At 40.3% G+C, this 72,089-nt stretch overlaps 2 protein-coding genes across 2 annotated transcripts in view; one reads left to right on the top strand and one right to left on the bottom strand.

The window, feature by feature from the left end:
• Positions 1 to 622: 622 nt before the first annotated feature.
• Positions 623 to 51,336, bottom strand: manbal (mannosidase beta like). Its single transcript, XM_072556444.1, has 3 exons — positions 51,133 to 51,336; positions 34,270 to 34,508; positions 623 to 2,225 (listed from the first exon to the last, which is right to left on the bottom strand). Exons 1-3 carry the CDS (start codon positions 51,230 to 51,232, stop codon positions 2,118 to 2,120), a joined length of 447 nt encoding a protein of 148 aa, XP_072412545.1. The 5' UTR covers positions 51,233 to 51,336; the 3' UTR covers positions 623 to 2,117.
• A 15,407-nt stretch (positions 51,337 to 66,743) lies between these two features.
• LOC140463221 (glucagon family neuropeptides-like) overlaps positions 66,744 to 72,089 on the top strand; it is a 7,108-nt gene continuing 1,762 nt past the window's right edge. The window contains exons 1-5 of the mRNA XM_072557010.1: positions 66,744 to 66,886; positions 67,025 to 67,107; positions 67,867 to 67,986; positions 68,732 to 68,836; positions 71,203 to 71,334. Coding sequence (XP_072413111.1) covers positions 67,028 to 67,107; positions 67,867 to 67,986; positions 68,732 to 68,836; positions 71,203 to 71,334 — 437 coding nt within the window. The 5' untranslated portion in view covers positions 66,744 to 66,886; positions 67,025 to 67,027. The remainder of the gene's footprint in view (positions 66,887 to 67,024; positions 67,108 to 67,866; positions 67,987 to 68,731; positions 68,837 to 71,202; positions 71,335 to 72,089) is intronic.

The following is a 72,089-nucleotide window of genomic DNA, read 5'->3' on the forward strand; positions in this document are numbered from 1 at the left end:
TAAAACAGGCTTGAATTTGTGCTGGTTGCAATAAAAGTTCAACTGCATTTTCTAAACTTCTTAATTTTTTTCCAGAGAAAGCAAATATTTTTCCCGTTTTCAAATAACAAAGTGAGGCACTGCACATCTGTACAAGCATAAATCCACAGACAATCTGTAAAACCCATCGAATTACTCAGTTCTGCAGATTACACTATACAATTTCATTATGGTACCAAATTCAGACTGCTAGCTTTAAGTGTAAATTTCTGATATAAATATTCCAGATACAAAATATTTACTAACAATATGCATTAACTTTCATATATAGTTACATCTGGCTGTTACTGTCCATATTCACAAATCCTTTGTACCCTCTGTACATTTTAAAGCTAGGTTCTGGTAATGCAAACCAACTGTTTACATTCCTGGTATAAAGAAAAGAAGAAGAACAGAAACAAAATTCATCTATATTTAACAAGTGTGTAAAGTGTGCTGTTGACAAATGAGAAATATTAATTTCAATACATTTAACGGCTGGGAACAGTGGCTTAATTCTGAAAGGATTCCATAAATCTTCATAAAATGAACGGGGCCATTTCAGCAGATCACCAAATTCACATCACTCTAAATGCAGCAAATATTATTGACAGAAAAAAATCATTTTATTTGACTTTTAGAAAATACAAAGGAAAGCATTCCAGTCACATAGTAATGAATTTTTGACATAGTGTTTGATGTAATTATAATTTATGATCTAAACATGAACAATTGTGCCATAATCTTCTCCTACAAAATAAACTGGAAATCTTGATGATTAGATTCCCTACAGTATGAAAACAGGCCCTTTGGCCCAACAAATCCGCACCAACCCTCTGAAGGGTAACCCACCCATACCCATTCCCCTATCCTATATTTACTCCTGACCCCTTACCCCTGACAAATGCATCTAACACTATGGGCAATTTAGCATGGTCATTTCACCTGACCAACATTCTTTGGATTGTGGGGGAAAACCAGAGCACCCAGAGGAAGCCCATGCAGACACGGGGAGAATGTGCAAACTTCACACAGACAGAATCGAACCGGGGTCCCTGGCACTATGAAGCAGCAGTGCTAACCACTGAGCCATCCAATAAAAATGTAAAGGCAACTGGAAACAATCTACTCAATAGGTTTATGGCTCTAAACACATCATCAGGAGGCTTTTTAAAAAAAAAGTTGTGCTGGAGGAGGGAAAGAGTTACTCCGGTTGATTTACAATTTTATGGAGGACGTCAAAATATGCAAGATAAGGTGGAAGGTTCTGGTGGTCTAAGTTCAGTACCTTTACTTGGAACACAGGTCACAAATTTTGCTGGGCTGCTCAAGAAACATTTGTTACCTAATTTCCCAGTTGTTTTATGTTAAAGTCTGGCTGTTCATTACTAACAGACCATTTTCACTCAGCCTTCTCGTCTCAGTTGGGCTGGTAGTAGAGACCCAGGCCCTGAATTCCCAAAGAAGGAATATGTGAGAAAACAAAATAGCTGTCAACATTGCTTTCTGGCATTTGTGGTGAAAAAGGGAGAAGGTGTCCTGAAGCTTTCCAGGAAACTGGAAAACTATTGTGAAATTTATGGACTTAGATTTTTCTGTGAGTTTTAAGAAGCCCTCATTCCTGCATTGTAAAAATGCTCAGTTTTATCTATGGTTTTGGGGTGCACAGTAATATGAACTTCTAGCTGGTTCCAGGCTCATTGTAGAAGAAAGGTTATAAATATTTATTCTTATTTACTTTTAGGGAGTATTTATGTAGTGTTTAAGTAGTGCGTAAATATGGAGAAGCACTGCTCTCCTGAGACCATAGTCCACAGCAATATTAAAGAACTTTTTTTGATGAAAGATTCATGTGTAGCTTTAGATAGAGTAACAAACACTACAAAGCTGGTTCTAACCTGGTAATTTTAAAATTTACACAGGATGCAGGCAAGTGAACTTAAGGTTGAAGCTGCAGTACAGTTTTGTGAAAGGCCATCATACATATAAACAGCATGGATTTTTTTTCAAAAAAGTTTGTACGTTTTCAGGAACAATTAATACAAAAGCAGAACAACCATAGAAATGTCTTGTTTTAATTCTGTTTCTCTTCTGGTAAGCTATCTCTTCTTTTTGCTCTCTTTCTTGGCTTTTTTGCCTGAGGAAGGCGTTGGAGGCTTCTGTTTTTTACTTGTATCCAAAGGCTTTGATTCAGATTTTTCCCATTCCTGATAAGGAGAAAATTCAGAAACAAAATATTTTCAAAATGCACAATAAGACATAAAAATATTTTGAAAAATACAGTTCCTCTTTTCAGATTTGTCATTTTGGGCACATTCAAATGCTGATAAAATTGTAGCCTAATACAAAGATATTTCAAATAAACTAAAAAAAAGCAAGCATGTACAATAATTGCCACCCATTGAGTTTTAAATAAAAATTACAGTTGGTGATTCCTAAAAATTGTTTCACAACAAACACATTTGGTCCCATTAATTTCCATTTTGCAGATGGCCATGCACCATACAAAGAAATCAGAATTACGACAAGCTCTCAAAGCAAAGGGCATAGTGAAATTATAGCACAATACTTTTTACTTCCCTTCATGGCCACTGTCCTGCAGATCTCTACCACAGCAAGCACAGCATTTATGAATGCCCTTCTTGTTAATGCTTCAAATCAACTGAGAGTGTTGAAGTCATTATGGAGTTGAACTATTACCTACTTTTCAGGGTTTTTTAAAAACTGATGTTAAGAAGAAATATAACAATAACAAAATCATGTTAAGTTTGAACACATAGACTGAATTTTAAACAAATGGGCCGAGACATTAATCAGAATAATTCAGGAGTGAATAATAAACAGATTTTTGAAATGTTATACGTAGCCCGATAAATCAGAATCACAGAAAAATGATCTTAGAACAAAGAATCAGAGCAAACAGATTGCTTGATTAGCTAAACTGTCTATGTTTTTACACAAGACCAGCTGTGATATGGACTGCAGAGGTTCAAGAAAGCAGCTCATTACCACCTTCTCAAGGGCAGCTGGGACTGTGCAGTAAACACTGGCCCAGGCAATGACACCCACACCTCTTGTGTGAATAAAAAGAAGTTAAGAGGTACTTGAATTTACCAGCAAGGTGAAGGACACTTTATCAAGGTGGTTTTGAGGGAAAGTGAAACATTAAGGAAACTTCGTAGAAATTAGTACTCATGTTCTCATTCTTGGGTCACCCAAAGAACGTGAAATTATTCTTTCTTAGTTTGGCTTTCCATGTCAAACTTTCAGATGGGTACTCAAGTACGGCTCTTAATAAGTGAAAATCGAGAGTGTCAATTCTTCGTCTGGAAGATAAAACAGGTGGCTAAAATTACCCTAGTTGCAGATACACAGGCTCTAGTAGCAGAAGCAACAGAGGTGGGATTTTGTTATCAAATATCTTGAGGAAAATCCAGTAACGTCATTTACTTTAAACAAAAAAATTATAGCACACTCAAATAATTACAAAACAAAGATAATTTTCTATATTTTATATAACTCCTCATAATACAGCCAACCTTCTTCTTGGATCTCCAACCGTATTTTTGAGCAAACATTCCATTTTGTAGTTTGATATTTGATTTGCATCAATCCACTTTCTCTCAGAGATCTCTTATCTCTCTAGCATCAATTTAGACTATCAAAGTCAATCCTTTTCTCAGTCATACTTTATTACCTTTGGGATAGTGTACATTCTAAAATTACATGTCAATAGTAAAATCTGCAGTGAATGTGTATTATTTTCAGTATCAATGTTTCTAAAGGAATTGAATTATAATGAAACCACGAAAGTTAAGTGCTGTAGATTAGCAAGACTTCCTCATCAGTAAATAAAGCTGGCTATCTTTTATGATCTTTTTTTTATTCTGGTTTCTTCGTGGTCAAATCTTTCAAACTTCGTGCTCCATGAGCTGTAGCGAGACACAGATCAAGACAAATATCAACTGATGCTGGAGGACCATCAACTCAATAAAGGACACTCTTTGGCCTAGACAAATTCTGCTGGTCTTCCAGTGGAAAGAGTTGTTGTCAGTGATGGAGGATCATTTCCAAGTAATTCCCAAGGTGCCGAGTATGCACTAAAGCTTGTGCTGGCTGCTACAGAGGCTCAATAGTAAAAGGCCAGAGTCTACAGTCCTCCTGCCATAGTACACTGAAGGGCTGAAATCTCTCTGAAACGTCTTGAACTGCATGTGCCAGAGAATGTTTGACAGAAAATATACATTGCAAATGTAAGCTGCATTGTAAGGGTAATGAGGCTCTTCAGTGTCACGTTGTAATGAAAGAAATTGAACAGTACTGTGCATTACAGAATATTAAATTTGAATTGTTATGTAATCAACTTTTATGAGTAAAGCATATTTTTGAGAAGATATGGAGACAGAAGTAGTACTTAGCATTCGCACAACCTATACAGTGTCAGTTACTGTCTCCTCCTCAGTTCGACTTCCTGTCGCCCTAATCCATTCTTATTTTTCTGTCTTCACTTTGTATCCATATTAGAAAACATAGAAACATATAAATTATTACTCAATTCCTATAATTTTCCTTTTTTGCCTTTCTAATATGTTACACTCAAAACAAATCTTTGCATATTGTTTCTGTAATTCGGAATCATTTTTCTTCTTTTGTTTCAAATACCTTTTCTGTGTGAGCTGTTTGCTAATCCCAATCAAACAAACAGCACACCCTTTAAGCTTCACACCATTGTTGTTCACATTAGTCTATTGCTTTCAGGATTACTTCCTTGATTTACTCTAAACTTTCTCCACTTTCCTGGATATATTTAAATTTGCCAAGCCCATTCTGACTAACATCTCTCAAGTACATAAATTGGTGCTCTTAAATGTTGATAATTTTGTTTTTATAATCTATCCAATCTTCGCATAGTCATGTGTAATCATTTACATTTAAAGCCTCATTCACCTTTGTGCTGGAGATCTGATTTTCCCCATCACACAAACAAACCCAGGATGTTTTATTTCATTGCCAGCCCCTTTGTCATAAAATCAATAATGCCCTATAGCTGGTATCATACTAGTAACTTTTCTAATATCATCTTACAGTTTCATATTATGGCTTTCAGCCTAGCCTGGACGTCTGCAGTGTACCTTTGGTAATTTTCAGATAGTAGAGGAAAATTAAAAAGGTCTAGGATCACATAATATGAAACAATGTTGTCTCCTTGATGAAAAACAGTAGGTTTGCAAGCTGCGTTATTATTTCAACAGAACTGTCAAGATGATATATTTGTTTTCTACTATCATGCAATTTGTAATATTCTTTCTCCTGCCAGTGACATTTTTTCTTGCAAAGAGATAAAGTTTATTGTTTTTGAATAAAATGTAGAAAGGACCAAAGTAACTTTAAACACCTGCATTAATTGGCAGTTGTATTTGGGCTCAAACTACTGATTTTACTGGTCCACAGAAACCAATGACATTTTTAAACAGAGCTCTGTATTACATATAATTTAAAATTGAAAATACTTTAATAATGCAATGCAGATGTTTCCCTGAATATGAGCAGAAACACTGGTGTAAGAAGAGAATTTTAATAAGGAATTCTATATAGACAAAAGCTTTACGTATTCTTATAGGCTGTACACATAGCAAGAAATTGACATTTTTGTGAGTGGAGTAGAAATACAACAAGCCCAATCTATTTCTTTCTTGACAGCTGGAGGATTCCTTTTAAAAGGAACCAAAAGATCAATTTTTAGTTTTTTTGATATATCTAAGTGCAGGGACTACAGTTAAATATTCATGGGGAAAGACTTAAAAATATTTACATGCCACCCTTTTGTCTGTCACTGTATTGGAAATATTAATTTGTATTCAAGCAATAAATGGATGTCATTACCATACCAGTAAAGCCATGATGTGGAGGTGCTGGTGTTGGACTGGGGTGGACAAAGTTCCCGGTGGCGCAGTCGTTAGCACTGCTGCCTCACAGCACTCAGCAATGCAGTTTCAATTCCAGCCTCAGGCAACGGTCTGTGTGGAGTTTGCACAGTTTCACTGTGTCCGCATGGGTTTGCTCTGGTTTCCTCCCACAATCCAAAGGTGCATTAGTCAGGGGTAAATGCCGAGTAATAGGGAACTGGAGGTGGGTGGGTTACTCTTTGGAGGGTCTGTGTGGACTTGCTGGGCCAAAGGGCCTGTTTCAAATCTGTAGGGAATTCTACAATTTAACAAAATCACACAACACCAGGTTATAGTCCAACAGGTTTATTTGGAAGTATAAGCTTTCTGAGCATTGCTCCTTCATCAGATAGCTAGTGGGGCAGGATCATCGGACGCAGAATTTATAGTAAAAATGGTAAATGTAGTTTGGAAGTTCAGGTTGTAGGGTATTGCAAATAGTGACCTTGAACAATACATTATGAAAAAGCACTTTTAGATTTAGCATGATATTATAAGGAAGCGTTAATTAGTATTAGAAAATCTTCTGGGAAAATATAATCAAAGTTTGAGAGTGACATAATCAAGTCCAAAACTAGGATAATAAATTTAACAAAGCCAATTATATAGATACAAGAGGGGAGGTGGCCATGAATATATAAATTAATAGGGAAGGAGCACACAAATCTTGGGAAACATGAAGAAAGATAAAGTTTTCAGCAAAAACGTGTTCCATTAAATTATAACTCAAATGGTAAAGACCCAGCAGCTCTATGTAAATCAGGATAGAATTAGGTTAAAAATAACTTTCTGGCAGCACGGTGGCACAGTGGTTAGCACTGCTGCCTCACAGCGCCAGAGACCCAGGTTCAATTCCCGCCTCAGGCGACTGACTGTGTGGAGTTTACACGTTCTCCCAGTGTCTGCGTGGGTTTCCTCCGGGTGCTCCGGTTTCCTCCCACAGTCCAAAGATGTGCAAGTCAGGTGAATTGGCCATGCTAAATTGCCCGTAGTGTTAGGTAAGGGGTAAATGTAGGGGTATGGATGGGTTGTGCTTCGGCGGGTCAGTGTGGATTTGTTGGGCCGAAGGGCCTGCTTCTACACTGTAATGTAATGTAATGTAATCTAATGTTTAGAAGTAAAGTGCTAAGAATGAGAATGGAACGGGGGGGAATAAAGATCAATAAAATAATTGATTAAAATAAAGGGGAAACTAATGAACAAAAATAAACTCTGTCAGCCACAAACAGTGCAAGGTATCTCTCCTTACCCTTTTGGACTGTCTACAGCCTTTCATTTGGTAGATCATACTATCCCCCTCCAACATTTCTCCACAATCAACTTGTTGAGTGGGACTGCTCTCAACTAATTCCATTCTTAATTATCTAATCAGTCACAGTATTACTTGTAATGGTTTTCCTTCCTGCTTCCACAATATTATTCTGCTGTCATTCAATGATTTATCTTTGGTCACATCCTATTTCACAGCTACATGTTGTCCATTAGCAACATCACAACACAGCTGAAAGCACAACATTAATTTTCATGTGCTTACAGCACCCAGCCTGGCTTCATCACCATCTCTCTTAACTCCTCCACGCTTGTTAAATTTATCTAAACTGCTCATCTTATTTTGTACTGAATTAACAGAAATAATCTCCAATTAAATAGTGGGAAGATTGAAGCCACTGTTTTTTTTGTCCCCACTCCATTCCCTACCTATTCCACCCCTGTCCAGGCATCAATCTGAGACTATACCAGTCTCTTTGCCACATTGTTATCGTAACTGATCCCAAGATGTTCACCTAACCACATATTCTTACCATTATTGGGATGGTCTATTTCCACATCATTTGCTTTGCCTAATATTGCCCTATCCCAGTTTATCTGCTGTTGAAACTTTCATTCATGCCATTACTACCTCTGGACTCAACTACTCCAATGCACTTCTGGCCTATCTTTCACATTCTATCTTCCATAAACGTGAGATCATTCAAAACTTTGTTGCCTGTGTCTTAACAGAGTCTCATTAATTTGTTCCCCCCAACCCTATTCTCACTTACCCACACTGATTCACCGTCAAGTGACACCTATACTTTAACATGCTCATCTGTCAAGTCCATTGCCTTTCTCTGCCTTTGTAACCTCTTCCAGCCTTTCAATCCTCCAAGATATCTGCAGTCAGACAAGGTCTCTTAATAAAAGGAACACCACCACCAGCAAAATCCCCTCCAAGCCACTCACCATCCTGACTTGGAAATATATCACCCTTCCTTCACTGCCGCTGGATCAAAATCCTGGAATTCCCTTCCTCAGGGAATTGTGGGTTAAACTATGGCATACGGGCTGCAGAGTTTTGAGAAGGGAGCTCACCACCACCTTCCCAAGGGCAACTAGAGACAGACAATAGATGCTGGCCAGCCAGTGATGCCCACGTCCATAAGTGAATTTTTAAAAATCCATAATTTTAATTTACACCTGGTAAATTTCATTACTCAGTACCCAAAAGGTCTGAATTCCCTCCTCTCACTTCTGCATGTCATCTTTAAGACATTTGAAAACTACTTTTTTGACCAAACCTTTTGCTCTTGATCTAACGTTAAATTTCTTGTGAACATTCATGAGAAAAATCTTCATAGAAGTTAGTAAAATAATTAATGAAAATGCTAGAAAGCACATGATATTTATATATCTCGTATAAAAATCAGAAATAATAGATCTAATGAAGTGATTAAGTGGTTAAACTAAAATGTTTTCACAAAACTTTGTACTTATTCCTATTACTGATATATGATGTAGACAATAGAAGTTCCCTTCAATAGCAAATCATTTTGGAACTTTCACTGAAATGTTCAGAAGAACTTTTGTTTTAGTTTGTTACATTATAGCTACAACGTTAGATTTAGCTCAGTGAACATCAACTCTAAATGGATTGTGTATTTTTGGTTTGGTTGCCAGGTCAAGATGGCAGACAGTGCAGTTGTCAAAATGTCTACTTTCAATGGTCATATTAGTTCTGAGACAATGAAGTTCATTAACTTCTGGCCTTTATCGAGTTGGGGAAGGCATTGGAAGAGGTTGGGTGGCTAGACAGTGGTGGGCCCTACATTCTAAGTTGGCAAATCTATTTGGATTCTGGATTAGTGGTGCTGGAAGAGCACAGCAGTTCAGGCAGCATCCAAGTGGCTTCGAAATCGATGTTTCGGGCAAAAGCCCTTCATCAGGAATAAAGGCAGTGAGCCTGAAACGTGGAGAGATAAGCTAGAGGAGGGTGGGGGTGGGGAGAAAGTAGCATAGAGTACAATGGGTGAGTGGGGGAGGAGATGAAGGTGATAGGTCAAGGAGGAGAGGGTGGAGTGGATAGGTGGAAAAGAAGATAGGCAGGTAGGACAAGTCCGGACAAGTCACAGGGACAGTTACTGAGCTGGAAGTTTAGAACTAGGGTGAGGTGGGGGAAGGGGAAATGAGGAAACTGTTGAAGTCCACATTGATGCCCTGGGGTTGAAGTGTTCCGAGGCAGAAGATGAGGCGTTCTTCCTCCAGGCGTCTGGTGGTGAGGGAGCGGCGGTGAAGGAGGCCCAGGACCTCCATGTCCTCGGCAGAGTGGGAGGGGGAGTTGAAATGTTGGGCCACGGGGCGGTGTGGTTGATTGGTGCGGGTGTCCCGGAGATGTTCCTTAAAGCGCTCTGCTAGGAGGCGCCCAGTCTCCCCAATGTAGAGGAGACCACATCGGGAGCAATGGATACAATAAATGATATTAGTGGATGTGCAAGTAAAACTTTGATGGATGTGGAAGGCTCCTTTAGGGCCTTGGATAGAGGTGAGGGAGGAGGTGTGGGTGCAGGTTTTACAGTTCCTGCGGTGGCAGGGGAAAGTGCCAGGATTGGAGGGTGGGTTGTTTGGGGACGTGGACCTGACCAGGTAGTCGCGGAGGGAACGGTCTTTGCGGAAGGCGGAAAGGGGTGGGGAGGGAAATATATCCCTGGTAGTGGGGTCTGTTTGGAGGTGGGGGAAATGTCAGTGGATGATTTGGTTTATGCGAAGGTTGGTAGGGTGGCAGGTGAGCACCAGGGGCATTCTGTCCTTGTTACGGTTGGAGGGTGGGGTCTGAGGGTGGAGGTGCGGGATGTAGACGAGATGCGTTGGAGAGCATCTTTAACCACGTGGGAAGGGAAATTGCGGTCTCTAAAGAAGGAGGCCATCTGGTGTGTTCTATGGTGGAACTGGTCCTCCGCAGATCCGGCGGAGGCGGAGGAATTGGGAATATGGGATGGCATTTTTGCAAGAGGTAGGGTGGGAAGAGGTGTAATCCAGGTAGCTGTGGGAGTCGGTGGGTTTGTAAAAAAATGTCAGTGTCAAGCCGGTCGTCATTAATGGAGATGGAGAGGTCCAGGAAGGGGAGGGAGGTGTCAGAGATGGTCCAGGTAAATTTAAGGTCAGGGTGGAATGTGTTGGTGAAGTTGATGAATTGCTCAACCTCCTCGCGGGAGCACGAGGTGGCGCCAATGCAGTCATCAATGTAGCGGAGGAAGCGGTGGGGAGTGGTGCCGGTGTAATTACGGAAGATCAACTGTTCTACATAGCCAACAAAGAGACAGGCATAGCTGGGGCCCATACGTGTGCCCATGGCTACCCCTTTGGTCTGGAGGAAGTGGAGGATTTAAAGGAGAAATTGTTAAGGGTGAGGACCAGTTTGGCCAAACGAATGAGAGTGTCGGTGGAAGAAGCTTGGCAACCAAGCATTAGCACACAGAGCATGGGCAAGTCAGAGTAATGATTCATATCTCCCTCTCACTTTTTCTCTGCCCTATCAATTGAAGGTGGAGACAGGCAGAGACATAATGAAGTTCCTCGTTTAGTAAGACAGTGTGAAATGCCAAACTGGGACTTGTTATACCTGTTAGGTCGTCCACCACAGAGGAAGTAATATAGCACAGAGACCTAAGTGGTGAGTTTATTGAAAAACAACATCATACGGTTTGATACGTAATGAAATGGAGAATATTAGGAAAGGGACTAAGTTCTTTCTGAAAGCAATATTTGCTGAGTCATCAACACATACAATCACTCAAATGTTTTTCACTCCATCTTCAAAAGGTTAAGCACGTGAAGATCGGTATTGAGCAAATACAAAGCACACATCTGACTGAATACAAGATTGACTTTACAAGAATGGTCAATGTCACTGAAGTCAGGAGAATATCAACTTTGGAGCAACAAAATGATTTCTGTTACTCTTGTGCAGCAATGAAAGTAAAAAAAAATTGTGTCCTCACTTCCAGCATTTGACAGAAAAACTCAAGTAGAAAGCATTATCCCCACACCAAATTCTCTTTTAATCCTGACATTGTAAGCAAATTTAGAAAATAGCTGAAGATCATCTTTGAGATAAGGTGATAATCAGGTGCTAACCTCTTATGATGGTCTTTTCAGAGCAGCTTGCAGTGATTCCAAGAGAAGGAAAGCAATTAGCTGACTCATCCTTTTGACTTTCTCCTGTTTGTATTTTTTGCAATTCCCTCCCCCTATCTTAATATCCTCCCCCTAAGGCTTCAGTCTCTCCATTACCCTGTCGGTCAGTTTTAAATTACAACAAGCCTCAGTTTTGTGTTCCTGCCTGCATATTCTGCACTTCCAATTTTGGACTGTCACTTATTGTCGTTCCCCATCAGAGGACAATGTTTCAACAAACTGTATTAAAGAAGATTTTCTTTATCAATAAGCTGATGTACCTAATAGAAAAGGAGCAAAGCCTGACCTTCTCTTGGGAAATAAGGCAGGCCAAGTGACTGAAATGTTGGTGGGGGAGAATTTTGGGACCAGTGATCATAATTCTATTTGCTTTAAAATAGTTATGAAAAAGAATAGGCCTTGTATAAAAGTTAAGTTCTTAATTGGAGTAACGCAAATTTTTGAGGGTATGAGACAGGAACTTTCAAGAGTTGATTGGAGTGAACTACTGGATTAGTGGTGCTGGAAGAGCACAGCAGTTCAGGCAGCATCCAACGAGCAACGAAATCGATGTTTCGGGCAAAAGCCCTTCATCAGGAATATTTATTGTTGGATGCTGCCTGAACTGCTGTGCTCTTCCAGCACCACTAATCCAGTATTTGCTTTCCAGCATCTGCAGTCATTGTTTTTACCTCCTGGAGTGAACTACTCACAGGCAAAAGGACCACTGGCAAGTGGGAGGCTTTCAAAAGTGAGATAACGAGAGTTCAGAAGCATTATGTTCCTGGTAAAATGAAGGGTAAGGCTGCGAAGAGAAGGGAACAATGGATGAATAAAGATATTGAGGCTCTGGTCAAGAATAAGAAGGAGTTCGTATATTAGATATAGACAATTGAGATAAAGTGAATCTCATGCAGAGTATAAGCATTGTAGGGGCATTCTTAAAAGGGAAATCAGGAGGGCAAAATGTGGATGAGAGATATCCTTTGGCAGACCAGGTTAAGGATCATCTAAATAGATTATACAAGTAGATCAAGATCAACTAGGGACAGAATAAGGCCCCTTGACGATCAACAAAGTTATCTAAGTGTGGAAACACTGGAGATGGGAGAGGTACTAAACAAATATTTCTTATCAGGTTTTACTGTGAAAAAAGAAATGGTGGCTAGGGAACTTGGGGAAATAAATATTGCTGCTTTATAAACAGTGCACAATACAGACAAGGAAGTGCTGGAGGTCTCAAAAACCTAAAGATGGATAAATCTCCAGGACCTGATCAAGTGTATCACAGGAAGCTCTGGAAAGTTAGATAATAAATTGTGGGGACCCTAACAGAAATATGTGTATCTTCTACAGCCACGGGTGAGGTGCCAGAGGATTGGAGGGTAATTAAAGTTGTGCCTTTATTTCAGAAAGGCTGTAGGGAGACACCTGGGAACTTTAGATGTATGAGTTTGACATCAGTGGTGGGTAAGTTGTTGAAGATTCTGAGAGATAGGATTTACATGTATTTGAAGGTGACCACCAGATTAGCATAGTCAACATGGCTTTGTGCGTGGGAATTCCTGTCTCACAAACTTGATTGAGCTTTTTTGAAGACGTATCCAAAAAGATTGAGGGCAGAGCAGCAGACATTGTCTACATGGACTTGAAAAGCCTTTGACAAGGTTCCATATGGTAGACTAATTAGTAAAGTTAGATCACATGGGATTCACAGACAGCTTGCCAATTAGACACGAAATTAGCTGATGGTAGGAGACAGAGAGCGATGTGGAGTGTTGTTTTTCAGACTGGAGGCCTGTAACCAACGGTGTTCGGCAGGGATTGGTGCTGGATCTACGTTTGTAATTTAAATAAATGGTTTGGTTAAGAATTTAGGAGACATGGCTAGTAAGTTTGTGAATGACACCAAAATTGGTGGTATAATCGACAATGAAAAAGGTTATCAAGAATTACAAAGGGATCTTGATCAATAGGCTGAGGAGTGACAAATGGAGTTTAATTTGGTAAAATAAACAAGGGCAGGATTTATATAGTTAATGGTGGGCCTGGGTAGTGTTGTCAAACAGCGATCTAGGAGTTCAGGTACATAATTCTTTGAAAGTTGCATCACGGGTAGATATGGTGGTTAAGAAGGCATTTAGCACATTTGCCTTCATTGCTCAGACCATTGAGTATTGGAGTTGGGACATCATATTGAGGATGTACAGGATGTTGGTGAGGCTACCTTTGGAGTACTGTGTACAGTCCTGGTTACCTTGCTACAGAAAAGGATATTATTCAACTGAAGAAAATTCAAAACAGATTTACCAGGATATTGCCAGGACTGGAAGGTTTGAGTTATAACGAAAGACTGAGACTTTTGTCATTGGAGCATGGGAGGTTGAAGGTTGACTTTATAGAGGTTGATAAAATCATGAAGAGCATAGATAAAGGTTTTTTTTCCCCTCGGGTGGATTGAGTTTAAAACTCGGAGACATATTTTTAAGGTGAGAGGAGAAAGATCTGCCAGGGACTGGAGGGGCAACATTTTCACATGGAATTGTGTGCGGAATGACTCTATGGCTGTATTAATTCTAATGGAATTAATAGTGTAGTGATGTGGATAGCTGCAGTCAGTCTGAATGTCCAAAAACATCTTTGAACAGATACATATTTCAGAGGACATTATATTGGGTTATATGATGACCATCAATGAGATATTAGAGGAAACTAATATGGAGGAGCAAACTCCTTTCACACAGGGGAGAAGTATCACAAGTTGTCACAAAAAACAAACTCCACATTTCAAAATATCTTTGGATGATTTGCAACCTAATTTAGGAAAGACGATGAAATTAGCTAAATGTTTTAATATTGAAGTCTGAAAAGAGGATAACAGTCACAAGGCACTCATAAGCTGCAATGGAGCTCTGGGGAAAAATACACTCGTCCATGCTGACCAAACTAGACTACTCCCACTTGCCTGCATTTGGCCCACATCCTTCTAAACTTCTCCTTTTCATGTACCTATCCAAATATCTTTTAAAGTTATAACTATACCTGTATCTACCACTTCCTCTGGCAGTTCATTCCACAATGTGGAAACAATTGCCCCTCAGGTTCCTTTTAAAGCTTTCTCCTCTCACCTTAAAAATATGCCCCTGGTTTTAAACTCCTCACTTCAGGGAAAGGATCTATTCACCTCATCTGTGCCCCTCATGATTTTATAAATCTCTATAAGGTCACCCCTCGACCTCGGAGATGGGATGAAAGGTCACCAGCTTTGAACGTTAACTTTGGTTTCCTCTGTCCATAAATGCCACATAGTTTGCAATAGTTGTAGCATTTTCTGCTTTTATACAGTCATAGAGATGTACAGAATGGAAACAGACCCTTCAGTCTAACTCATCCATGCTGACCAGATATCCCAACCCAATCTAGTCACACCTACCAGCATCCAGCCCATATCCCTCCAAACCCTTTCTCTCCATATACCCATCCAAATGCCTTTTAAATGTTGCAATTGTACTATCCTCCACCACTTCCCCAGCAGCTCACTCCATACATGTACCACCCTCTGCGTGAAAAAGTTGTCCCTTAGGTCTGTGTGAAAAAGTGGTCTCTTATATCTTTCCCCTCTCAGCCAAAACCTATGCCCTCTAGTTCTGGACTCCCCCACCCTAGGGAAAAGACATCGCCTATTTATCCTATCCATGCCCCCCATGATTTTATAAACCTCTATAAGGTCACCCCTCAGTGTCCGATGGTCCAGAAAAAAGCCCTAACCTATTCAACCTCTTACTCTGTTCTTATTTGACTTGCACATTTCAAAGCAGGGATCTCAAGACAGTGTTTGAGAGTCAGAGACCCTTACATTTCCCCCCACTCCCCCCGAGTTCAGTGTCACTGAGGCCAAATGAAGAACACAAACTGCCACTGTATCTGACATTAGCCAATAATCATATTTCAAATTCATGTTCATACACCAGAAAAAATGATTGGATGTGGGAAGGCTACTTCAGGGTAAAAAATGTGAAAGCATTTAATTACTGTCAAATCAATATTCCATAATTATATCAAGAAACATTTAACATTTTATTAAAAATGTCAAAAAAATCTTTTTCGAGTCAAAACCAAACACATCAAAATCACAACGGGATCAAAATAAAAATCAGTTGGAAAGCTTCAACTTGTTTTCACTCCTCCACCTCAGTCATAACTGCACAATGTGCCAACAAACTGATTAATCTTTATTCACAACTCAGCTGTAACTGTAAATGGTTTCTCAGTTGGACGCACTGTACTTTTACCCTGTGATGAACACACAGAGAAAAGAGATATATTTAACAAAAATAAACCTGAATATCATCACAACTCACTTTATATAAACTGCTTGGTAAGTGGCCGTCAGCTGCTATGGTTACTTAAACACGAGGAGATTAATCCTCTGTTGCGACCTTCAGAATAAACAAAACTAAGCTTTTCACTTGGAGACTGACTGGCAAAAGATCACAGATCAAATGTGCATTTCAGTTGAATAATATGAATGAAAACTCAGATAGCATAACAAGAGCAATGCAAGGACTGACCATTGTAGTCACAGAAAAAGCCCAGGGAAATTAGAATAAATTACACTTGAGCACTGAAAAGCAATGGATTCCCCACAGAACAAGACACACGATCCAGCAAACCAGTCATAATTAACTCTGGTTTTATATTACTGCAGACAAGCAAGAAAGTGTTCCTGGAGCACTGAAGCTAAAGATCTACAAATTTCAAATATGTTCTGCGAAGTTAGAACATAGCAGCAGCACAGCACTGGTACGGGCCCTTCAGCCAACGATATTGTGCCAAAAATGGTGCAAATTAAACTAATTCATTCTGCCTGCCCTTGAACCATATCCCTCTATTCCTCTCACATTCGTGTGCTCATCTATAAGTTCCCTGAATGCCCCGATTGTATCTGCCTCAACCACCACCCCAGGCAGCACATTCCAGACTACCATCATTCTCGGTGTTAAAAACTTGCCCCTCACATTACTTTGAGCTTTGTTTCTCTCACCTTAAATGCATGTCCCCTAGACATTTCAACTCTGGGAAAAAATGATGACCGTCAACCCCATTTATGCATCATAATTATAATATAGATTATCAAATCTCCCCTCAGCATTCGCCGCTCTAGAGAAAACACAGGTTTTCTAGTCTCATACCCTCTAATCCAGGGAGCATCCTGGTAAACCTCTTCAGCATCCTCTCCAAAGCCTCCACATCCTTCCTGTAATGTGGTGACCAGAATTGAATGGAATACTCTAAATGTGGCCTAACCAAAGTCTGATAAAACCATGTAACATGATATCCTGATTCTTGTACTGAATTTCCCAATCAATAAAGGCAAGCATGCCATATGCCTTCTTTACCACTCTATCCACTTGCATGGCAACTTTCAAGGAGGTATGGACTTGAACCCCATGATCCCACTGTACATCAAAGCTGTTCAGGGTCCTGCCATTAACTGTATACTTTTCCTTAATATTTGATCAGCCAAAGTGCAGCACCTCACAATTACCTGGATTAATCTGCCACTTCTCCACCCATATCTGCAACTAATTTATGTCCCACTGTATCCTTTGACAACCTTCTGTATGATCCACAACACTATCCATCACACTATCCAAGTCTTGACATTTTTAATTGGAGGATAATTTTTTTTGATTATTTCGGTGTAATCTTCACTTTCAAAAAAGATGTTGAAAACGATGTTGCAGGTTAGGTAAATTGGCCATGCTAAATTGCCCATAGTGTTAGGTGCATTAGTTGGGGTAAATATAGTGTAGAAGAATGGGTCTGGGTGGGTTACTCTTTGGAGGGTCGGTGTGGACTTGTTGGGCCGAAAGGCCTGTTTCCAAACTGTAGGGAATCAAATCTAATCTAATATGGCTAACATGCTTGTGGGCCTGATATAATTAACCATCTTTCATTAAAATGTGATTGTAAGCACATAGGACTGAGAAGCAGCAGAAGGCCATTCTGAATCTTTGAGCGTGATCAACTATTCAAGAGGATCATGGCTGATTTGGTTCCAATTTCACTTTCAGCCAGTCCAGCACCCCTCAACTTGTCCAGTCTCAGCTCCGCCCCTCAGACTTGACCCAACTTCCATGATCATCTGATACAACCCCAAACCAATCTGACCAGAACCTCAACCCAACGATCTAGTTGCCCACTCTTTTGTCCAACCAATCCAACCACCCCAATCTTGCCAAATAATCACCCTACCCCTTACCCATTTTACTCACCCCATCCACTTCCAAGACTTGCATTCGTTCATGAATACACTGAAAAGCTGTTTAAATGCCCTACTGCTGTTCAGTGTGTTAGTGAATGAATGACCTTACCAGAATATAGCAGTCACTGCTGTTAAAAAAAGATGCATGGTTTGGCATTGACTCACTGTCCTACACCATGAGCATTCAGCTCGATTAAACTCTTAAAGTATGCTGCATATATCGGAGACATCCAGCATTGAAGACTGGAGGCAGACATGCACAAGGTAAAAAAATTAGGTGCAAGTCCCTTTGACAAAATACTGCAGATGCTAGAAAACTAAAATAAAAACCAGCATTTCTATAAGTATGCCGCAAATCAAGCAGCACCAGTGGGAAGAAACAGAATTAACAATAACCTTTCAAAACTGGTGAAGGGTCATTGACCTGAGATATTGGCAGTTTCACTCCACAGATACCGCTTGACCTGCTGAGTACAGAGGAACCTTGATTTTCCGAGCGACATGGGCGGGGAGTATTTTGTTCGGACAGTCCAATTTTCGGACAGTCTAATGTTTGGATAATACAGTCTGACCGAGCATTGGGATCTTGAGATCTTGTTCAGGTAATCAATGTTCAGATAATCGAGGTTCCGCTGTATTGCCAAAATTTTATGTTTTCATTTCATTAAGTCAGTGCGATGTGACAGCCCAGTGGTATTATCACTGGACTGTTAATCCAGACATTCAGATAATGTTCTGGGGATCCAAGTTCAAATCCTGTCATGGCAGATGGTGAAATTTGAATTTGTTAAAAATCTGGAATTAAGAGTCTCATGATGACACTGAATCAATTGTCAGGAAAAATCCATTTGGAGAAAGAAACTGCCATCCTTATCCAGTCTGGCCTACACGTGACTCCAGGCCCACAGCAATGTGCACCTCTGGGCAATAAATGCTGACCTAGTCAGCAACCCCCACATCCTGTGAATGAATAAAAAAGAAACCCTTGAATCTGTATGCCTTTAGACTGAAGTAAGACAAGGAGCAAAACGTGAATTTTCCCTTCAACCTACTAGGCAATATTACACAGAAAAAAAACTTTGTAAAATACTGAATTCAATGACAGTGATAAATAAATCTTAGCTTTAATAAAAGATGCATACTTCTAGAATATTTTGTAGGTGCCTTCAACCAGCATAGGTTGATGTAATTTTCAAGCCATGCATCAGGGCGCCTGTGCCTGAAGACAGCTTATTATTACTCTGACTGAATTATTCTTCAAAACAGCCACGATGGTACAGAAATGATGGGCCAAATCACCACCTTCTGAGAAAACTTTCATCTATAATCTTATTTTTTTTATTCACTGGAGGTGGATATGCAACATTGCAATCATTTGTCAGTAAAGTTAATGGCATGTTTTCTTCAGTACTGAGGTAAAGCAAGGAACTTGAAAATACATTTTTTAGAAGTCTGGGGAGGATCAAGCGTATTCTTTCTACTTGAAAGTGGTTTTGCTTTCCAGTTTACAAGGATTTATACAGACGTGGAATACTCAAGGCCTCTCATGAGGATTGGTTTTGCTTCTGATGAAAGCCAAAGCTTACACCAGCAAACACAAAGAAAAAGAAACACTTGTACTCCCCTAAGAATGAGATTTCGCAGTAGCTTTATAGAACTATAACTTAGTAAATAGGGGCAGGTCTGTAAAAGGATGGAGAATATTGAAACGACTGATGGCTTGTTATTCATGGCTATACTGGCTTCGGGAGTGAGGTAGGGAGAGAATTCTATCAAGCATTGGTAATGCTCACAGTCCATTAACTCAAGGATATTTCCCGAAGATATGAAACAGCAGAAAAACCCAACTCTCATTTGAAACAAGTGTTGACATCTGCGTTTAATAGTTCTCGGTACATTAAGGATCAAATAAAATCCAAGCAAACGTGAAAAGAATGGAGTGCAACCAGGAACTAAAATAGAAATTGCTGGAAGAACTCAGCAGGTCTGGCAGCATCTGTGGAGAGAAATCAGAGGTTCTGAACTCATGGTTCTGAAGAACTGGACCCTAAACACCAACTGTGATTTCTCCCCACAGATGCTACCAGACTTGCTGACTTTTTTTTTCTAGAAATTGCTGTTTTTGTTTCTGATTTCCACCATTTGCAGTTCTTTTGGTCTTTTGTCTATGGAGTGCAACCAGGCTAGTTTGCAGATTGGATCAGCAGCAGAAAAAAATTATAACAGTCCCTCAGCTGTGCTTTGAAATGGGAAAGGGTTTGCATTGTGAATGGTGAGAAAACGATCACTGAATCCATTGATCACTGCTGGAAGAACACTGTGCAGAGGTATGATAAAGCCTAGTGGGAAGCTTTCAAAGTTAAACAGTAGCCTGACCATTTCTGTCTTAGCCAAGTAACACAGAAGAATTGGAAGACACCCCACAACAATTGCATTGAATCCCTATAGTGTGGATACAGGTCTTTTGGCCCAACAAGTCCACACCAACCCTCTGAAGGGTAACCCACCTAGACCCATTACCCTACCCTATTACTCTACTTTTCCCCTGACTTGTGCATCTAACCTACCCATCCTGAACACGATGGACAATTTAGCACGGCCAATTCAGCTAACCTGCACATCTTTGGACTGTGGGAGGAAACCAGAGCACCTGAAGGAAACCCATGCAGACACTGGGGGAATGTGCAAATTCCAATGGCTCAGTACCCTACAAAAGTCAGGAAGGAGTGGGGCTGGGGGCATTGTGAATAAACAGAACAAAATGAAAGAGAAGCATGGAGTTAAGGCTTGAGACTATCACTGATTAAGAAGTGTCAGATCGTTCTCGTGATACTAACTCAGTTGGGCAGATACTAAACATCTCCAGCAGCACGTCCAGCATTATTGCTTCCCAGTGAAAACAATAAGCATCACCCAACACATAGTTAATATTCTACACAAAAAGAAGAAATAGATTTACAGACTTTTGTTTGAACGAGTTATGTAAAAATATTTGTGCATGTCGCATGCACCAAGGCAAGTACTTCATTAGGGTGTGTAATACATTCAGATTCAAGTCAAGTTGTTGATTCAGATACTTTCTAATCTACTTATTAACGGTTGGTATTCCATAATTCTGGAGCATATGCAACTTGATTCCAGGCCTTTTGACTCAGGGGTAGAGACACTACCACTGAACCAAAACAGCCCTCTGGTGGTGGATTCTTGATACAACATATAATCAGTACATGGTGCATTCTAGATATCACAAATTATTGGAATTGTCATTAATATCCACAACATAAAATGTCTAATTTTTCCATACATATAAATTCTTCTGATCACTTTGGACTTCACCCTTTAGGTCCACATGAATATTTCAGTGCAATAAAAATATATAATTACTTAAGCATATTCTAACTCTGAACTATAATGATGTAATCATGAAAATCTCTTTTCAGATGTTCCCCTCGTGATAAATAACAGACACAATCATTTTTACATTACATTGTCATTGTTAAAATGTACAGCGTGCTTGGTAGTCACATTGGAGATGTAATGCTGAATGTTTTTGCATGACATATTAAATACTTCTCATTTGTGCAGAAGGTGTACTCATGATAGTATAAAATTTTTAAAACACATTGGCAAAACTTCTTTGATTTGAATGGAAATTGCAAAAAAAAATTCAATTTTAGAAGCTGATTTATGCATAAAGGTATTCTATTGAATCAGCTTATCCCTCAACATTGATTCCACTATAGCCCGACTTCATTGTGATACAATCAAATAAGTAAGACTCTACTGCACCCTGGTGTCAAACTAAGAACATGTATTTCAAATGAATGTCACTGCATTAAAAGCAAAAGACCAGCTTGTATTTAACACAGCGCTTTTTATGGACACCAAGCTTTTCAAAGCTTTTTAAAGCTAATTATATAATTTTAAAATGTAGTTACTGCACTAACATAAGAAACATACAGTAAAATCTCACTGTTTGCAATGGATGCATTTCTGGAAAATGTTGCTGTCTGCAACGTTCCGAGAAAACAGTGAAAAGCAAATGCTGGAACTGCAACTGGTAAAAAAAGTACACAGTAAGTATCGTGAGGATAAACAAATTTACAAAAGGGTGGACATACAAAACAGTGCGACTTTACAGTAGCAGCCAATTTGTAAAGAGGAAGCTCATTTAGATGTATAAATCAATCAGGCTGCACCAACATTTATTGTCTGGGCAGTAACTCTGATGAAATGAACAGTGGTCTTCTTTACTGAGAAAGATCTGTCAATGATTACTTGTTGATCAAAACACACCTTTTCCAGATCTCTACAGATGGTTACAGATAACTCGTAATTTAGTTCAATGAAGTAAGTGATGGCACAATTTAGATTGGATTAGATTCCCTACAGTGTGAAAACAGACCCTTCGTTCCAACAAGTCTACACCGAGCCTCCAAAGAGTAACCCACCCAAACCCCTTTTCCCTCTGACTAATGCACCTAATTGACAATTTAAGCATGGCCAATTCACTTAACCTGCACATCTTTGGACTGTGGGAGGAAACCTGAGCACCTGGAGGAAACCCATGCAGACACACAGAGAATGTGCAAACTCCACACAGACAGTCACCAGAAGCTGGAATCGAACCCAGGATCCTGGTGCTGTGAGGCTATTGGGAGGACTAGGGGAAGCAAGTATATAGTTCATGATGCAGTTCTACAATATACAGACACCAAACAGCACACAAACCTGAAGGTTAAAGAACATGCTGAGATAAATAATTAGCACATGAGATGTTGGGCTTCACAAATAGAGATATTGAATATAAAATTTGGAAAATTTATTTAACTTTTATAAAGTTCTGCTTAGGCCACAACTAGAGTGCTGCAGTCAGTTCTAGTCTGAGTAGGATGCCAGGGTCCTTGAAAAGGTGCAGAACAGATTTTCCAGAATGGTCCCAGAGATGAGAGAATTTAGTTGGCTTGGACAATGAGTTTGGAGAAGTTGGAGTTGTCCTCCTTAAATAAAGAAGGTTGACAAGATTTCCACTGGAAGTATACAAGATAATGACAGATTTGCATGAGGTAACAAATAAAAGCTGTTGCCAACTGATGATGTCAGACCTAGGGGAATACAGAATAAATGATCTTGTAAAGAGATAAAGGGAGTTGTGAGGAACACGTTCTTTTAGAGGGAGTAACAATGACCTGAAAATCACTGCCTTCAGGAATGATAGAAGTAAAGGCATTCAACAATTTCAATGTGCGCTTGAGGGGAACATAAAGTCAAACTTTCGGTTATTAACTGAGAGAATGTTTCATGTTTTAAATAAAAGCTTTAACTGGACAAAAATTCAACAAAGCATGTATTAGAAGATTAACATGATTTCATAAATATTCTTTAAGCCCCAAAATTTCAGTAGGACACTCCCTGCTCTATTTTTATTCCCACCAAAGAGTTGCCTTTAGCACTTCAGAATCTACTGATACTCCCCAGGTTTCCCACTTCGCTGAGTTGGCAGGTAGTGATAGGCAGGTATCACCCGGATCAGTGTCTGGACCTAGCTGCTCCCAATATAAACTAATTAATTAGATGAGGGAACTAAATGTAATATTTCCACATTTGCAGATGATGCAAAGCTGAGAGGGAGGTTGAGCTGTTAGGGAGGATGCAGAGATACTTCAGTGTGATTTGATACTATACTGGGTACAGTAGATGAAGTATAATGTGGATAAATATGAAATTATCCACTTCAGTAGCTAAAACTGGAAGGCAGCTTATTATCTAAATTGCAGAAGATTGGAAGAGGGGGAAGTGCAATGAGACCTGGGAGACTTTGTACATAAGTCACTTCAAGTAAATATGCAGGTGGAGAAGGTAAATGGTATGTTGGCCTTCATAATGAAATGACTTGAGAAATGTAACAGGGATGTCTTTCTGCAATTCTACACAGCCTTTGTAATACCACATCTGGCCTCCTGAGCATAAATTTGGTCTCATTATCTGAGGAAGGATGTTCTGGTTATGGAGAGAATTCAATGAAGGTTTCCCTAGAATTCCAGGACTGGCACAGAAATGAGACTGGATCGGTTAAGACTATATTCATGGGAGTTTAGAAGAATGAAGGGGGTTCTCAAACAAACCTATTAAATTCTAACAGTACGATACAGATAAAACACAGATGTTCCTGTTGCCCGGGGAGTCCTGGACCAGGGCTCACAGTATAGGAATTGGGATTGGCCATTCAGGACTGAGATGTGGAGAAATTTATTCATCCATAATGTGGTGATCCTGTGGAATTAACTGCCACAGAAAGCGGTTGAGGCTAAAACATTGACTGTTTTGAGGAAGTAAAGGGATAGGGAGAAAGCAGGAACAGGGCAGTGAGTTGGATGATCAGCCATGATTATACTGAATGGTGGAGAAGGCTCGAATGGCTGAATGGCCTACTCGTGCTTCTATTTTCTGTGCTGGTATATGCCTATGAAAATTTGGGCCCTTTAATGTAACAATGCAAATTATTCTTGTATTTTACTTCCTGCATAACTCATTCAATACTTCACTGCGTCACATAAACCTAGCACTTTTATGAGACCACATAAAATTTCATGTCTGTCTAAATTCCCATTCCTTAATCACAAGCTTGAAGGCTTTAGGACTGGTAGCATAGTCTCTGTAGTTTGAGCGCTTGATGGTGAGAACATAAAAAAAAACAGGAGGAAGAGCAAAGCACATGGCCCCAGGAGCCTACTCCACAGTTCAGTAAGATCATTCAGATCTTCAGCTTCAACTCCAATTCTTAGCCTTTTCTTACATTGATTCCTTGACACGTTGAATGTGTCCCCATCTGTGTCTGCCTTAAAAATATTCAGAGGCGGAGCACTCACAACCTCTGGAAGTGGAGTATTGCAAAAATACGTCCCTTTAAGTGGAATTTTATTTTCTCATCTCAGCTCCTTATCCTGAAACAATGCCCCTGTATTCCAAATTCCTCAGGCAAGGACAAACAACATTGTAGCGTCTATCCTGCCAACTTCCTTCAATGAGTTCGAGTCAACTAAAGGTTGCAAATTTCTTACTATTTTCAAACAATCAGTTCAGGGGATGTGAAAAAGGGCTTAAAGTACATCTTACCATGGAACGGCAGCTCTGGTAGAAATAGTTACGGAAGAAGACAAAGAAAATCAAAGATTGACTCCATGGTTTCAATCACTTCTTTTTCAAAACTGAGAGTCAGAAATATTTCTTTTGCGAGGAAGATCCAGTTGAATTGTTATGGTATTCTTTCCCTTCAAAACAGTGTTCAAACAGATTCCGCTACATCAATTCTTATGACGTGTTCTTTTTAAGAAAAAAACTACCTGAACCCCTAGGTGTCTCTGTTCTACAACAATGCCAGAATCCTACAATTAATTGAATAAGTCCTGAACTTGTTTATTTTACCAAAATGCAACACCTTGCATTTATCCAAACTAAACTGCATCTGCCACTCCTCAGCCCATTGAGCCAATTGATCAAGATCTCTTTGTAATCTTTGATAAACTTCTTCACTGTCTGCTATACCAGTATTATTGGTGTCGCCTGAAAACATATTAACCATGCTTCCTATATCCTCATCCAAATCATTTGTATAAATGAAATGCAAAGGTGGGTCCAGTGCCAATCCCTGAGGAACACCACTGGTGACACGCCTCCAGTCCAATAAACGCTGCACCACCATAGTCTATCTCCTACCATAAAACTAGTTAACCTGGTTGTGGATTACTAAACCAGCAACATTACCATAATGCTATTGCCTCATTGTTGCATACTCCTTTAATGTTGATTGTAAATTAATTATATTCATGTGACCACTGTCCACAATGAAGGCAACTACCTTCCTTCCCACCGTCATCTAAGATGTTACCCACGTCCTCCTTTCCAGGTGCCCTGCACTCAAGCCCTGTGAGTTACCATTATGAAGCAGCCATGTTACTTTTGGGGCACCTTCCTGGAGTCCCAGTAGTGCCCACTCCTGAGCTCAGCCAGTGACTGGAATGAAGGAGCTGCTGGATTGGCTGGCAGATTTGAAGGGTTGGATTTCCTCCCACTGATGGTGGAAGCAACCCATGAAACAAGTTAGCCCATCCAGGACACATTACGGCTAAGAGGTGCTCTTATTTGGAGCTCGATATACTCTAACAAACTTTCTTTCTAGTGACAGGGAATGAGCAGTCTGCCTCCTGTTAATGACTTATTAGCTCAGTTTTGCTGGTCAAAGCTACGCCAATTTTAGCAACGTTTCCAATTGTTCATTCAAAATCAGCTTTAGTATCAGTAATCCTCATTATTTAACATTATCTTCTTCTCTCCATCACACCACAGAACCTCTATCTTGTTCATTTATCCCCTTGCTCTTTTCTTGCACTCTGCACTTGCTTAAAGCCTAAGCATTGCCAATTCCAATGGAAGTTCTTCACCCTGAAATGTTACCACTGTTTCTCTAACCAAAGACGCTGTCAAACCTTTTATTTTCAACATTTTCTGTTTTGATTCCAGATGCCCATATTTTGCTTTTGTATCATTGATAAGAAACTGGTCAGGTGATAACAGCTAAGTTCATACTCCTGGATAGCAGCCATGCATCAACAGCTGACTATACACACAAATTTTTACCAAAGAAACAAAGCAATAAAATATTATGAAATAAACAGACTGTAACTTTCTGATTCACTATGTTCTGTAAAAAAGATAACGAGAAGTAATGGGAAAAACACTCAAAGGATATTACAAACCATCACTATTTAAATGTACTGAGTTACCAATATTGAATTCACCTGGAATGAAATATGCTCAATCATCAAATATTCCAGAGCAAACACTGACATTAAATGTTTATGACACCACATATGTGTTTTTAAACTTAGTTCTATCTCAAACACAAGCAAATATTGAATTCAGACATTGTATTCATAAAACACACTATATTTTGTCAATATTCAGACTGAAATACGCATCTTTCCTTGACAATCTCAGGTACAAAGGAAATGCCTAAATGATTGCACATTTAGATCAAAGCTGTAATAAGCATCTATTGTGGCTCAGTACTGCCTGTCAAAGCCAGGGGTTTAATTCATTGTCACTTCTCTTCCAGAGGTTCCCAGCTTTGGTCACCCAGCTTGTGCTGAGTTAGCCACTTCCAGCCACATAGCAAAATGGGCATGAAAACTCACTTCAGCATTCCAAGGCAAAAAGAAGGGAAAGAAAATGACAGAGAAGCAGCTTCTGATCACTACCCAGTAACCATTCCTGCAAGTGCATAATTACACCATAAGGTCAACACATACACTGACTTAACCTATTCATGAAGAAGACATAAGGAGGTTGCAGAGAGGTTTCAATGCTTTGAATGAATAGGCAAAAATCTGGCAGATGGAATATAATGTGAGAAAATGTAAGTTGCTTACTGTAGCAGGAAGGATGGAAAAACAGACTATTACTTAAGTGGAGAATAACTGCAGAATTCCAAGGTGCAGAGGGATTTAGCTATTTTAGCACAGGTCACAAAAGGTCACTACAGATACAGCATATAAGGTAAGAAGGCGAATGAAATTCTCTCCTTTATTATGAAAGAAATTGATCATAGAAGTATGCATGTTATACTACAGTTTTACAGGGTATTAGATTGCATCCTGAATACTATCTGCAGTTTTTGTTTCTTTATTAACAGCAGGATGCATACGTATTGGACACAGTCCAAAGGAGATTTACTAGATTCATACTTGAAACGAGTGGCTTGACATAGGAGGACAGGTTAGACAGATTGGGCTTGTTTCCACTGGTGGGAGACTAGTGAGGGGTGATTTGATTGAAAGGTGTAAGATCCTGAATGGTTCCAACAAGGCAGATTGGGAAAGGATATTACTTCTTGTGGGTGAGTCCAGAACTAGGGGACACTGTACTAAAATCAGAAGTTGTCCTTTTAGGAGTAGATAAGGAAAATGTCCTTCTCTCACATGGCTGTGTGACTTTGCAACTCTCTGCTTCAGAACACAAAAACAAGGAGCAGGAGTAAGCAATTTAGTCCCTCCAGTCTACTCCACAATTTAATATGATCATGCTTGATCTCATCCCAGCTCAAAATTCACGTTCTTGCCCCCTCCCCATAACTCTAACTTTTAAAAAGCTCCCAGTGTCCACTATCTGGGGTACTGAAGTCCACAGATTCATGACACCTTGAGAGAAGTAATTCTTCCAAATTTTGGTTTTAAATCTGCCACCACTTATCCAAAAACTATGACCTCTCAGTCTAGATTACCCGTCAAGGGGAAACATTGATCTACTCTGTCAATCCCCTTTAGTTTCTTATATACCTCAATTAGATCTCCTCTCATCATACTAACCTGCTCAATCTCTCCTCTCAAGACATGCCTTTCATTTCTGGAATTAATCTAGTGAATCATCTTTGAACTGCCTCCAATGCAATTATATCCTCCATCAAGTTAGGGTACCAAAACTAAACTACATAAGCACTCCAGGTGCAGTCTTATCAATATTTTGTATGATTGTAACAAAACTTCAGTTCTTTAAACTTGACTTATTTTGCAATAAATGCCAAAATTCCATTTGCTCTCCTTACCTGCTGTACCTACATACTCACTTCGTGCGACTCAAGCACAAGGACACCCAGATCTTTGCATAGTTTGACATTTCTCTCCATTTTGATTAACAAGTTGCCTTTTTATTCTTCAGACCAAAATGGATAAGCTCACATTTCATTTATATTAAAATTTATCCGCCACATGTTGGGTGCATTTATCTATCTACACCCATTTGTATACTTCTCATTTCTTCATTGCAACTTACTATCCCACCTATTTCAGTGTCATCTGCAAATCTGGCGATAGTAAATTTAAGTCAATAATATAAATCGTAGATAGTTGGGGCCTTAAAAGACTGAACCCCGCTGCACCCTGCTAGTTACAGAATGGCAACCAGAGAAAAACCCATTTATCCCAATCCTATGCTTTCTGTCGGTTATTCAATCATCTATACAGATCAATATTTAGCCCCATGTGATCTCACCCTGTGCATTAATCATTTGTGCATCACTTTTTCAATTGCCCTTTGAAAGTACAGACAGACTACATCTATAGGAATCCCATTTTCCCATTCTTCTTGTTACATCTTCAAAGAACTCTAGAAAATTAGTAAAATATGATTTACCCTTCATAGTCCATCAAGAATCAGCATGGTTTTGTGTTTTGACTTTCCAAATATCCCATTAATACTTTCTTAATAATGGATTCCAACAATGGCCCAATGACAGATGTTAAACTATTTGGTCTGTTGTTTCCTACTTGGTGTGTGAACCACTGCCACCATTTCATCCTTTTGGAATTAGGGAATATGTGTGAATTTTTCAATTCCACTGGAACCTTGCCCACATCCATGGATCTTTCAACTATTGTAATCAGTTGAACCATTATTTCTTCCTTTAAGACTCAAGAATATAGGCCATCAGGCCCTGGGAACTTGCTTACTTTCAGTCTCAATAGTTTTTGCAGTTGTGTCTCCCTAGCGATGGTGATTGTTTTAAGTTCTTCCTTTTCTATAACCTCCATTACTATTGGGATAGTTTCAACTATCTACGATTGGGATTGTTTCAAGATATACCACCACTAAACTAAGGCAAATTATTGATTTAGCATCTCTGCCATTTCGGTAGTCCCCATTATTAACTCCACAGTCTAGTCCTCTAAAGGACCAACATTCACTTTAGCTCCTGTCTTCCTTTTTTATACAGAAACTTTTGCTATTGGTTCCTTTTCTTGTAAGACGAGTTTGCTTTCACAATTAATCTTAGCTCTGTTTATTTTTTTTTTATTAAGGCCTTGTTGGTCTTCAAATGTTTCCCAATCCTCCAGCCTGCCACTGCCCTTTGCAATCTGGTACACCTTAGTTTTTACCCATTTGTTATCTTTAACCTCCTTGCTTAGCCATGGATGCTTTCTCCCCCATTTACAATTTTTCTTTCTCTCCGTAATTTTTTTTTTTAAAAGTTGGAAGGAATTAATTTCTCCTTAAATGTCTGCCACTGTTTATCAACTGTCCTACCTTTTAGTCTTTCTGCCCAGTCCACTTAGGCCCTCATCTCCATGACCACAGGTTAAAGGAGGTAGATCAGAATGTGAAATTTGATGCACAAACAAATCAGCCATGACCTTTGTTAAACACTCGAACACTATTGTGGGATGTAATTTTCTCAACCTCAAACTGAATTTGAAGTTCCAGCATGCTGTGATCACTCTTCCTTTGAAAAGCCTTCACAATTAGATCATTAATTGATCCCAAGTTGACAGAGATCAGGCTACTAAACATTTTTTATGGCAGAGGTAGACGGATTCTTGTTAGGCAAGGGGACCAGAGGTAGATCAGAATGTGGAAATTGATACACAAACAAATCAGCCACGATTTTACTGCATGGTGGACCAGGATCGAGGGGCCAACAGGTCCATTTTGAATCCTATTTAACATACTGATATGTAATTTGAGAACTATATGATTGAGTATGTACTGACACTTAGCTTTGGATATGAAAAGTAACTGCTTGAGCAATGAAGTATCAGTGAACTGGAGTTATCAAGAGAACACAATCCAAAACATTATTCTCAGGTGAGGAGAGGCAAGATTGAACATACAAACATAGGAGCAAGGTATGAGAGTAGGCCACTCAATCCTTTGAGGCTGCTTTGCTATTCAATAAGGTCATGGCTGATCTGATTTTAACCTTAACTCCATATCTCTGCATAGTCCCGATAATCTTTCATCCCCTTGGTAATCAAGAATCTATCTATCCCAACCTGAAGATTCTGCATCCACTGCCTTTTGAGGAATCATATTCCAAACATTCACAACCCTCAGAAAGAAGAAAAAAGTTCCTTCATCTCTTCTTTAGATTGGGACTTCTTTCTTTCAACATTCTTCAAGTCAAGTTCCCTCAGGATTTTATATATTTCAATTAAGTCAGCTTTGACTCTTCTAAACTCCATAGAAGACGGAGGAAGATTTAAAATGTATATTTATAAATTAAATACAGCCTGTATTTTACAATTTCATGTGAATTTATAATCCACACTATTCACTAATCTCATCCACTTTGTGGCATTATTCCTGAAGATACAGTCCCCAGCATTTACTCTTATGGACACTGGTCTATAATTGGAAAACTAGAAGTGTGCATTACTTTACCTAAATCAATTACAAAGCCACCACTTACATATAAAATGTTCGTGATTTTGGCAGTTCAACTGACAATTGAGCATTGTTGTATATTCAACTGAGGAGTTAAGTGCCTCAATGCTATTTGTATCTCGGCGTAATTACTGGCCTGAGACTTTTGAGAAAGACAACACTAATGAGACACAATCATTCCCTTTGTCATCAATGATTAGAGGTCTTCTGTAAGAACTAATTTGAATGTTGGGTCATGCTTCAGATCTGTCTGGCATACAGTTGCTTACAAGCTATTTCCTATAATTTTGTGAGCTGACGAAGTATTGGACTTCGAACAGATTTAGATTTCAAAAGCAAATATGTTGAGTTTATCTGGGTTCTTTAAACCTTAAATGTCCACTGATTAATGGGAAAATCAGAATAATTTGAATACATCCACTATAAAGAGTGAAGACTGTATAATGACAGAACAGGAAGTGGAAATAAAGTGCTGTGGTCATTATAAAGAAGCATCACAAAGTTTCCTCTTTTAGTTCTTTATCTTGCATTTCATCAATTTTCTCTCTTTTTAACTCTGAGCTATTTTTTCATTGAAGGCACTGATTTCAAATGTCATACAACTTTACTATTGTCTGCAATCAGTAGGTAGCTCCACCAAGTGCCATTGTCAATGTTTGAGTTCAGATAGTGAGCATTACTGTGAACTAATCCTGTCCTCACTCAGCATCCTTGGACACACAGTAAATTAATTGCAGAAAAATACAGATGACAGATTTTCTCTTTCTTAAATGTGAATTCATCTAAAGCTGAATTCATCTTACTGAGAAGTGATCTGAGATTTAATCAGCCCAATTTAGCTATTTGGCTGGCTCCACAAGTTGATAACGTTAGGAACTTCCTAACCATTTACTCATTTTTGAGAGTTCTGTTTGGAAACAGCCAGGATACCTTGAGGCTTAATCCAATTGCGTGTTAACATGTAAACTAGAACTATTTACTGACATACAAACATGCACTTCTTTTTATTTAGCTTTATTCAAGTCTTGCAAGCTTTCTTTCCTTATCTCCTTTGATGCATGTTCAACCCTCTCCTGCTCCATCTAACTCTTCCCTTGTTTAAAAGGTTCACTGTATCCTTATATTTAATTTCCTCATGCTCAAAAGCTTTCGTATATCCTATTAAATCATATGTAATTTTAAAAAAGTCAATCATTAAGCAGGAAGTCATTTTTAAAAAATGTTGTTCTGAATCAGCAGTCCTCCAAATCCTCCTTCTAGTGGGTTGGTTCATAAATAGGGTTTGAACATTTCCATATGTAATTCTAATACTTGCTCAGTTGGCAAGACATGCCCATGTTCTTACTCACTGCACCAAAAGGCTTATCAGAACATTAACTTTTCTGGTCATCTGTTTGGCTGTGGATTTAATCACAAATTACTAAATTTGTAATGCTTCGGGACCTGTGGTGACTTGAATCCAAGTTCCTTTATATTCACATACAAACACTTTAAGAATTGGAAGTGGAATTTTCTTGACTGACAGACAGGAAAGTGAATTAATTGCTTGCTTTTCCAGCTGTTACTATATTGCAATCTCAAATGATTTTCATCCTGCCAAGGCAAATATTGACTGACTAGAACTTACAATCTTCTTCAAATATGCACTGAGAAAAAAACACTTTGTAAATATATGCCAATTTGTAAGCAAATATGTTCAACATTTTCATATTCCAAAAGTGGGACAGTCTCCTTCTTTGATGATTCTTGAAGTGCTAGGTTCATACAACCTGTTATTACCCAGATCCATCATTTCAAAACCTGTGCTGATCGATTAACGTCTGCCCCTTTGGCCAAGTGAACAATTCAGGCATCATCATTCTCCCAGGCTTCTGACCAAGTTAAGGGCTTGCTAGGCCACTTATAATAGCGACAAATAACCTTCCTCCTTATTGCGGAAGACAAGCCTAGGCGGGTTTCTGTTCGATTATTATCCAAAAACAGGTGGTCTTAAGGTAAGCAGAGAGAATGGGGAAAGATGACATCTTGTTGAATCACTGCCTCTTCAATCAGCGCGTCTGTTCCCCAGTGCTGCTTGCTCGTTTAGGTGAATATAGTGACAGAATTAGGATTTCAACTACATTTCCTCCATTCAAGGTGCTGATGGAGGGAAGGATAATAAAGGGAGGGCATTCTGAGCCCTATTGGCAGCAAGAGCATGGATTATTATAACTCTGCGATAGGAAAACAGGGAAACCTTTTTTGGAGTCCTTCTCTCATCTGTTGCATGGTTAGAAGGTTCTTTCAGTACTCAATTAAAATCTCTTGCCAATTCATTTAGTGGAGGTAGCTTTGTCCCATAACAATGCTGATGAGTGGACACTGCAACACCACACCAAAGAACTGGTGGACTCCCACTGGAGAATGCCAAGATCTCAGGAATCCTTCCTAGTATACCCAGGAAATGGATCAATGTCACGGCATGGTCAGGCCTGGGGGCAAAACTCTCATTAACCCGGTGATGATGCTGCACCTTTAATAAGGTTATTTTGCCCGTGGTGTTTTTTCAAGATATGTCATAAAGGCAGAGGTTCCGCTATGTCTGGATGTATCTACTTGAAAAGGCTTTTAAAGTTTTTTTTTTGAAACACATGTACAATGACAGTGTTGTGGCTGGTTCTCCCAGTCCAGGGTTTTTTCTGGTTTGGTTTTAGTTTTTGGCTGGGGACCCAAAGAAACGGCTCTATGCTGATTCTCTCTCTTTGCGATCTCTCCCCTCTAAGAACCTGTGTTTGAATTTACTTTTTTGCCAAGGGGTGTTATGGAATGTTACAGGAAATCGGAACAGCTCTTTGTTAAGTTGTGTCTTTGTGTTGGTTGGGTTTTCAAATTGTTATGCTATTCTAAATTTGGTTTTCTTTTGTTCATGTGTGTAAATAAGTCCTGTTTTGTTTAAAACCGGAGTGGTTTGACCAGCTGCGTTGCCCCTGGAATATTCACCTTACATCAGCTTAAAACAACAAGAAAAGTTAGGTTCTTGGCTACTTTCTTAAAATGTTTTGAGGGGTGTCTGGCCTGGACCATAACCACCCTAACTTAATTCAGGCAGCATTCCAACATCAAGAAAAATATTTCACCCTCAAAACAACCTCTGCCATCTTTCAAAAATGAGACAGATGAAAATACAATTAACCGCTATATGATATATCAGGAAAGAGTATGACGAGCAACTAAATCAATTGAGATTCATGCAATAAGCACAAGATTATTCTTTTAAAACAGAAAATTTCATGGTAAAGCCATTGTTAAATTAACTATAATGAATAATGGAGCCAACAACGGCTTCTTGATCCCCTTCATATCAGAAGCACTATCCTTTCAAGTAAGAAGGAAAGTGAGTAAGTTTGTTCTTACTGGCTCCGATGATTTAGAAGAAGGTAACAAGATAGACAATATGCAGATAATCTGGAAAATTGCCCCGAGGAACAAGCCATAACGCAAGACATTGTCAAAAAAGGTTGGTTCCGGAATTTCTGGAGGAGACAGATCAAATTCGCTGGCCATTCTTCTGCTGTGATCCTGAATTATGGTTTGTCTTTCTGGACGTGCTTCACAATTGTTTCTAATGGAGTTTTTTTTGTCACACTGCGTATCTAAGGGGGAAAAGTCAGAAAACAGAGAAGTGCATGATTAGTGGGGGGGGGGGAGATTGTAACCTAAAAACATTTATAAAATTCATACCCAGTTTTCTCTTAAAATTCACATATTGAGTTAATTTGATGTATACATTTTCCATGGACAATCACCTAATGACATTCAGTCAATTGTTGTGTGTCCATTACCAGATTTCATTTCTCCATTGAACAGTTCATGATTTTTTTCTTTTTGCACCTCCATAAACACATTTTTTGTAAAACCCTTGATTTACTGCAAAATATTAGACAAGGAGCTTATGGGAATCCAGAAATATTTGCACAGTCATAGAGTCATATAGCACGGATATAGACTCTTCGGTCCAACTTGTCTGCACCAACCAGATATCCCAATCTGATCTAGTTCTATTTGCCAGCATTTGGCCACATTCCTCTAAGCCCTTCCTGTTCATATACCCATCCAGATGCCCTTTAAATGTTGTAATTGTACGCACCTCCATCACTCACTCTGGCAGCTTGTTCCATGCATGCTCCACCCTCTGCATGAAAAGGTTCTCAGGTTCTTTTTAAATCTTTCCCCTCTCACCTTCAACCTATGTCTTCTAGTTTTGGACTCCCATATCCTAAGAAAATGACCTGGGCTATTTACCCCTTCCATGCCCCTAATGATTTTATAAACCTCTACAATGTCACCCTTCTGCCTCCAAATGCATAGGGGAAAAAGGCCAGAGTCTATTCAGCCTCTCCCTATAACTCAAAAACCCTCCAGTCTTGGCAACATCTATGTACAGGGGGCCTCAATTATCCAGCGTTCAATTAACTGAATTTCAGATTACCCAAACAAGATCTCAAAGTCCCAATGTTTGGCTAACAATGTTATCCAGCATTTGATTATCCGACATTCGATTAACCGAATGAAATACTTCACACCCATGTCCTTTGGTTAATCAAGGTTCCTCATCAATATCCTGTACAGTTGCAACATGACATCCCAACTCCTGTACTCAATGTTCTGATGATTGAAGGCAAGCATACCAAAAAACCTTCTTCACCATCCTGTCTACCTGCGATTCCACATTCAAGTAAATATGAATCTGCATCCCCTAATGTCTCTTTGTTTGGTAACACTCCCCAGAGACCTACCATTAATTGTATAAGTCCTGTCCTAAATTTGCCTCACCAAAATGCAACACCTCACATTTATCTAAATTAAACTCCATTTGCCTCTCCTCGGCTCACTGGTCCATCTAATTACGGTTCTGTTGTCCACTACACCACCTATTTTGTCCACTACACCTTCTGCAAACGTACTAACCATACCTTTTATATAAAAGATTTGGATGTGAATATGGATGATGAAAAGCAGTGGACCCAGCACTGATCCTTGTGGCACACTGCTGTCACAGGACTCCAGTCCAAAAAGCCACCTCCACCACAACTTTCAAGCCAACTTTGTGTCCAATTGACTGGTTCCAGGATTCCATGTGCTCTAACCTTACTAACCAGTCTACCATGCAGAACTTTGTCGAAAACTTTGCTGATGTCCACACAGACAGACAATGTCTACCACTCCGCCTTCATCACGTTGCTTACAGAAGTAAAGTTTGAAAAGCAGTATTAAGTTTAAAGATTTCTCTGTCTCCTTTTACTGAATTGTGCAACTTATCTCTCCAAATGGATAAAAAAATGGCATTGGGAGCAAATATCCATGCTTGCAGTCTGCACCCCTAATGGATGACACACCAATTCAGCAATATGCACTCAGCAGAACAATACAGCAGTAAATTTGATTCAAAACAATAGTGTCATTCATTTCTGAACACAGGAAATTCCTCATTCATTTGGAAATTAAAAGGAAATGATGCTGTAGTAGCAATACTACTGGACTAGTAGTAATCTAGAAACATAGAGGAATTTTCTGGGGACATTGGTTTGAATCCCACCATGGCAAATGGTGAGGTTTAAAATCAAGGAACATTTGGAATAAAAAGCGAGTCTAATGTACTACATGAAGTTAGGATATAAAATCTGTCATCCTAACCTGGTTGAACCAACATGTGACTCCAGACTCTCAGCAATGCAGTTAATTCTGAACTACCCTCTGTGTATTTCAAGTTGAACAATAAGTACTGATGCCCACATCCCATTAACCTTTTAAACATTCAGTTGTTGGAAGTGATATAAATTTCACAGTAACCAACAAAATGGAATTGCATGACAAGATTTCATATTTTAGGACTTCTAGTGTGAAAAACAAATTAAAGCCAACATCAACTGAACAATTCGTAGTAGGCATCTATTACACTAAACTACAAAAAACGATATTGTGCCCATTAACTAACACAACTAAAACCATTTATACATCACAGCCTGAGAAGAAATGTAGTCTTTTGTACAAAGTTCCAAGCTCCTTCCAACTTTAACAGCAGCTTCTCCCCAAGAGTGAATCTTCCAGGGTCCTTTTAAATAAAGTACTCTCATGCAACCTTCTGAAAATAATTAAATGATCTTTCAGTAATTAGGTCACTGGCAACTCCTCAGTTTTTTAAACTCAAAAGGTTTTGATTCTTTCAACCAGGAATACGTCCTCACCAACACTCAGCGTGTTGGATAACCCCCCCCAAAAAAATCTCTTGCTTCAGCTTTCAGCACCAGATATGGGTGAGTCTTCTTCCCAGATCTCTCTTGTTGAATGACTCGGAAGTGATATGACTCCATTTGGCAGTCAGTATGATAGCCAGAGGCGCCCTGTAGGCACTAGAATGAAGAGTCATTGAAGCTCTATGGTCAGTTTGATTTAATCTAATGTATAGCAGCTGTATAGAGTTGGATATGGAAAAATGACCTTTGGCCATTTGATATAAATGTTTTCCTTTTTTTTTTGAGATGTACATTTCTTTACTGTGTGTTTCACTTTTTAGAATTACTTCCCAAACGATCTTTGCACTGATTCCTTGCTGGGATACAGGTGTGGAGTAAATCAGTTTTAATAAGCTTGGAAAGATGCTTGCATGAGTGTTACCTAGAGCCCCCAACTACCTGATAGCATTAGCTAAACTCAGCAGTTTCATTTGAAATTTTGTGAAAACAGTGGGCTATGCCAGAGAGCTCACACAGAGATAATCTGAACCAGCGTATGAGAAGGATAATTTCTGGATGAGAATAAGAAAGTCATAGAGTTGTACAGCACAGAAATAGACTCTTCAGTCTAACCCATCCATGTTGACCAGATATCCTAAATTAATCTAGTTCCCGCATCCCTCTAAACCCTTCCTATTCACGTACCCATCCAGATGCCTTTTAAATGTTGTAATTGTTCCAGCCTCCACCACTTCCCCTGGCAGCTCATTCCACACATACCACACTCTCTGTGAAGAGGTTGCCCCTTAGGTCTCTTTTCAAATGTTTCCTTTCTCAGTTTATACTTATGCCCTTTGGTTTTGGAGTCCGTTGCCTTGGGAATAAGACTTTGGCTATGCTCCCTATCCATTCCCCTCATGATTTTATAAACCTCTAAATGGTCATCCCGCAGTCTCTGGTGCTCCAGGGAAATTAGCCCCAGCCTATTCAGCCTCTCCCTATAACTCAAATCCTCCAACCTGGCAGCATTCTTGTAAATCTTTAAAAGTTTAGCAACATCTTTCCTATAGCAGGGATATTAGATTAGATTAGATTACTTACAGCATGGAAACAGGCCCTTCGGCCCAACAAGTCCACACCGACCCACCGAAGCGCACCCACCCACACCCATTCCCCTACAGTTAACACTATGGGCAATTTAGTATAGCCAATTCACCTAACCTGCACATTTTTGGACTGTGGGAGGAAACCGGAGCACCCGGAGGAAACCCACGCAGACACGGGGAGAATGTGCAAACTCCACACAGTCAGTCGCCTAAGGCGGGAATTGAACCTGGGTCTCTGGCGCTGTGAGGCAGCAGTGCTAACCACTGTGCCACCGTGCCGCCCAGAAAAAAAAGCCAATATCCTGAACAGCCACAACATGACATCTCATCTCCTATACTTAATGCAGTGACCAATAAAGGCAAATATACCAAATGCCTTCTTCACTATTCAACTTGTGACTCCACCTACAAGAAACTATGAACCTTCACCACTGGGGTCTCTTTGTTCGGCAACAATTTCCAGGACCCTACCATTATGTGTACAAGTCCTATCCTGATTTGCCTTACCAAAATGCAACACCTCACATTTATCTAAGTTGAATTCCATCTGCTGCTCCTATAGAACAATTCAGCTGCCCTTGTAAAATTAAACACCTCCTTGCACATCATATCAGTCTTGTTAGCCAATAGGTATTTTCCAATCAACCTGATCAGAGTTGTTATTACACATTTTTGGAGCAAGTGAGACTTGAACTCATGCCTCCTGGCCCAGAGGAAGGGACACTACCACTATACTACATGGGTAACCTTGCTTGCCATAGAGATGCTGGAAAAGCACAGCAGGTTAGGCAGCATCCAAGGAGCAGGAGAATCGACGTTTCGGGCATAAGCCCTTCTTCAGGAATGAGGAAGGTGTGCCAACCAGGCTAAGATAAAAGATAGGGAGGAGGAACTTGGGGGAGGGGCGTTGGGAATGCGATAGGTGGAAGGAGGTTATGGTGAGGGTGATAGGCCGGAGAGGGAGTGGGAGCGAAAAGATCAGGAAGAAGACTGCAGGTCAAGAAGGCGGTGCTGAGTCCGAGAGTTGGGACTGAGATAAGGTGGGAGGAGGGGAAATGAGGAAGCTGGAGAAATCTGCATTCATCCCTTGTGGTTGGAGGGTTCCTAGGCGGAAGATGAGGCGCTCTTCCTCCAGACGTCGTGTTGCCATGGTCTGGCGATGGAGGAGGCCAAGGACCTGCATGACCATGGCGGAGTGAGAGGGGAGTTAAAGTGTTCAGCCATGGGGCAGTTGGGTTGGTTGGTGCGGGTGTCCCAGAGGTGTTCTCTGAAACGTTCTGCAAGTAGGCAGCCTGTCTCCCCAATGTAGAGGAGGCCACATCGGGTGCAGCGGATGCAGTAAATGATGTGTGTGGAGGTGCAGGTGAATTTGTGCTGGATATGGAAGGGTCCCTCGGGGCCTTGGAGGGAAGTGAGGGGGGGAGGTGTGGGCGCAAGTTTTGCATTTCTTGCGGTTGCAGGGGAGGTTGGGTTGGCAGGGGGGGTGTGGACCTGACAAGGGAGTCGCGGAGGGAGTGGTCTTTCCGGAACACAGATAAGGGAGGGAAGGGAAATATATCCTTGGTGGTGGGGTCTGTTTGGAGGTGGCAGAAATGACGAAGCATGATCCGATGTATCTGGAGGTTGGTGGGGTGGTAGGTGAAGACCAGTGGGGTTCTGTCCTGGTGGTGATTGGAGGGGCGGGGTTCAAGGGCGGAGGAGCGGGAAGTGGAAGAGATGCGGTGGAGAGCACTATCAACCACGTCTGAGGGGAAATTGCGGTCTGTGAAGAAGGAGGCCATCTGGGTTGTTCGGTATTGGAATTGGTAATCCTGGGAGCAGATGCGGCAGAGGTGAAAGAATTGGGAATATGGGATGGTGTTTTACAGGGATCAGGGTGGGAGGAGGTTAATCTAGGTAGCTGTGGGAGTCGGTTGGTTTATAGTAAACGTCCGTGTTGAGTCGGTCGCTCGATAGAAATGGTCTAGGAAGGGGAGGGAGGAGTCTGAGACGGTCCAGGTAAATTTGGAGGTCAGGGTGGAAGGTGTTAGTAAAGTGGATGAATTGTTCAACCTCCTCATGGGAGCACGAGGTAGCGCCGATACAGTCATCGATGTAGCGGAGGAAAAAAGGTGGGGGGTGGTGCCAGTGTAGCTGCGGAAGATAGGATATGTGGAATAGTCTACGAAGAGGCAGGCATAGCTGGGGCCCATGCGGGTGCCCATGGCTACTCCTTTGGTTTGGAGGAAGTGGGAGGATTGGAAAGAGAAGTTGTTCAGAGTGAGGACCAGTTCAGTCAGTCGAAGGAGGGTGTCAGTGGAAGGGTACTGGTTGGGTCGGCGGGAAAGGAAGAAGCAGAGGGCTTTGAGGCCTTCGTGATGGGGATGTACAGGGACTGGATGCCCATGGTGAAGATAAGGCCAGGAAGCAAAAATCATGGAGGAGGTGGAGGGAGTGGGTGGTGTCCCGAACGTAGGTGGGAAGTTCTTGGACTAAGGGGGACAGTACCGTTCGGGACACCATCCACGCCTTCCACCTCCTCCATGATTTTCGCTTCCCCAGCATGATCTTCACCACGGACATCCAGTTCCTGTACACCTCCATCCCCATCACAAAGGCCTCAAAGCCCTCTGCTTCTACCTTTCCTGCCGACCCAACCAGTACCCTTCCACTGACACCCTCCTTCGACTGACTGAACTGGTCCTCATTCTGAACAACTTCTCTTTCCAATCCTTCCACTTCCTCCAAACCAAAGGAGTAGCCATGGGCACCCGCATGGGCCCCAGCTATGCCTGCCTCTTCGTAGGATATGTGGAACAGTCCATCTTCCGCAGCTACACTGGCACCACCCCCCACCTTTTCCTCTACTGCATCGATGACTGTATCGGCGCTACCTCGTGCTCCCACGAGGAGGTTGAACAATTCATCCACTTTACTAACACCATTCACCATGACCTCAAATTTACCTGGACCATCTCAGACTCCTGCCTCCCCTTCCTAGACCATTTCTATCTCGGGCGCCCGACTCAACACGGATGTTTACTATAAACCAACCGACTCCCACAGCTACCTAGATTAACCTCCTCCCACCCTGCTCCCTGTAAAAACACCATCCCATATTCCCAATCCCTTCACCTCCACCGCATCTGCTCCCAGGATTACCAATTCCAATACCGAACAACCCAGATGGCCTCCTTCTTCAAAGACCAAAATTTCCCGTCGGACGTGATTGACAGTGCTCTCCACCGCATCTCCTCCACTTCCTGCTCCTCCGCCCTTGAACCCTACCCTCCAATCACCACCAGGACAGAACCCCACTGGTCCTCACCTAAGACCCCACCAACCTCCAGATACATCGTATCATCCTTCGTCATTTCCGCCACCTCCAAACAGACCCCACCAACAAGGATATATTTCCCTTCTCTCCCCTATCAGTGTTCCGGAAAGACCACTCCCTCGTCAGGTCCACACACCACCCCCCCCCCCCCCCCCCCACCAACCCAACCTCCACTCTCGGCACCTTCCCCTGCAACCACAAGAAATTCAAAACTTGCACCCACACCTCCCCCCTCACTTCCCTCCAAGGCCCCAAGGGACCCTTCCATATCCATCACAAATTCACCTGCACCTCCACACACATCATTTACTGCAACCGCTGCACCCGATGTGGCCTCCTCTACATTAGGGAGACAGGCTGCCTACTTGCGGAACGTTTCAGAGAACATCTCTGGGACACCTGCACCAACCAACCCAACTGCCCCGTGGCTGAACACTTTAACTCCCCTCCCACTCTGCCAAGGACATGCAGGTCCTTGGCCTCCTCCATCGCCAAACCATAGCTACACGACGACTGGAGGAAGAGCGCTTCATCTTCCGCCTAGGAACCCTCCAACCACAAGGGATGAATGCAGATTTCTCCAGCTTCCTCATTTCCCCTCCCCCCACCTTATTTCAGTCCCAATCCTCGGACTCAGCACCGCCCTCTTGACCTGCAATCTGCTTCCTGACCGCTCCGCCCCACCCCCTGACTGGCCTATCACCCTCACCTTAACCTCCTTCCACCTGTCGCATTCAACCTCCTTCCACCTATTGCATTCCCAACACCCCTCCCCCAAGTTCCTCCTCCCTACCTTTTATCTTAGCCTGCTTGGCACACCTTCCTCATTCCTGAAGAAGGACTTATGCCCGAAACGTCGATTCTCCTGCTCTTTGGATGCTGCCTGACCTGCTGAGCTTTTCCAGCAACACATTTTTCAGCTCTGATCTCCAGCATCTGCAGTCCTCACTTTCTCCTTGCCATACAGATGATCATTTCAACCAGCTGGAACATGCTTAAACAATTAAAATGTAAACGTTAATTAATTGAAAACAAACTTATATTTTGACTTTCAGAAGTTGGAAGTACAATTACAAAGTGTCCATCACATCTCAAGTCAATTATTCTGTAACCAAATCTGGATATTGTGTAAAAATGACACCAATTACAATCCTCTCATTTTTGATGGCAGTAGATAAGCCAAATATGTCACCTCTACCACAACTTCAATATGAATTTTTCCTCTGAGAAGACTTTCAGATTCACAGCTTTAGTATGAAATTAATGAGTGGTTGATGCTGTACTTTTTAGATGTTTCGATCAAATTGTACTTTAGGGAACTATGGTTGTTCAGGAGCTGAACACCAGCAGATGAGCAGGTTTGCCTGCCAAGTCACTGTGCAATCTGTGAAGCAATAGGTAGTTCAAATTGACAATAGTGGATTATTTGTATTCTTTTCAAGATATAATCTGCATGACACTACTTTTCATTTGTAAATTGGGGTTACTTGCAAGTCTACAGACCCATGAACGTAATAACAAAAAAGCAGGATGAACAGTTCCCATCCAAGTATCATACCATCTGTCTCAATACATTAATAATCTGAAGTAACAGAGAAAGGAGAACATTATGTATCAAAAAGTAGAACCAAGTGATAATAAAAAAGAGAAAGAATGGCTAGATAAATGGCTAGAAACAGAGAAATCCTGTAACAAATGTACCCTCAGTAAGTTGAAAATTGTTTTGGACAAAATGGGAAGATTTCTCAAACAAATATCGAAGGTTTTCATGAAAGTTAAAACTTAACAAATCTGCAGCATTTCCTTTAAAAGATTGTTGGCTTTCTTCATTTGCCAGTATTATAGTTTTATTCCTTCTTTTATTTAAACAATATTTAAAATAAAAATAAGGTTGAAGAAAAGGCAAAACTTCCAGGAAAGGGGACTTTTAAAAATAGCAATAAACACATTAAAGGGAAATGCAAGCTACAAAATGATGAGTCTCTAAAAAGCAAAATTTAAGAAAAATTGTAGGAGGGATTAAAATATCTTAAACAACTAGATTAGATTCCATATAGTGTGGAAACAGGTCCTTTGGCCCAACAAGTCCACACCGACCCTCCGAAAAGTAACCTACCCAGACCCATTTCCCTCTGACTAATGCACCGAACACTATGGGCAATTTAGCCTGGCCAACTCACCTGACCTGCATATCTTTGGACTGTGGTAGGAAACCAGAGCACCCAGAAAAAACCCACGCAGACATGGAAAGAATATGCAAACTCCACACAGACAGTTGCCCAAGGCTGGAATCAAACCTGGGAGCCTGGTGCTGTGAGGCAGCAGTGCTAACCACTGAGCCACCATGTCACCCCAAAGTGCTAAGTGATCACTGTAGTCAGCAGGAGTGGATTAGTTCTAAATTAGAGAAAGGCCAATTTTGACGGTATTAGGCAAGAACTTTAAAGAGCTGATTGGACGCAGATGTTCACAGGTAAAGGGACGGCTGGAAAATGGGAAGCCTTCAGTAATGAGATAACGAGAAACCAGAGAAAGTATATTCCTGTTAGGGCGAAAGAAAAGGCTGGCAGGTATAGGGAATGCTGGATGACCAAAGAAATTGAGGGTTTGGTTAAGAAAAAGAAGGAAGCATGTGTCAGGTATAGACAGGATAGATCGAGTGAATCCTTAGAAGAGTATAAAGGCAGTAGGAGTATACTTAAGAGGGAAATTAGGAGGGCAAAAAGGGGACAGGAGATAGCTTTGGCAAAGAATTAAGGAGAATCCAAAGGGTTTTTACAAATACATTAAGGACAAAAGGGTAACTAGTGATAGAACAGGGCCCCTCAAAGATAAGCAAGGCAACCTTTGTGTGGAGTGGCAGAAAATGGGGGAGATACTAAATGAGTATTTTGCATCAGTATTTACTGTCGAAAGGGATATGGAAGATATAGAAAGTAGGGAAATAGATGGTGACATCTTGAAAAATGTCCATATTACAGAGGAGGAAGTGCTGAATGTCTTGAAATGCATAAAGGTGGATAAATCCCCAGGACCTGATCAGGTGTACCCTAGAACTCTGTGGGAAGCTAAGGAAGTGATTGCTGGGCCTCTTGCTGAGATATATGTATCATCAATAGCCATAGGTGAGGTGCCTGAAGACTGGATTTTGGCTAAGGTTTAAGAAGGGTGGTAAGGACAAGCCAGGGAACTATAGACGAGTGAACCTGACATTGGGTGGTGGGCAAGTTGTTGGAGGGAATCCTGAGGGACACGATGTACATGTATTTGGAAAGGCAAAGACTGATTAGGGATAGTCAACATGGCTTTGTGCATGGGAAATCATGTCTCACAAACTTGATTGAGTTTTTTTTTGAAGAAGTAACAAAGAGGATTGATGAGGGCAGAGCAGTAGATGTGACCCATATGGACTTCAATAAGGCATGGGAGACTGGTTAGCAAGGTTAGATCTCACAGAATACAGGGAGAACTAGCCATTTGGATACAGAACTTGAGCAAAGGTAGAAGACAGAGGGTGGTGGTGGAGGGTTGTTTTTCAGACTGGAGGCCTGTGACCAGTGCAGTGCCACAAGGATCGTGCTGGGTCCTCTACTTTTTGTCATTTACATAAATGATTTGGATGCGAGCTTAAGAGGTACAGTTAGTAAGTTTGCAGATGACACCAAAATTGGAGGTGTAGTGGACAGTGAAAAAGGTTACCTCTGATTACAACAGGATCTTGATCAGATGGGCCAATGGGCTGAGATGTGGCAGATAGAGTTTAATTCAGATAAATGTGAGGTGCTGCATTTAGGGAAAGCAAACCTTGGAGTGCGGGTTCATAGCGCCATGAAAGTAGAGTCGCAGGTAGATAGGATAGTGAAGAAGACGTTTGGTATGCTTTCCTTTATTGGTCAGAGTATTGAGTACAGGAGGTGGGAGGTCATGTTGTGGCTGTACAGGACATTGGTTAGGCCACTGTTGGAATATTGCATGATGAAAAGATGATCGGAAAGATGGTGTGAAATTTGAAAGGGTTCAGAAAAGATTTACAAGGATGTTGCCAGGGTTGGAGGATTTGAGCTACAGGGAGAGGCTGAACAGGCTGGGGCTGTTTTTTCTGCAGCGTCAGAGGCTGAGGGGTGACCTTATAGAGGTTTACATAATTATGAGTGGCATGGATAGGGTAAATAGGCAAAGGCTTTTCCCTGGGGTCAGGGAGTCCAGAACTAGAGGACATAGGTTTAGGGTGAGAGGGGAAAGATATAAGAGACCTACGGGGCAACCTTTTCACGCAGAGGGTGTTGTGTGCATGGAATGAGCTGCCAGAGGATGTGGTGGAGGCTGGTACAATTGCAACATTTAAAAGGTATTTTGATGGGTATGTGAATAGGAAGGGTTTGGAGGGATATGGGCCGGGTACTGGCAGGTGGGATTAGATTGAGTTGAGATATCTGGTCAGCATGGACGAGTTGGACCAAAGAGTCTGTTTCTGTGCTGTACATCTCTCTGACTAATACAAAGTGCTTCAGACACTGGAAAGTTGAAATCAAAAAAAAAAGTTACAAAATGCTGGAAATACCTACTGGATCGAGAAATGTCTGCAGAAGGAGAAACGGTTAAAATTCCACATAAAATAAATAAGCTCTGATAAAAGGCCTCAGACCGGAAAAAAATAATTCGGATTTTCTGACCCTGCATACTACTGTGTTTCAGTATTTTCAATATTTTCAGTTATTTGAAATAACTGTAACCTTGCTGAGCAAAGCTTGCCTCAGGATTTTAAAAATAAATTTCAAGATGTTTGCATTGATTTTATTACCTTTTGTCACCCAGTTTTGCCATTTTGTAAGTACCTTGGTGAGAGTTATGTTACATTAAAAAGTTTATAAATGCATATGCTCATTATACAATCACACTCAGCTTCTATGTCTCCCAAAGCAGTCAAAGATAACTTCAAACTGCTGCATCCAGGATAGGTTCAGTAATTACAGTCCAAGCTTAAATTTGCAAAGTTTAAGGGAATCTTGAATTCTACCGCCTTGCTGGAGGCATATGTGATGAACTTCATGCTCCACATAAAGTTACTTTTGGAATTCCAAGTAATGACCTGATATTTTACCATAGTTTAGTTTGTTGTTAAACTAAAATTATGTCAGACAATTGCATGCAAGACAGAGTTTCACTTCATTTTGTCCCAGTCAGGTCAGCTTACAACGGTTCTGAGAATGATCACTCAACCTGAAACGTAAACTTGGATTTCTCTCCATAGATGCTGCCAGACCTGCTGAGCTTTTTCAGCAATTTCTATTTTTGTTGCAGCTTATAGCTCCACATTTACAACATTGTTCTGGAGTTTGCGTGAAACAGAAACATTAAAATTATTGACGAGATATACTGTAAGGCACGATTATAGATAGCAGTGTCATGATTTGCACAACGACTGGACACCATTTCTCAGGTCCACGGATAAACAAAGATGTCGGTTCACCATTCAATCTAAAAGTTTTTGCATTTTCTGCTAACCTATATCGATGTTATCAAGGCAGATCTGCAAACAGGAGAACAAAAGCTGCAAGTTTGCACATTGAAGACATTTCTTGACAATTGCCATGTCATGAAAGCTCATTCATGTCAGTGATTGGTGTCCAAAACAATGGTAACCCAAATACATTGTAGAAATATTTCATATACATCAATTTTTTTAAAGTAAGTCTGCACTGGAAACACATTCAGTGTACATTGAAATAAAATTCACAAATGATTGGAAAATTATATCAAAGACTGATTTTGACATTTTGACCACTGGTTTGAAATCAAAAGACTTCATTCAAGGTTAACCAGTAGACAGCACCACACTAACACATGTTTCATTAATAAACACAAATCTCATCTGTCTGGTGTTAAATTTTAACCCTTCACATCTTGTAGGTGGCAGCAGTGGGATTGGGCAAATTAACTGCAGGCAATTTCAAAAGGCAAATGTAACTCCAATATTTGAGAAAGGGGAGAGGGAGAGAAAGACCAGAAAATTACAGAGCAGTTGGTCTAAGATCTGCACTGGGGATGTTATTAGAACCTATAACTTAGGCATGTGCATTAAATGAAATTTCATCTTATTTGAAGAGCCAACATAGGAATATATGCAGGCCATTTAACTCACTGATTCTGCCCCTTCATTCAATACAATCATGGCTGATCAAACACTTCAATATCTTTTATCCACCTCATTCCCATAATCCTGTATGCCATTGGTAATCAGAGATATATCAATCTCCACTTTTAACAGATACAAAGACTGAGCCCCCACAAGCCTCTCTGAAAATTCTCCTCATCGTGGACCCTATTTTTTTTTTACAATTACATCCCCTGGTTCTCGACCCTCCAGTCAAGGGAGGCACCTTTCCTGTGTCTACCTTATTTACCCCTTTAAGTATTTTCAAAGTTTTAATGAGATCATTTCTCATTCTTTGAAACTTGAAAGAATACAGGTCCGGTTGGCCCAATCTCTCTTCACAGGTCAGTCCCACCATCTCAGGTACAAGCCTGGCAAACCTTTGTTACAATTCCTCCATGGCATTGTTATTTATCCTAAAAGCTTTCAAATCTATATGCTGCTGTAAAGCCCAGGTCAAGAATCTAACTGTTTTTTGGGGGGAAGAAGTCTGAAATGTAGATGGGCGAATACCAATGAGTGTGGCTCACACAGACTTCCAGATGATAATTGATACTGTTCTCCCAAAAGAGTTATAAGGTGAAACTGAAGATCATGGAAATAAGCAAATGTTTTTAGCCTGGTTAGGTGTTTGACTAAACTGTACAAGTGTATAAAGATAATGAATATGTATCCGAGAATGGTTAATGGATAATAGGAGGAAGTGGCATAGTGGTTATAAGACAATGATATACAGGAACAGAATTGGGCCATTCGGCCCATTAAGTCTGCTCCACCATTTGATCATACATTTCTCAACCCCATTCTCCTGCATTCTTCCCAAAAACGTTGATCCCCTTAAGTAAATTAGGATCTTAAAATTGAAGCCAGCTAATCAAGGAGAGAAATTAGGAACCCTCTCTCCACAAAATTAGCAGAAATTAATCCCATTAAAATCAGTAGATTTTATTAGTAAGTACCTCCAAAGCTGAAAATGGGAAGAGATAAGGTTTTCACCCTGTACTAGCCAGATGTAAATGAAACCCAGTACTCAGGATAACAGCCATGGAAAAACTGATTAGCTTTTGGTGAAGATGTGGATCAGATCCTGGAATGTTTCAGAGGATCCAATGAAATTGGGTGACATTAATTAATTGTTTTTAAAGAATTTGTCAACTGTTTTAGAATGTTATGGATTGTCTTAGCTGCTGTTATAGAATCTGTCACAGCAATCAACATGAGTGGAGTCTTCAAAGCAGGTTGTTGTATCTAAATTTGCTTGAAGCCTCTTTTGCAAGACTAAACCTCTTAAAGGATTCAGCTTTGCAGTCACAGAACACAAATATCTGGAATACTGAAGAACACTTATTTGTAAAATCTATTCACATATTTTATGCAAAATATGAGCTAGAAGTACAAAAGTATTATCATTTAGGCATCATGTGGCTTTGCTCTACTGCAATCCCATGTTCTTGTCTTAAATCTGAGATCAATAGGTTATTGAGAACCAAGTGTATGAAGAGAAATGAAGCCAAATTAGCCAAAGCAGATAAAGAAGGCTAAGCTGAACATCAGCATTGATCTTACAGTATGGCTCAACATTTTTAAGCAGCAGAAAGACCTTTTCCCTTCATAAGGGAAGAAGTAACCTACAACAGCCATTGGTCCATCATGACCATGATGGTCTTTGTTACAACTTAAAACAAATGACCAATCTCTTACTCAGTAGAGTCGCAGAGATGTGCAACACAGAAACAGACCCTTTGGTCCAACTCGTCCATGCCAACCAGATATCCTAACTTAATCTAGTCCCATTTGCCAGCATTTGGCCCATATTCCTTTAAATTCTTCCTATTCATTTACCCATCCAGATGTCTTTTAAATGCTGTAATTGTACTAACCTCCACCTCTTCCTCTGGCAGCTCATTCCATACACGCACCACCCTAGCTCCACATCACCCAACAACTCACATCCATCGCTAACTTTTGCTCAAAAAGCATTTCCTCAACTGGTTCCTCCAGCAAAGAATGCAAGCTGTAAAATCTAGGTGGGCAAAACCAAAGTGATAAGAGACACTGATCGAGAGTCAGATCAGAACACAGACTCTGAATTTACACCAAAATATGAGCACTAATGTTAAAAATGAAGTCATACTAAAATATATTTTAAGAAGGGCAGGTGGGGAACAGATACAATATGCTACAACACAGGGTACATTAGTTACAATGATGAGTTATATCTGGAAAGAAATAATATAACTTTAAATATATTGGCAGAATAAATATACACTTTCCAGAATTAATCTCATTTTAAAAAAAAATCTGTCTTGTATCCTGGTAAATGATCATCCTCCACCATTTTGACTACCTTCAGCAGGATTCCACAAAAAGCATCTCGCCTTCCTCTCCCCTCTTGTCAGCATACTGCATGAACTATTGCCTCTGTGATATTCTGATCCACTCTTAATACCTCCTCATAATAAACCTTTCAGAAGGTGTAACAGCTGCCCCTATACCTCCTCCCTCTTCACTACCTAAGGCCAAAAACACACTGTACAGGTGGAGCCAATAAAAGCAAAATACTGTGGATGCCAGAAGTCTGAAATAAAAGTAGAAAAGGCTGGAGAAAATCTAAAAGAGGACACATCAGATTTGAAACGATAACTGTTTTATTTGCTCCAGAGATGCTGCCAGACCTGCTGAGTTCTTCCAGGGCATTTTATCTTTATTTAAGATCTCCAGCATGTTCAGTCATTTGCTTTTTTTTTGAAGTCTGTTGACCCTGCTTTTGTTGATAAATCCTAATGCTGATGTTGGCAATTTATGATCGATTGCAATCAAAAGGAAGAAGTAGCTTATAACAGCCATTGGTCCATCCTGACCGTGATGGTTCTTTGTTACAAATTAAAACAAATGGCCAATCTCTTACTCAGTAGAGTCACAGCGATGTACAGTACAGCAACAGACCCTTTGCTCCAACTCGTCCATATCAACCAGATATCCTAACCTAATCTAGTCCCATTTGCCAGCATTTGGCCCATATTCCTCTAAACCCTTCCTATTCACTTAGCCATCCAGATCTTTTTAAATTTTGTAATTATACCGGCCTCCACCTCTTCCTCTGGCAGCTGATTCCATACACGAACCACCCTAGCTCTACGTCCTTCAACAATTTACATCCATCGCTAGCTTTTCCTCAAAAAGTATTTCCTCATCTGATTCCTCCAGCAAAGAATGCAGGCTCTAAAATCTGCTTAATAAAGGCATTTCTCTGAACGGCAACCTAACTATTCCTGACAATTTAAATCGATAGCCCTTCATTTGTTCACAGCTCTTCCCTTTTCAATCAAAACATTTCGTTATTACTTCCAGTTAACTTTTCTATTCTGTTATAAATAATCCAAGTGTCTCAAGTCGGTTCCAAACTGTTGCTCGATCATTTCGAACATGACTGTGATGAATTTAAGCCTTTTAAGGCCTTGTACCCACCCGTTGAAATACACAACCCACGCTTGAACTGTAGCTTCACCTCCTTCTGAAACATGACCTTAAATTGCACGGCCAAAGAAAAACCTGGATTTCTTTGCATTGTTCACTCTAAACTGCAACATTTTAAAGTGTTTTGGAGCCCGGCTGAGCCTGAGCCGCCGGCCCTGGTTAAAGACTGTAACAGAGTAGCCAGCTTGGCAACAATGTAGCAACTGCTTACAGCCCCAGCCGTTCTCCGTCCACAGAGCTCCAGGTCACTGGAGAGGAATGTGCACCGTAAAGGCAGCCACAAAGGGATCCAGCTCCCAAAAGCCTGAGCTCTCGCTCTCAATGGAAACTGTGTTTTGATCGGCCTTTCCCACTCACCATCTGCACTTCGCCTTTCCCAGGAAGCTGCAGCTCATTCAGCCCCCTTGACAGCCGGAAGTAACGCCCACTCTCCCTCTCTCAGAATAACCCCAACTCCAGTTTGTTTTGCATTCGCTGTGCGGGGTTAAAATACCCTGGGGTTCATTGAGATTTACAGCGGGGCAGGAGATCATTGAACCACCGTTAAGTTTTCCAGCTCTTGATTCGAAGCCTTGTAGGTTACAACCTTCCATTTCATGCCCAAGTTTTTTTAAAAAAATGAGATGAAAGTTCTGTCTCTAACACACTTTTGAGGTTTGGAGGTGCGGGGGGGTTGGTGTACAAAGTTTAAAAATCTCACATCACCAGGTTGTAGTCCAACAGGTTTAATTGGAAGCACTAGCTTTCGGAGCGCTGCTCCTTCATCAGGTGGTTGTGGAGGACTCAATTGTAAGACACAGAATTTATAGCAAAAGTTTACAGTGTGATGTAACTGAAATTATACATTGAAAAATACCGTGATTGTTTAAGTCTCTCATCTGTTAGAATGACCATGATAGTTTCACTTCTTTCACATGTAAATCACAAAACATTTTTTTGAAGTTACATTCTCAGGTTAACTGTAACAATTAGTGTCAGCCTAGATATTTAACAAACAGTCAAAAGTATTTTTCAATGTATAATTTCAGTTATATCACACTATATTTTTGCTATAAATTCTGTGTATTACAATTGTGTCCTCCACAACCACCTGATGAAGGAGCAGCACTCTGAAAGCTAGTGCTTCCAATTAAACCTGTTGGACTATAACCTGGTGTTGTGTGATTTTTAACTTTGTAACCCTGTTGAGGCAGTGACTTCCAGACCCACAACATACTCTGGGTGGAAATAAGTCCTCCTCCAGACTCCTTTAATCTTCTATCTTCACAGTTTTTATTAAAAACAGAAATTGTTGGGAAAAACTCAGCAGATCTGTCAGCATCTGTGGACAGAAAACAGAGCAAACATTTCGAGTCCAGTGACTCTTGTCCATAGATGCATCCGGATCTGCTGAGTTTCTCCAGCAACTCCTGTGTCTGTTTCAGATTTCCAACACCCGCAGTTCTTTGTTTTGTGTAAATCTATATCCCCTGCTTATGAACCTTTTGGCAAATAGAATAGGCACTTATCAACCCCATCAAAACTGTACACAGTTTTAAACGCCTCACCATTGAAGTTCCCCTCAACTCCCCTGTTGCGATGTAAAGGATCACAGTCTAGGGTGAAATTTTCCAATCTTGGCAATAGACTCAAAAATATCTGGACCACCAATATTTTGCTCACTTCTGTCCTATAATGCAGTAATGACAATCTGACAAGTACTTCCCTGAGGTAGATTCAATTTTTTTTTACACTAATTCAGGCTTGACCTCCCTCCACCTGTATTCTGTGCCTTTGTCTAATAAAGTATCCTGCATGCCTTTTAATTACCTTACCAGACACTGCTGCTACCTTCAGAGATATATGAATATAAAGACCAGGTTCCCTTATTCCTGAACGGTGCAATAAGTAGTATCCTACTGGTTATTATATACTTCCTTGTATCATTAGTTTTTCCAAATATATTACCTCAGACTTTACTGGTTGAATTCGATGTGTCTCTTTTCAGCCTACTCTTCTCGTACACTGAGATCTTCCTGCAAATCATACCTTCCTTCCTTACCATGCATCACACAGCCATTTTTGTGAGCTTGTTAACGGCATGGTGGCTCAGTGGTTAGCACTGCTGCCTCACAGTGCCAGAGATCTGGGTGTGATTCCAGTCTCAGGCAATTGTCCATGAAGAGCTTACACATTCGCCCCCTGTGTCTGCTTGGGTTTCCTCTCATAGACCAACAGTGTGCAGGCTTGATGGATTGGTCATGCTAAATTGCCCCATAGTGTCCAGGGTTGTGCAGGCTATGTGGGTTAGCCATAGGAAATGCAGGGATAGAGTAAAGGGGTGGGGAAGCTCATCAGACAGTCAGAGTGGACTTGATGGGCTGAATGGCCTGCTTCCACACTGTAGGGATTCTATGATAACCTCAACATTGAAGCCTAAGTAATTGAAATTCACCAGAAAAGAAGGACCAAATACAATGAACTATAACTGAGGCAAGACTTCCAATATAAATGCACACATTGACTATTATGCAGAGGAACCTCGATTATCTGAACGAGATGGGTGGGCACTATTTAGTTTGGATAATTGATTATTCGGTTAATTGATTTCCTCTGGGGCTCAGAGTTTTCTGTGAAATTTGCTCCCCATTCAGGAGACTAGGCAAAAGCACACAAAGACCCCCACCTCCCTGTCCACTCCCACCCTGCCCCTTTCGCACCCCCAAACCCATCCCCACTCCCCCAAACCTGCACCCCCTGTCCATCAGAAGTCAGTCAGAACAACCTTCCCTTAATGAAACCACACTAGAAGTCATTAAGATCAAAAGTAATAGGAACAGGAGTAGGTAATTCAGCCCTAGAGCCTGCTCAACCATTCAACAGGGTCATGGCTGATCCAACATTTCTCACTTTCCTGGTAACCATTGATTCCCCTACTGATCAAGAATCTAACTATCTCAGCCTTGAAACTACACAAGGTCTGTGCTTCCACAGCTCCCTTTTTGACAAGGAGGACCTAAGACTCACAACCATCTGAGAGAAGAAATTCCTCCTCAATTCAGTCTTAAATTGGCATCCCTTTATTCTGAGACAATGCCGTCTGGGTCCAGACTGTCCCATTAGGGGAAATATTGTCTCACCATTTAACATGTCAAGTTTAAGAATCCTACATGTTTCAATGAGACCATCTTTCAATCTTCCAAACTCCATGAATAGAGTCCCAACCTGTTAAACCTTGAACCTTCTCTGAACTGCCTCCAATGATATATCTTCCATTGAAGAAGAAGACCAATTGATGAAAACCATGTGTTTCTAAGTAATGAGTGATATTGTCTCTCCTAACAGTCTCCAATAACTTGCCTACCTATAATATTAGCATGACTGACCTGTCCTCATCTAGTCTATCCCTTTATTCCTTCTTTAAACAATGGTACAAAGTTAGCAATTCTCCAGCCTGTAGGCAGAGTGGTTTGGAAAATAGTAGCCACAACCTCTGTTATGTCCTCCATAGTTTCTCTCAACAGGCAAAGGGATATATTTCACCTGGCACTGATGAAATATCTACTTTCAAAGATGATAAATCCACAAGCATTTCACCCTTTTGCCATATTTATCCGATTTAATATTTCACACTACTCTGCCTTAACTACAATACTTGCATTGTCATCCTCTTTTTTTTGATGATAGACACAAAGTATTCATTGAAAATCATTTCCACATCTCCTATTTCACTCACAGATTATTGTTTTGGTCTCTAATAGGCACCACTCCTTGCTTGCTTACAACTTGCTCTTGTATATTTATGAAACATTTTTGAGGATTCTCCATTGAGTTTATAATTACTAATCCTTTATCTGATAACTTGGATATGGCTAAAACATAACTATACGGAACATTTTCTTTCCTGTGTGAGATCCATTGAAATGCAGTACCGGAGAGTGTGATTAAGCAGATTTGATAGCAACATTCAAAGAGAGAGTTGGATAAACACTTGGAAGAGGAAAGGTATGAAAGTTATGGAATAGCAGTTGGGAGCAAGATTAACTGCATAACTCTATCGCTTTTTTAATATAGGAATGATAGGTTGAATATCTGCCTTTGTGCTGTATGATTCTATGAAATATATCCTGGTCTTTCATTTTATTTATCACACTTTATTCATTCTTTATTGCCCGTGGTACTTTCACACTAAAACAAAACACTGCAGCTAGACTTAACACCAAAATAAAACACGAGCATAAAGCAAAATACTATGGATGCTGGAAATGTGAAACAGACACAGAAAATACTGGAGAAACTCAACAGGTCTGGCAGCATCTGTGGAGAAAGAAACAAAGTTAATATTGCAAATCTGATATGACTTTTTAATAAAACTCTCTGTTGACATTCTCTCCAGTACTTTCTGTGCTTACACTAGCTCGAGACACCTGTCTCGTGATAATATTGTATAAGGATTAGCCAGTGCAATAAAATTTTGTATGGTGGCTTACACTCACCATCAACTCAAAACTACATTTATGGAGTCAGAGTCAAGGTTATACAGCATGGAAACAGACTCTTTGGTCCAACCAGCCCATCTTGATCATGTTTCCAAAGAAACTAGTCCCACTTGCCTGCGTTTGGCCCAGATCCCTCCAAATCTTTCCTATTCATGACCATATCCAAATATCTTTTAAATGTTACTGTACCTTCACATCACTTTCTCTGGCAGTTCATTCTACACATGAACGATCCTTAGTGTGAAAAAGTTGCCTCTCGTGTCTTTTAAAAATCTTTTTCCTCTCACCTTAAAAGCATGCCCCCTAGTTTTGAGCTCCCCCACCCTCTGAAAAAGATCCTTGCTATTTACCTTATCCATGCCCCTCATGATTTTATAAACCTCTCTAAGTTTGCCCCTCAAACTCCTTGAAGATTTTGCAATTCATGTTTTATCCCCAATTCCAGTCTGAAAATTTTAACCCAAGTTTTATTTTCAAAGTCTAAGGTTCAGCTTTGCTGAGAATCCGATTTCTCCCCCTTATACATAAAATAAGGGCTAAGAGAGTAGTCATATAAAATCATAGAGTTGTACAGCATTGAAACAGACACTTTGATCCAACTTGCCCATGTTGACTAGACATCCTGAACAAATCTGATCTCATTTGCCAGTATTGGCACATCCCTCTAAACCCTTCCTAATCATATACCCATCCTTTTAAACATTGTAATTGTACCAGCCTCCACCATTTCCTCTGGCAGTTCATTCCTGCACACACCAATCTCTGCCTGAAAAAGTTGCTCCTTAGGTCCCTTTTAAACCTTTCCCCTCTCACCTTAAATCTAGGTCACCTGGTTTTGGGCTCCATACCCTGGGAAAAAGACATTGGCTATTCACCCTCGCCATGCCTCTCATGATTTTATAGACTTCTGTAAGATCATCCTTCACCCTCAGATGCTGCAAGGAAAATATTCGGACTTTTTCAGAAAGGAGAGCGCCTATTCAGCCTTTTGCTCTCGCTCAACCCTTCAATCCTGGCAACATCTTTGTGAATCTTTGTTTTCGAACTCTGTCAAGTTTAACAGCATCTTTCCTATAACAGGGAGACCAGGATATGTAGCATTGAGATCTTTATTCTTAGGCAAGGGATAACTGTTCGATGTTAAGATCATGAAGTGGTTTGTGTCGGTGGAACTTAGCACAGTAATTACAATGACCTTTGATGTTACCCACACCTATAAAAGCTTATTGCGTTTTCCACATTACTGTAACAAACGTCTTGCTCTTTACACAGATGAAATACTGAAATATTTGTCCGATCTAATCCTTACTTTGATTACTTAACAAATACAAGAAAGGAAACCAATTTTCTCCCGTGTGTAAATTTAATTTAAAAACCCATGCTCGTTTTTGTCAAGAACAGCTGGTACTTCGGAAGGTAGGAGAGAATGGGAGGTTGAACGTCTGATAGTCAAACCAAAAGCTGAGTAAGAACAGGTGACATTGTGTGAAGTTCAGAAGTTACGTATATTGAAATTACTAGGACATTGTCGACTTTAAAACTTCTGTCTAATGTTTACATGAGATTATATAGACACTATTGCACACTAATCCTATCAAACAATAGCAAAGGGGCGCCGAATGAATCATGTAATTTATCAAATGTACTGTACCAAATCCACAATCAAATTGTCTCTAGCGGGGTCTCTTCCTTTAGATTGTGAATGGATTGCAGCTGAGGTCAAACCCCGGGCGAAGTTTGAGTTTTAACGTACCTGGACAAATCAATCCTTCTGCAGGAGACATTTGTTTAAAGAAAATCCATTTGTGGGGATGAGGTTAAATCGGGAGATGGGGTATTGTTAACACATATCAAATCAATGTGAAGAATCCATTCCTGCAGCAGAAGCCTGCTAGCCCAGACCAGCCTAGTGTAAAAAAAACTGTTGAAGTGTTTAGTTGGCCAGGCTTCATACTGAAGATTAGATTCTGCCTGTTTTGGCACTGTGCTGTAGTTGTGTTGAAGCTCTGTATATAAATATCGATACGTACACTTTCCAAGCTGCATTTCTATAGCGCTTTTCATGACCATCAGATGCCTCGCAGGGCTTTACAGTCAATGACGTGCTGTTAAGATAATATCAGAGAGCGCCCGGTTGGACTGGTGACCTCTCTCTCCACAGATGCTACCAGACCTGCTGAGTTTCTCCAATACTTTCTATCTTCATTTCAGATTTACAGTATCTGCAATATTTTGATTTTATTTTGTAAGTACTTTGGAAGGTAATGTAGGAAACAGCAGACCATTAACACACCGTTAGTTCCCACAAACAGCAATATGGTAACAATCAAATAATCTGCCTTTGAGATATTGATTGAGAGATAAATATTGATCTGGCAACCAGGGTTAAGATCCCTATTCTATCATGACATGAAATCTTTTACACTCACCCTCGCAGTCAGTTTAGCATCTTAACCTGAAAACAGCGCTTCAAACAGTGCAGCTTTCACTCGGTATTAAAAACAACAAATGCTGGAAAGCACAGCGGGTCAGGCAGCATCCTGAGACAGAGAGCAAGCTAACGTTTCAGACTAGATGGCTGGTCATCAGAGCTCTGATGAAGAATCATCTAGACTCAAAACATTAGCTTGCTCCCTCTCCACGAATGCTGCCTGACTCTCTATGATCTCCAGCATTTGTTGTTTTCAGTACAGATTCTAGCATCTGTGGTAATTTCCCCTCAGTATTGTCAGTTTTGATTTTCACACTTAAACCCTGACGTGGAATTTTAATCCAGAGTCTTGTGGCTCAGAGCTGAGAGTACTACCAACTGAATCAGAGTTGACATGAGATAAAATGTCAGGATAGGCATTTCCATGTTCTAATGCAGTTTTCAGCTGTCCAGTTGACTGCTTATACAATTTTAAAATTCAGGTTCACCATCCTGAAGGTTTAATAAATTGTTGTGAACTCAAATTACTTTTGGACAGCCTTTTTGGCTTTAGCGCATCAAATTTAATATACTCATTCCCAACACAAAAAAAGTCAGAAGGAGATAGATGGACATGCAAATCTCTGTGAACACAATTAGGATCAACTACTCTACTTTTCATTGAGATAGAATTGATGTGAAAAGCACACAGAGAGAAAGAAACAAGCCAACAAGAAAGAAAGCCAGTCTCAACCTTGGTTTAGGGAATGATGCCAGGCATCTGGAACTGGGCAGCATTTGTTGGATGTAATCATAATGCAGTTTCAGTTAGAGTAGCTACATAGAGTCATAGATGTGTACAGCATGGAAACAGACCCTTCGGTTCAACTCCTTCTTGCCGACCAGTTATCCCAACCCAATCTAGTCCCACCTGCCAGCACCCGGCCCATATTGCTCCAAACCCTTCCTATTCATACACCCATCCAAATGCCTCTTAAATGTTGCAATTGTACCAGCCTCCACCACATCCTCTGGCAGCTCATTCCATACACGTACCACTCTCTGCATGAAAAAGTTGCCCCTTAGGTCTCTTTTATATCTTTCCCCTCTCACCTTAAACCTCTAGTTCTAGACTCCCTGACCCCAGGGAAAAGACTTTATCTATTTATCCTATCCATGCCCCTCATAATTTTGTAAACCTCTATAAGGTCACCCCTTAGCCTCTGATGCTCCAGGGAAAACAGCCCCAGCCTGTTCAGCCTTTCCCTATAGCTCAAATCCTCCAACCCTGGCAACATCCTTGTAAATCTTTTCTGAACCCTTTCAAGTTTCACAACATCTTTCTGATAGGAAGGAGACCAGAATTGCATGCAATATTCCAACAGTGGCCTAACCAATGTCCTGTACAGCCGCGACATGACCTCCCAACTCCTGTACTCAATACTCTGACCAATAAAGGAAAGCATACCAAAGGCCTTCTTCACTATCCTATCTACCTGCGACTCCACTCTCAAGGAGCTACGAACCAGCACTCCAAGGTCTCTTTGTTCAGCAACACTCCCAAGCACCCTACCATTAAGTGTATAAGTCCTGCTCTGATTTGATTTCCCAAAATGCAGCACCTCACATTTATCTGAATTAAACTCCATCTGCCACTTCTCAGCCCATTGGCCCATCTGGTCAAGATCCTGTTGTAATCTGAGGTAACCCTCTTCCCTGCACACTACACCTCCAATTTTGGTGTCATCTGCAAACTTCCTAACTGTACCTCTTATGCTCGCATCCAAATCATTTATGTAAATGACAAAAAATAGAGGACCCAGCACCGATCCTTGTGGCATTCCACTGGTCACAGGCCTCTAATCTGAAAAACAACCCTCCTCCACCACCCTATGTCTTCTACCTTTGAGCCAGTTCTGTATCCAAATGGCTAGTGCTCCCTGTATTCCGTGAGATCTAACCTTGCTTATCAGTCTCCCATGGGGAACCTTATCGAATGCCTTACTGAAGTCCATATGGATCACATCTACTGCTCTTCCCTCATCAATCTCCTTTGTTACTTCTTCAAAAAACTCAATCAAGTTTGTGAGACATGATTTCCCACACACAAAGCCATGTTGACTACCCCGAATCAGTCCTTGCCTTTCCAAATACATGTACATCCTGTCCCTCAGGATTCCCTCCAGCAACTTGCCCACCACCGAGGTCAAGCTCATTGGTCTATAGTTCCCTGGCTTGTCTTTACCACCCTTCTTAAACAGTGGCACCATGTTTGCCAACCTCCAGTCTTCTAGCACCTCGCCTGTGACTATTGATGATACAAATATCTCAGCAAGAGGCCCAGTAATCACTTCTCTAGCTTCCCACAGAGTTCTCGGGTACACCTGATCAGGTCCTGGGGATTTATCCACCTTTAACTGTTTCAAGACATCCAGCACTTCCTCCTTTGTAATCTGGACATTTTGCAAGATGTCACCATCTATTTCCCTACGGTCTATATCTTCCATATCCTTTTCCACAGTAAATACAGACCACGAATAAAAGTTCTCAAGGGAAAAAAAACCTACATGAAAGTATTTTTAAAAATTTATTCATGGGATGTGGGTGTTGCTGGTCAGGTCAGCATTTACTACCCAATCTTAATTGATCTTGAGAAGGTGGTGATGAGCTGCCTTCATGAATGACCATGGAGTAAATACACTCACAGGGCTTCAAGGAAAGGAGTTCCAAGATTTTGACCCAGCAGCAGTGAAGGGAAATGGTGGGATAGTTCTAAGTCACGGTTTGAAGGTGAATCATCCTTGTCCTTCCAAGTGAGAGAGGTAACAGGTTTGGAAGGTGCTATTGAGGCAGCCTTGATTACAGTACCAGATCAGTCAGGGGTATTCACTATCTCAGCTGAGATAGTGAGCGTTCAGAGCAAGGATGTACGTTAAATTAATTTAACCCTTAGAATCCTGGAAACATTCTGGTGATCCAACAGCAATGTATCCATTCTGAAGTGCAGTGCCCAATATTGGCACAAAGGTTGAACAGTACAATTGCATCTTGAACACCTAGTTCCAATCACTTTACATCAGCATGAAAGTGATCGGAGTACTGCAATCTCCAGGACTGACTGTGATCCAGTCCTTTGGCTTGAAAAGAGAACCATGTCTGATGAGAGACCAGACCCCTGACTGACAGTGCTAAAGCTCTGGCTGGTTGTTCTGGACTGACCATAATCCACTCCTTGAACTGAGATTGGCCTTTACTGTGGTGGGGGCCCATGAGTGATAATGGACCCCTTTGACTTGACTGTGGGCTACTTTCCTCCTGTTTTGGGACATGGCCATTTGGTGAAGCACATTCATTGTATTTGCCGCAAAAGCTGTTGGTATGTGTAGTAGGTGTATTTTTGATGTAGCACTGTGCCTTGCAGCAACCATGACTTTGCGCTGTGCGATGATGCAAGGCAAAACAAAAGTAGTGTCAGCCTGTAAGTTCTGAATGAGGCAATAAAGCCCAAGAAGGCAAGGCAAGGCAGATATGGTGAGAGCATCCAAGTAGGCACAAAGTGAATGAGCAGTAAGAAAGCAGAGCTTGCAACTTGAAGGAGTGAGTGGTTATCCTATCCCAGCTACTCCAAATTGTTATGCAACAAACCACTTCTAATGATCCACTGGAGACCTGTGTAGGATTTCCCAGTTTCCAATTGATAAATGTATCAAGGCTATTACCTTTGTAACTTATGACAGACATATTACCTTGTTTCACAGATGAGGTCAGTGAGACAGCTGCAGTGGGTTTTGCCATCATAGCTGCTTCCCCCAGGTTTAGGGTGTTGTAGACTCTACATACATTGCATTGGGAACATCCTTTATAATGCAGCTGACCGTCAACTGAAAAGGGTTCCATTCCATCAATGTACAAGTGATGATTGGCACCATATCTTAAAGGTTTTCACCAGGCAACCTGGGAGTTGCTATGATGTCTATATCATTTCAAGAGCCAGATGCCTTGAAGATGGTTACTGTGTGACATGGGTTATTGTTTGCTACTATGGTTAATGACTTTAATTTCTTCATTCCTGAAGAAGGGCTCATGCCTGAAACGTCAATTCTCCTGCTCCTTGGATGCTGCCTGACCTGCTGCGCTTTTCCAGCAACACATTTTCAGCAGTTAATGACTTTAATACCCAACACTGGAATGAGACCAAGTGTGGATACAATATAACCCATTCTTCAAACACGGCAATTATGGAGTAGACAATAGACCTCTTGAAGATGAGGTTCTAAAGGTTGAATCAGCCTGCAGATCCTTGAAGTACGGTCCAGAGTGTACTGCATTGTCCATGCATGCTCTCCTCTACAGAACCTGAGCAGGCAAAGAGGATATGGGATTGATACTGGAGCTTGTCACCTGCAGCAGTGTTCTAAGGTGGAAGATGAGAACAGTGAGCAGATGAAGCATCATCTTCGGCATGACACAGTGTTCCAGCACCAAGCCAGACAAGACTTAATTGACAGCCAATTCCAATCACTATGAGTACAGTGATCACTCATTGATTGTAAATCTATTGTCGCTCAAAAGGTTAGCAGCCCCTGTTTATTCACCAAAGCAAATTCAGTCTTTAGAGTTTGTTTTTCTTTTGTTGTTTTTCTTGTTATTCAATTAAGTTAATACTTTCAATTGTTGGAAGGCTTTTCAACATGTGATGGTCTCATATAGAACAATGATGGAATGTTATGCTACATTGCGTAGTTCTCCCTTTGACAGGATTGTAAAATGGTGTGGTACTAAGTGTTGGCAGTCTATGTAGCCTGTATACTGTAATCACAAGCACAGTCAATCAGATGGGTGTTAATAAAAAGAGCAATACATGTACAAATGTGAACATCTATTTTTACTGAAGTGTCAGTCATGACTCCCCAGAAGCTGTTCATTCTCATTACCCTTCCTAATGTGTACAGTGAATGGGATATTTATAACTGGCAGTGATTTGCTTGGTGCAGAGTTTGGTTCTAAATAAGACACAGGTGTCCCAGAAGGTCTTGGTGTGGTGAGTACATCAGATGTTGGTTAGTGCCAGATGGTGCAAGAGTGATACGATAGAGGCCTGGTCCATACATAGCAAGGTCTAAGAATAACTTGAGCTGAAAAATGTGTTGCTGGAAAAGCGCAGCAACACATTTTTCAGCTCTGATCTCCAGCATCTGCAGTCCTCACTTTCTCCTAAGAATAACTTGAGAAACTCATCTTATCTCACAAAGAGAAAACCTCCAAAAAACTCCCCAAAATTGATGCTTGGTCAATTTTTGATAATGTTCAGTCCATCAGCTCTTTCCTCACATTGCCAGCCATGGTGCTTTTTGAACACTGGGCTTGTTAAGAACAAAGAACAAAACAGCACAGGAACATGCTCTTTGACAATCCAAGCCTGCCCTTCCATCCTAAAAGTGTCTTCACTTATAGGATCTATATCCCTCTATCCCCTTCCTATTCATGAATGGGTCAAGGTGTTTCTTGAATGCTGCTATTGTGTCTGCTTCTACCACCCCTTCTCTCAACATGTTCCAGGCACTCACCACCCTTTGTGTGAAAAATGTGCCTTGCACTGTTTTGTGAATTTTAGAAGAATTTTCAAAAGTATGCATAATTCCTGCTCTGAGTATTGATACAAAACATTCTCTGCATGAGTGCAGACTCCCATTCAAAATGTGAATGAGCCATTAAAAAGGTAATTTTATCATAAAATAAATAATAATTTTTAAGTACAACATTTATTTTCAATCAAAATATTTGTAGGTTGACAGGACTCTTTCTTTCAATTGGACTGTTTGAGTGGACAGAGTGTAGGTAATGTCGTCACTACATGTACACCTGGTATGGACAATCACAATCCCATTAGCTACACAGAACATCTTCTGTATCATCAGTTTTAATTATATAAAGAAAATAAATTTTGGATTACAGCAATACTATAACTTCTGCAAAATCTTTCCATTTTGGGATGATACTGTCTTGCTCTCTAGCAATTTTCTCAAATAAAAAGTACTCTGTGCTTATTTAAAGTAAAAACAATGTCCAAGTTGTCATAGGGTCATAGCGTTATAAAGATGTACAGCATGGAAACATACCTTTTGGTCCAACTTGTCCATGTCATCCAGCTAATCTAGTCCGATTTTCCAGCACTTGGCCCTAATCCCTCTAAACCCTTCCTATTCATACACCCATCCAGATGCCTTTCAAATGCTGTAATTGTACCAGCCTCCATCACTTCCTCTGGCAGCTCATTCCATACATTCATGAAAAGGTTGCCCTTTAGATCCCTTTTATATCTTTCCCCTCACATGCTGAACATATGCCCTCTCGTTCTGGACTCCCTGACCCCAGTAAAAGACTTTGTCTATTTATCCTATCCATGCCCCTCATGATTTATAAACCTCTATAAGGTCACACCTCAGTCTCCGATGCTCCAGGGAAAACAGCCCCAGCCTGTTCGGCCTCTCCCTATAGCTCAGATCCTCCAACCCTGGCAATATCCTTGTAAATTTTTTCTGAACCATTTCAAGTTTCACAACATCCTTCTGATAGCAAGGAGACCAGAATTGCATGCAGTATTCCAAAAGTGGCCCAACCACTAGTGGGCGGCACGGTGGCACAGTGGTTAGCACTGCTGCCTCACAGTGCCAGAGACCTGGGTTCAATTCCCGCCTCAGGCTACTGGCTATGTGGAGTTTGCACGTTCTCCCCGTGTCTGCGTGGGTTCCCTCCGGGTGCTCTGGTTTCTTCCCACAGTCCAAAGATGTGCAGGTCAGGTGGATTGGCCATGCTAAATTGCCCGTAGTGTTAGGCAAGGGGTAGATGTAGGGGTATGGGTGGGTTGCGCTTCGGCAGGGCGGTGTGGACTTGTTGGGCCGAAGGGCCTGTTTCCACACTGTAAGTGTGGACAGCCACAACCTGTCCTCCCAACTTCTATAAAGGAAAGCATACCAAATGCCTTCTTCACTATCCTATCTACCTGTGACTCCACTTCCAAGGAGCTATGAAGCTGCAGTCCAAGGTTTCTTTGTTCAGCAACACTCCCTAGGATCTTACCATTAAGTGTATAAGTCCTGCTTTTCCAAAATGCAGCACTTCACATTTATCTAACTTGAACTCCATCTGCCACTCCTCAGCCCAATGGCCCATCTGATCAAGATCCTGTTGTAATCTGAGGTAACCTTCTTTGCTGTCCACCATACCTTCAATTTTGGTGTCATCTGTAAACTTACTAACTATGCTTCCTATGTTCACATCCAAATTACTTATATAAATGACGAAAAGCAATGGGCCCAGCACCAATCCTTGTGGCACACCACTGGTCACAGGCCTCCAGTCTGAAAAGCAAACCCTCCACCACCATCTTCTGACTTCTACCTTTAAACCAGTTCTGTATCCAAATTCTGTTCTCCCTTAATTCCATGAGATCTAACCTTGCTTACCAATCTCACATGAGGAACCTTGTTGAACGCCTTACTGAAGTCCATATAGATCACATCTACCACTCTGCCCTCATCAATCCTCTATTACTTTTTCAGAAAACTCAATCAAGTTTGTGAGACATGATTCCCCACACACAAAGCCATGCTGACTATCCCTAATCAGTCCTTGCCTTTCCAAGTACACGTAAATCCTGTCCCTCGGGGGTTCCTCCAACAACTTGCCCACCATCGATGTCAAACTCAACAGTCTGTAGTTCCCTGGGTTGTCCTTACCACTTTCCTTAAATAGTGGCACCACATTATCCACCTTCCAGCCTTCTGGCACCTCATCTGTGATGATTGAAATATCTCAGCCAGGGATCCAGCAATCACCTCCCTAGCTTCTCACAGAGTTCTGGGGTACAACTGGTCAGGTCCTGGGGATTTATTCACTTTTATGCGTTTCAATACATCAGCACTTCCTCCTCTGTAATACAGGACATTTTTCAAGATGTTGCCATCTATTTCCCCACATTCTATAGCTTCCATGTTCTTCTCCACAGTAAACACTGATGCAAAATGCTTTTGTCCTGCCACATGCAATTCTGTTTACTGTGTTACACCATTTACTGTTATGTGGGTGATATTAATTTTACCCTGCTTTTTCAGTTTCAGAACTTTATGCTTATCATACATTTCACACAAACTTGGTATTACACGGACGTTTTCCTTCATTTTTCTCTTATGGAAATTATTTGAAATTTTAAGATGTAGAGGTTTGGAGCGCAGATGTCTCTTTCATGTTTGAGGATCGAACTTTTGGCCATTTTCAACTTTTGTTTTGTTTGGCTTTATTTCAATGTTAAGCATTGATGGCTGTTCTCTGCAGCTGCGTTTTTCACCCATTTACTTCTTTTAATCGGGGGCACAATTGATTTTCAAAATGAAGGTTTAACATTTTAAGTCCACTCGCTCCGCCCCGTCACAACCCGCAGCCAACTTTTACAAACTTGCTTAAAGGCCGTGTAATGAAAAATATTTGATGATCAAGTGACGCCAAGAAAGCAAATAACTCTATTTAAAGAAACAACAGGTGCGCGTCAGTATCCTCAATACTTTATTATGGAGAGAGATAATATTCATAAACTTCTTCAATTAAATATTGCTGTAAGTCTGAAATTTAAAATGCTATTTGCATTTTTAGCCTGGGATCGATGACGCCTGTTGTGTGGATGTTAGACTTGATGTAAGCAGTTGGGTGCACCCCTCTCCTGCGTCCCCTCCAGCCCCCGTGCGTATAGCACGGTTCAGTTATGACAAGGCAGTATAAATAGGCAATGAATGGAACTGGGATTAAAACATCGCACTCCAGAACAGCGACAACCTCGATTTAGCTGGTGAAAACCAATAGGGTAAGTTCTCCTGTGCCACCACGTTCAACATTATACGTGAAAAATCAAACTTTCTAAGCAAAGGTTTTCACAACCTTATGCAATTCCAAACTATTGCCTGGCAATGTTAACGTATTTTATGTTTCTTCGGTGCACCAGACAATGCTGGACAAAGCTTCCCTCCTGGTTTTCTACTGTCTGACTGTACACACGATGTGTTCACCGATATATCCAGCACGAAGGTGAGTTTGTCGATAGCATTGCACCTACGCAAGTGATTGTCACAGCTATGGCATTCTGTACAATTGTCCGCAGACAAAACAAAAAGGGCTCCTATTTCTCTTCGGATAATGTAAACATTTTAAGGAAATGCCCTCAATCTAAACCTAACTATATTTGATTGGAGCTAAATTTCTATAATATTTTGCATTTCAGATTGGAAATATAAACTTCTAATGTCAGTTACAAAAAGCAATAGAAGGTTCCTTCTCCAATAACGACATAAGTTTTGCCTTCTCATAGCATAAAGTTACTTTATATTGTAGCCTTCTTATGTTTTCTGGTTTTGATGTGACGCTTCCACAATCTGAAACAATGGAAGGTAAGTGAGTGTTGTCAATAATTATGTTTTCATGTGGAATAAAACTCTACCAGTCCGATTCATTCTCAACAGTAAATTGCAAGAATTCTGCAAAATGTGAGCAAGATTTTATAAGCAGGATAATATTTGTAAATGGTGAAATTAAAAAACGTGATATTCTGACAGGATAAAATCAACAATGAAGACTTTTCAAATCTTATATTTTAATTGATGAGAAAACAGATTTTCAATCCCTGCCACATTAAGACATGATTGATCACTTAAAGATGAATATGTAAATATTACATAATCGGTTGGTATATTTTGTCTGTTGGATTGTGGATTAATAATTTTCATGTAACTCATCAATGCCATGCTACATTGAAAAATAAAATGAGATCTTCTTTGGCTCTGGCTATAGATTTGAAAATAGCTCTACCCTGGGGGGAACGCTCAGCACTCCAGCAGAGCAGAGGGACATTGCCCAAGCTAGAAGGCTCTATGAGGACGATGAGTCTGCCCTGGACTCCACTGGAAAACGGCAAGTCCTTACACTGTCAGCTGAAAAGTTGCATTTAAATTATTTATATATACGCGTGTATTTAAAATCCATTCCACCTAGCTTTCCCATTCAACACTGTGCTTAATCAAACCATCAACATATTTATAAATGGGTTCACCTATCATTATATAGAGGAAGAATCTCTTTTCCCAACATAATATTCTACAAGTTTTGCCTTTTGTAATGTACCCAGTAATTTATTTTAGATAATGGACAAACTAAGCACTCGGCAATTTGGTATCTCCTAATTTCTACAGTCCAACTAATGGAATAACATCAGTGTTTATGTATCTCTGTAACAGAGACAGTATAAAGCATTGGGAATTCACGGGCAATTATAAGACTTGCTGGGTGAAAGACAAAAACCTATACTTCACTCCTGGCTTTGCATCTAAAATTCACTCAAACTTTTACTGTGAACTTTTCATTAACTCAGTTTTCCTTCCATCACACTTTGTGTTGATTGTCACGTTTATTTTGACACTATATATGCATTTGTTATATGACCTAACCTTAGATACAATGCTGATGTGTTCAGTTCCAGTTTGGTTATAAATGGGTAATGACTAATTATTTATTATGAAAAATGCATTAAATGTTACATAGGTTGTGGTCTGTTTGTTTGATGGAGTTTGCTTTCAAAAGAAATAACATGACCACTCTTTATAAGTTGATTCAATATAAAGTCATTTTAAGAATTTGTCCTGTTTGTTTATACATTCAGAACTGAAAGACATGCCGATGCAATATTCACCAACACCTACAGGAAGGTCTTGGGTCAGATGTCTGCAAGGAAGCTTCTTCAGACAATTATGGGCAAAAGGCTTGGGTAAGGGAACATATTTCTGACTGGTTTCAGTTTACTTTGTACTGTATCAGTTTAAATAGTTTTCTCTTACTTTTGAACAATGTGGTATTAATTTTCTTAAACTGTTGTACGTGAATAGCAGAGAGATGGCAGTCTAGTGATTGACCTACACCTGCCCCAATTCAATATTGGCGCAAGTGAATATTTGATGAAAAAGATCTATAATGTGAATCAGCACATTTAGTTTTGATATTGAGTATATATTATTACACCTACATAAATGTTAACTTAAAAACAAAACAAAAATGATGGGAACTCAGATATAGGTACCCAAAATGCATGGAATGCTCACATATCAAAAGGAAATTATATAAGAACACAGATGGAAACAGTAGAATATGCCATAGATAAATAAGTAACATTAAAAATGATAGAGATGGGACTGCTTGGGAATATGTAAGATAGGTTCACAGGTAATAACTTGAAATGTCAGAAACCTGGATTTTGTTCCAGTTTTTAGCAAGAGGATAAAAAGGTAGACGTTATTTCTACATGGTCAGAAAAGAGTAATAAGACATATGAGATAGAAAGGAAGGAGATAATTTACACCACAGACAATTTTAAAAGCAAATAGAACATCTGCTCCAGATGGATTATGACCACACATTCTCAAATGCTCAGGAAGAGACACTTATATTCAGAAAGAGAGGTAAAATAAATCTACAGATCTAAACACTAGTTATCAAAATATAAGTCGTGGGAAAGATATCAGAATTCTTTTTTGTAGGTGTTATAGATAACATTTAGAAATCAGAAAATACAATGAAGAATAGACAGCGGAGATTTTAAAAGGTAAGGTCATGTTTCATTGACTTTATTTGAGAAAGTAACAGAAAGTAGATCAAGATAATATAATGGAAGTGATCTACTTATTATTCAAAAGGCTCCCACAAATTGACACTTGACTAAGTTCAGTGCACAAGCACCACAATGAATAGCAAACTGGCTATAATTAGTAGAAAGCAGAGAGTAAGGGGTTAAAAGCAGAAGGAAAAGTGATGTTCAACAAGGATCATTACTCTAAATCATCATTCAGCATTGACATAAATGATTTGACTAGGAAATCAGAAGTACAAAATCAAAATTTGCAGCATTTGCCAAATTATGGAGGGGCTGTATTTACAGTTCAGTCTGAAAATGACAAAATATAAGATGATGTTAACAAATAAAGAGAAAATGGTTTGTGAATGGAAAGTTACAATGATAGAATCATAGAGTAGAATGGTGCAACACATCTGGAGGCCAACTCACTCAACACATCTCTGCAAGAGCACTCGAACTAGTCCTAATCCTCTGAATATTTCTTTTGTTTTCATGATTTGGAGATGCCAGTGTTGGACTGGGGTGTACAAAGTTAAAAATCTCACAACACCAGGTTATAGTCCAACAGGTTTAATTGGAAGCACACTAGCTTTTGGAGCGATGCTCCTTCATCAGGTGATTGTGGAGGGTTCAATCGTAACACAGAATTTATAGCAAATATTTGCAGTGTGATGTAACTGAAATTATACATTGAAAAATTGATTGTCTGTTAAGCCTTTCATCTGTTAGAATACAGTGATAGTTTCACTTCTTTGAATTGTAAATCACAAAACCCTTTTTTTAAAGTTGCATTCTCGGGTTAGCTGTTAACAATGGTGATAGCTAGACAATATGTTGAAGGTGTTAGCCCCCTGTGTTCTCTGTCTATGACCTGATGTTTAGATTGATTCTAATCTAAAAAGTGAGATAACAGAGTTTTACATAAATTCATGCAGTTTTTGAGCTCAAAGTTCTACATCTTTTGTTTTCACATGTTTGTCTGAGTTCCTTTTACAAAACAGATAATTGTAAGGGGCGCAACTTGGTAGGAGGAATACAAAAGCACATGGGCTTTGGAAAATAGCAAAGTATATTTGCGACATTTCTTCAGTCTTCAATATCCCCTCATTATATAGCATACTCATTTCAGGAAAGAAAATACCTTCCCTGTCAAAGTAATAACATCTGCTCTCAGTATTCATTTTTGTATTCCATCATATTTTCAGTGCAATGAGATTATTTGAATATATGCAGATCATTTTTTATGTGGAACAGCTGTTGCGTTGATATTAGTTGTAAAATGTTTGCATTACTCAGGATATTCAAATTTTACAAAAAGGTGTATAGTTTGATCCCCTCATGTCTGTGGATTCAAAAAAATGGAAATGAAAATTGTAGACAAAAGCCGACATGTCCTTCCCTGATAAAAGTCTGAGACCTGATCATTTACGTGTGATGAAAGTGAAGTAACATATGTTCCAAATACCATCTTCAAACCATCATAAATTTTTGTCTTTTTAAAATAGTGATAGCAGCCTTGAGGAAGAGCCTGAGCTCTTATCCAAGAGAAACTCTGACATCTTTACAGATACCTATGCTCGTTACCAGCGGCAGATGGCAATTAGAAAATACTTGGCTGAAATTCTGGGCAATCAAAGGTAAAATGAATAGGTCAAGTTCTTTGGCATTGATAAGCATCATCTTTCAATTCTAACACAATGTACACAGACTAATACCACGACATGAATATTACAGATTTTAATACATAAATAATGAGGAAGTCTTATAGAAAGAAGATGCAAATAAAAGTCATATAAGCTCTAATGTGGTCAAGCAGTAAAGTAACCATGCATTGTAAAACTGTCCCAGATTCAGTTCAAGATATTAGCTGCAATGGCAACTGGGATGGTACAATTTCTTCAGCATACTTAAAATAAGCAATCAGTCACAGTTCTTAACTCAGTGTGAAATTCACTGTCCCCTTTTCTGGATAGGTAAAAACTTTGCAGTCTTAATCTGGCAATAGAATTGGAATTTGTTAGATCCTCTCATTGATAAAAAGCTTACAAACCATCAATACCTGGGTTGGTTATAAAGTCATTAAATTTGGGTAATTAGTAGGCAGCACTGTTGCTCCTGTGTTAGGAGCTAAGAGTTGAATACAAAATCAAGACTTGCACTCTAGTGCACCACTGGAAGAGTGTTTACCACTGGAGGTATAACCTTTCAGATGAGCTGCTAAAGATTGACTAGCAGGTGGTTACTGTATATTTTCACACTGTACTCAAACCATTAACAAATCAAAAATGGCTGCAAGTTTATAATGTTACATGACACTATTGTTTATTAATAATGTGGGCAAAATAAGAAAAAACAAACATAAAAGTCAAAATTGGATATTTAATAATTGGTT

Source organism: Chiloscyllium punctatum, chromosome 37 (genome assembly GCF_047496795.1).
Source record: "Chiloscyllium punctatum isolate Juve2018m chromosome 37, sChiPun1.3, whole genome shotgun sequence".
In the NCBI taxonomy this organism is placed as follows: Eukaryota; Metazoa; Chordata; class Chondrichthyes; order Orectolobiformes; family Hemiscylliidae; genus Chiloscyllium; species Chiloscyllium punctatum.

Coding starts and splice junctions, on each gene's coding strand:
- manbal (XM_072556444.1), bottom strand. CDS start 51,232: ATGCAAAGAAATCCAGGTTTTTCTTTGGCCGTGCAATTTAAGGTCATG. Junction 34,509..51,132: donor TGGGTTGTGTATTTCAACGG/GTGGGTACAAGG, acceptor TTTCCCCCTTAG/ATACGCAGTGTGACAAAAAA. Junction 2,226..34,269: donor CTTCTAAATCATCGGAGCCA/GTAAGAACAAAC, acceptor TCTCCTTATCAG/GAATGGGAAAAATCTGAATC.